At 36.7% G+C, this 72,089-nt stretch overlaps 2 protein-coding genes across 3 annotated transcripts; both read left to right on the top strand.

The window, feature by feature from the left end:
* Window positions 1-22,803: 22,803 nt before the first annotated feature.
* LOC133792723 (uncharacterized) lies at window positions 22,804-26,756 on the top strand. 2 transcript variants are annotated; one of them, XM_062230633.1, is made up of 5 exons: window positions 22,804-23,220; window positions 24,074-24,931; window positions 25,035-25,826; window positions 25,932-26,449; window positions 26,538-26,756. In XM_062230633.1, the coding sequence occupies exons 2-5, from the start codon at window positions 24,074-24,076 to the stop codon at window positions 26,677-26,679; spliced, it is 2,310 nt and encodes a 769-aa protein (XP_062086617.1). In that variant the 5' UTR covers window positions 22,804-23,220; the 3' UTR covers window positions 26,680-26,756. The 2 variants fall into 2 exon arrangements, with proteins under 2 accessions (XP_062086617.1, XP_062086616.1); XM_062230632.1 differs by having other exon boundaries at window positions 22,806-23,220; window positions 25,011-25,826.
* A 6,449-nt stretch (window positions 26,757-33,205) lies between these two features.
* Window positions 33,206-35,087, top strand: LOC133792724 (small ribosomal subunit protein eS4x). The gene is made up of 5 exons (XM_062230635.1): window positions 33,206-33,347; window positions 33,460-33,537; window positions 33,636-33,816; window positions 33,980-34,077; window positions 34,467-35,087. Exons 1-5 carry the CDS (start codon window positions 33,345-33,347, stop codon window positions 34,899-34,901), a joined length of 795 nt encoding a protein of 264 aa, XP_062086619.1. The 5' UTR covers window positions 33,206-33,344; the 3' UTR covers window positions 34,902-35,087.
* The last annotated feature ends 37,002 nt before the right edge of the window (window positions 35,088-72,089 follow it).

Consider the following 72,089-nt stretch of genomic DNA (forward strand, 5'->3'; position numbering starts at 1 on the left):
ACTTGTTTACAGCTTCGACCTGGCCATTCGCCTGGGGATGGGCCACCGCTGAGAAGCTCTTTATTATCCCTTTTTTTTTTGCAAAAGTTGGTAAATAGATCGCTGTCAAATTGAGTATCATTATCAGACACAATCTTCCTTGGCATCCCATATCGGCATATGATGTTCTTTACTGCGAAATCAAGGACTTTCTTTGAGGTTATCGTCGCCAAAGGCTCGGCTTCAGTCCACTTTGTGAAGTAATCTACGATGACTACTGCATATTTCACTCCGCCTTTGCAAGTCGGCAATGAGCCTATGAGGTCGATTCCCCAAACCGCAAATGGCCAGGGGGAGGTCATCATAGTTAGCTTGGAGGGTGGAGCTTAAGGAATTGTGGCAAACTGTTGGCACTTATCACACCTCTTGATGTAGTCGAACGAATCTTCTTTGATGGTAGGCCAGAAGTACCTCTGTCGTATGATCTTCTTGGATAGGTTATGCCCCCCAGTATGGTCTCCACAGAACCCCTTCATGAATTTCCTCCAAGATTTTCTTAGCTTTGGGTGGGGTCACACATCGGAGTAGCGGCATGAAATATCCTCTTCTATACAGCTTTCCATCTACAGTGGTATACCTGGGGATTTGATACATTAGTTTTCGAGCCTTGGCCTGTTCTTCTGGGAGAATGCCGGTCTCAAGGTATTCAACTATCGGAGTCATCTAGGTTGGCTCGGAATTGATCATGAAAACATCCTCCTGCTCAGGCTCGTGAATACTGGGCGTCGCGAGATGTTCGATTGGCATAACATTCAGCTCGTCAGTCTCGGTAGAGGTCGCAAGCCTGGCCAAGGCGCCCGCATTCGAGTTCTGCTCTCGGGGGACCTGTTCTATCGCATAGAACTTGAAATGCCCCAGTGCTGATTTTGCCTTTTCTAAATATGCCGCCATTCTCGTACCACGAGCCTGGTACTCTCCTAAAATTTGATTAACCGCCAGCTGGGAGTCACTGTAGCAATGTATCGCTTTGGCTTTGAGTTCCTTGGCTGTACGGAGTCCTGCCAGTAGGGCCTCGTATTCGGCTTCGTTATTTGACACGTCGAAGTCAAATCTCAGGGCAGAGTGAAATTAGGTTCCTACTGGGGTGATCAAAATTATACCTGCCCCCGATCCATTCTCATTGGAAGACCCATCAACGTAAAGTTTCCACAGCTTGCGCGCCGGGGTTATAACTTCATCGTTGGTCACACCAGTGCATTCCACTATGAAGTCCACCAAGGCATGTCCTCTTACGGTCGTCCTAGGATGATAAGTGATCTCGAATTGTCCGAGTTCAACGGCCCATTTGAGTAGTTGACCTAAGGCTTCTGGCTTGGACAAGACTTGTCTTAGTGGTTGATTGGTCAGTACATGGATGTGGTGCGCCTAAAAATAGGGTTGGAGCTTTCGAGATGAGTGGATTAGGCTGAGAGCTAACTTCTCCATCAAGGGATATCTTGATTCTTCCCCCAGTAACCTTTTACTGACATAATACACAGGCCTTTGCACTTTTTGTTCTTCTCGCGCGAGTACTGCGCTTATGGTGTGCTCGGTCGTAGCAAGGTATAGGTATAGAACTTCTCCTGTGATGGGTTTTGACAAGATGGGAGGTTCTGCGAGGTATTTCTTGAGCTCTTGAAAAGCTAACTCACATTCCTCCGTCCATTCGAATTTCTTGCCTCCCCTCAAAAGGTTGAAAAGTGGAAGACAACGGTCTGTAGATTTCGAGATAAATATACTTAGTGCCACCATCCTGCCAGTCATACTTTGGACATCTTTATGCTTTCGAGGTGAGGGCATATCAATCAGAGCCTGGATTTGCTTCTATTCCCCGAGCATTTACAATGTAGCCCAGGAATTTTCCCGATGATACTCTGAAAGAGCACTTCTGAGGTTTGAGCTTCATGTTATATCTCCGTAATATGGTGAAGCATTCTTCGAGGTCATCAACATGGTTATTGTTATGTTGAGATTTAACTAACATATCATCAACATAAACTTCCATGTTGTTACCTATCTGTTCGGAGAACATCATGTTTACGAGTCGGTGGTAAATGGCTCCAACATTCTTGAGCCCGAATGGCATGACGTTATAGCAATACAGCCCTTTGTCTGTCACAAAACTTGTATGCTCTTGGTCAGGGGCGTGCATGGCAATCTGGTTGTATCCATAATAGGCATCCATGAATGACATGAATCCATGCCCTGCCGTGGCATCCACGAGCTGGTCGATCCGAGGTAAAGGGAAGTAGTCCTTAGGACATGCCTTATTGAGGTCCGAGTAATCAATACAGGTCTGCCATGTCTAGTTGGGTTTCGGGACTAGCACTGGGTTGACCACCCAATCGGGGTAAAAAGCGTCCCTGATGAATCGGTTTGCTTTCAACCTGTCGACTTCCTCTTTAAGGGCCTTTTCCTATCGTCATCCAGTAGTCTTCGCTTTTGCTGCTTCGGAGGGAAGCCTTTGTCAATATTCAATGTGTGGCTCACCACATTCGAACTTATCCCTATCATGTCCGAATGCGACCATGCGAAGACATCCTGGTTCTTTTTTAGGAAGCAAATTAATTGCTATTTTGTGTCTTCGGGAAGGTTTTTCCCTACGTTTACTGTTTTCGGGGGATCTGCTTCTTCGAGCCTGATTTCTTCGAGCTTTTCCAATGGTTCAAGATCAGCTATTTCCTCTATTCTTAGATCGATTTCTTCATCTATTTCGAAGACTGTCCCGTCCTTATTCTGAATAATGACGAGTGCTTGTGCGCTCGTTTGCTTCTTTCCTCTAATGGAAATGTTATAGCATTCCCTTCCTGCTAGTTGGTCTCCCTTCAGTGTCCCAATGCCACTAGAAGTCGGGAACTTGATGGCCAAATACCTTACAGACGAGACTGCCCCCAGCCCTACTAGGGTGGGTCTCCCGAGCAGCATGTTGTAGGCTGATGGCAGGTCCACTACTACGAATTCCATCATCTTGGTTGTTGAGACTGGGAAGTCTCCCAAGGTCACAGGGAGTTCGATGGACCCCATACAGGCAATCCCTTCTCCTGAAAAACTGAACAATGTTGTTGCACAGGCCTTTAGGTCACGAAGCGCGAGTCCCATCTTTTCTAAGGTGGCCTTATAGAGAATGTTCACTGAGCTCCCATTATCAATAAGAACTCGGTGAACCCTCTTGTTTGCGAGCTGAAGAGTGATGACTAGTGGGTCATTGTGAGGAAATTGAATATGGGACGCGTCGTCCTCAGTAAAGGTTATAGGTTGAGATTCAACCCTTTGGTACTTTGAAGCTCTAGGTTTGGGTTCATAAGGGGACCCGTCGCCAGTTTTTAGCTCATTCACGTATCACTTTTGGGTGTTCTTGCCCGATCCCGCGAGATGAGGCCCGCCCGAGATGGTTACAACATCTTCTTCATCAATCGGAGGGGGTCTCTCATCTTCCCTAGCTCGGGAATTGCTGTTTTGGGAAGGCGGCAGTGCAACTGTCCTCTGGCTGGTAGAAGCCTGATTATTATTTTGGTTTCTGACGTACTGCCTGAAGTATCATCTCGAGATCAAGACTTCAATCTCGTCCTTCAGTTGCCTGCACTCATCAGTAGTGTGTCCAGTATCTCTGTGAAATCGATAGTATTTACTGGAGTCTCTCTTGGATTTTTTGTTTCTAAGGGGGTCTGTGTTAGGAGTGTGTCCTAAAAGCATGTAAAGACATTTGTTTATTCTGTGAATAAATAAATACAATGGTTTATTATTATTGTTATATTTAGATTGTTAAATTATTGTTTCAATAATTTTGTAAATATCAGAAAAATTCCATATTCATTATTAAGACTGTGATCTTGTATTAGTACGAAAGAATTAAGATCACGTGAATGAATAAAAATAGTCAACAACAACAAATTAAAGTTATGGAATTCTTTAATTGGAGTTGTAACTACGGTTTACTGAGTATCGCAATGATACAAATAATCTAGATTCGGATTATTGATGTGGTAAGACATCTCGGTAAAGGCGTTTTATATAATATGATTATATATGACATGGACCGATACGAATTAAAGTCTTTTTCCAAAAACCATTTAAAAATAAAGACTTGTAATTCATATCATAACTAGTGATCATTTATAGATCAACCTAAATCCTGAGTGTTCATGAACTCCTGTTCATGTTTATTAAATCTTTTGATTCATTCGTTAAGGTCTCTTCAAAGAATGAGGCTAATGACTTTTGTTTTGGAGATTTAATATCATGGATGGCTGGGAACATGTATCAACAATACAGAATCTAATATTTCCTAATGGATCGTATATTAGTTCCTGATAACTCTACAAAATAGAGTTATTTTACCACTTCTTATGTGCTAATTGTTGCTTAATTCTTGAGTTTTTAATTGATTTGTTAAGTTTTTAAGTAATTTTGAATTTATTAGGTTTATTTTAATTTTATAGATTTTTGTGTATTTTTATTGTTATATTATTGTAAAATGTTATGGCTTAATTATTTAGAATTATTATTGTTAAGTTAGTGGTAAAAAAAAAAGTTGTATTATTGAACTTAAATGTAAAATATAAATTAAGTTATAATTAATATTTTCAAAGAATTAAATTGATTTATTTTATAGTTGAAAATATTGTATTATGATTTATTTTATATTTATTTTGTAGGGAATGTATGCTCTTAAAAAGAAAGAAAAAAATAAAGGAAATGTGGTATTTTCAAGAGTTAAAGCTGAAAGAAATAATGACATTTTGGTATTTCTGAAAAGCTAAAGGTCCAAGCAGCCTGGCCCAATCCTTCAGCCAGCCCAGGCCCATTCCAAGACCTTGTCTTCCAGCAGCTCCTGCTTTCCCACGTTGATCCCAAGCTCTCCACAGCATATATCATTAACCACCATCAACTTCAGCATATACTTCAACACATGCGCCAGCTGCCTTCCCATGTTGCCTATCAATGAAGCTCCTTAGCTACATCTCAACACTCACGTTCAGCAACATCACCCAATATTGCCCATTTTTCCTTCAGCAAAGCATATAGCATCATCACCTCCATGCCAGGCCCAATGCCAGCATGCCAGGCCCAATGCCAGAGTCTTCTTCTCCCATCAGCTTCAATAGCCCATTTCGGCCCAGCCTATACCAAGCACCAAACAACCACCAAAAAGACTCAAAAATCACATTTTCATTCCCAATATTTTTCACTCAAATATCAATTCACTTTTCCCTATTTTTCTTACCTAAATAAACATTCCTAATTTATTTTTTTTACCCTAGCTTTTCACTAATCTTTTACCCAACCAAACATTTCATCTTTCCAAAACTCTTACACTTACTCTATTTATCCTACCACTTCCCAACACAATTAAATTAATCAATTTATTTATTTTAATTTGATTAATTTAATCTCCACATTTTGCCTATAAATAGAGTCTTGTAAGACCATTTGGGGGGCTCTTCTTCTTCATTTTTTTTCAACATCTTCTACACATTTTTCTCTCTTCTTTTCACTAGTTTCTCTCTACCATTTTCATCTTTTGAAGAGCATGTCAAGTATGTTATTTTGTAATTTTTATCTAGTTATGAGCTTCTAATCTTTTTCAAAGGTTATTAAGATGATGATGAAGCAAAATGTAACTAGATAGTATTTTTTAGTGTATGTTGATTTCCCATTTGTGTAATATTGTTTATGGATTTTTCTATCAATGATATGCATTTTTCATCTATTATTGAGTGTTAAAGCATATTACACTTAGTTCTTCATTATGCAAAAATATGATATTCTTTGATTAAATGTTTTTCATTAAATTGTTCACATCTAATTCTTAGAGCATAAGTATCATATTTTGCCTAAACATGATCTCTTTGATTTTTTGTAGTTTCATTAGGTTGTAACACAACTAATGCTTAGAAATTATATATTATATAAGTGAAGAAAAATCCTACATTTTTGAAAGAGTAACTTGTGCTTGAATAGAAAACATATTTTGAAAAAAAATATATAGTGTGATTTATTTCAACTATATCAAAACTTGGGAATCAATATACTTATAAATACTATTGAACTTGCATTTTGTGGATTCTAATATCTTAATAACCTTATTTTACATATCTCATTTGAAAATCATTTTTCTATTTAATCTTAAATCTTTTTATTACTTGTATTCTATTTTTCCAAAACAAAATCTCATCAAATATTTGGAACTAGGTTAGAATATTATTGCTTTGTTTGAAATAGTTTCTTTTGATGTTAGTCAACTCCCATGGGTTCGACCTCGTACTTACATGAACATTATATTCCGAAACGATTCGTGCACTTGCGAGTTTAATTATTAAAACACCCTCTTTTGGGATCAACAGTTCCCTTAAGGGTTAATTCTAGAACTGAATGATTTTGAGCTCAAATCTATAATTATATTATAGATTAATTATTCACTAGTGAATTAATGGTACTTAAGGAATAAGAAGTAAATTAGAAAGGTAAAATGATAATTCTTCCATTCTACTTTATGAACTAATTAATTATAGGGTTGAACTATTGTAAGATGGTTATATCAATGGACGACTTAAGAAAAGATTTTTGTAAAAGTATATCTATAACATAAAGAGTGCAATTCTGAATTTATAGTGGAGTAATATCATAATTAATAAATTAAGTATTATAATTAAAGAGTTTAATTATTTAGTTTATTTATTGGAGCTTAATGTTATAGGTCCATGGTCCCCGAAATGGCTCAAACAATCACTGACAAAGGTAAATACAAAAATGTGCAAAAAAAAAGGACTTATGTAATAAGTAAAATATTTTTCTATGTATCAAACATAATTATTGTTTAATTAATTAATTATTTGATTTAACAAAAATATAATTAATTTTGAATTAATTTATTTTTGGGATTTTTGGTATTTAAATAATAATAAAAATTTGGAAAAATCACATGCCATCATTGGCATGTGGTACACGTGTAGCACAGTGCACAGTCACTGTGCTACACGCATAAGAGACTGTAATTAGTTTCTAGGTTTCACAATTGTAGTTATTTAAATATTAAATAAATAATGAGATATTGTAATTTGATTAAAATATTATTATTTAAACAAAAATCTTATAACTGATTAGTTATTTTCAAATTGTTTAAAATAACTAAGATTTTATTTTAATATATTGAATATATTAAATATAGGATATCAGTTTTTTAGAACGTAACTTTTCAGGGATAGAAAAATATCTAGAAATCTCTCTCAGAGAAAGAGTACAGTGACACAAACAAGAGTCATTATTCTTCACAAAACCTAGGTCCAAACTTTATCAGATCTCATGTGTTGAGAACATCTGATAAATAGTTTTTTGCCTATTATTTGTATAGCGAGCCCACACTCGTTCTTTGTGTGCTGAGAACATTTTGGAAGATCTTGGTGTGAGATCTCAAGGATTTAGCCATACAAAAAGATAACAGCAAGGAAGGACCTGAGGTAATTTTTTTTATTCATGTCTTTGATTCAATATATATATGCATGTGAAAAAGTAGATCTAGAAATCTTATGGGATTAAACTAACAATTTGATTATTGTTCCGCTGTGCATAATCTCTGATTTGATCAATAAAAACCATCAAATGGTACCAGAGCCATCTTCACATATATATATATATTGAATCTGTGTGGGTTTACTTTTATGAATTTATTTATTTTGATGAATGAATGGATGGCTTAATGTGATTGAATGCATGAGAATGTTGAATCGTTAATTGTATGGTGTTTTTGGGTTAGGATTTGCTTATGATTAGATCATTGTGTAAGCCATTAAAGGGCATAGGATTTATGTAATTTTATTTGGTTTTTGACACCATAAAATTGTAATTCCGATCACACAAAAGTCAGAACGGAGCCCGGGATTCTGAATTCAGCAACCGCTCCTCCGAGGCCGACCTCCGAGCCACTGCCGGGACGTCGTACAGACGGGTCCGTACGGTTCCGTACAGTCCAGCCCCGGCAGCCCCGTTTGACGCCATGTGTCCCCGTCCTGCTGGTCCAGAATTTTTTTTTTATTTTTCTGAAATTATTCTGTTAATTTTTTTAATTTTAAAAATGTTAAATATCCTATTTATTAGAAATTTGATATTTAAATAATGTGATAATTTTGTTATCCTAACAAATTTTTTTTGAAAATCTAATTTTAAATATAACAGATTTTATTTAATTATTTCAGTTTCTAATTTTAATTAAAAAGAAAAATAAAAATAATGATTATTTGAAAGTTTGTTTTAATTAATCAAAATAATCAGAAAATTGTTTTCTTATTATTATTCTGGACCAACAACGACACATATCCTACCGACCGTAAAGTAAAGAAGCCCGATGGAGATCAAGGCGGTTTTATTTTATTTTTTTTAATTTTATAAAGTGGTTGTAAAATTAGAAATACCCAAAAGCACCCAGTTCAACATTTATTGTTTATTTATTTATTTAAATAATTATTTTCATGTGATTGATGTGATTGATAACATGTTCATGCATTGTATGCCATACATAAAAACCCACACAGTCATAATCATGCATCTCATTAGTAGAAATATGATTATTAGGATTGTCCTATGTGTTTATATGAATTGTTTTGCGAAATCAATTGCATGTAAATTACTTAGTTTCATTTTTGAAAACTTGGTAAAATATCACACCAAATTTTAAGTCTTTATGACTTAATTTCTTTAAACCAACTTTATTTTAAAAGTGTTTTTAGTAAAGTTTATATGAACATGAGTGGTAATTTAAAATTGGATATGGACCTAGAAACTCGCTTTCTTTCCAATTTTAATTATGTTCATAAGGTTTAAAGATGTTATAATTAATTTGGAATTAATTAGGTTAAAAACACTTATTTCAAAATAGTGAGTGGGAGAGGGTTGATATATCAAACATAACCCATGGTCTCCATTATTAATATAACACCGTGAGACATGAATAGCGCCTTGCGACGGCTTTGTTTTCGTCCCCCTAAGGAATGTGTTTGGACATATCAATAGCAAGGTTGTATTTCTTACAAAGATAGGAACTAATGATGTATTTTAGGCTTGACCGACCCTAAGGCGGCATGTCCTAAGTTAAGTCATGAACTCCGAAATAATGGGTTACACTCACAAAGCTATGATTAAGCTTTTGCAGTGGATAATCATAACTTGACCAAACTAAGCGGTACTTTAATGTTTAAAAGAGAAAATAAAGGGTTATTTTAAGTTTTAAACAATAAAGATAAGAATGTCTTATAAATTCTCTAAAATTAATTTGACCGACCCTAAGGCGGCACTTTAATTGTTAGAAAATTTTATCGTGGAAATTAATATTTATTTTATGTGTTTTAATTGTGCTCATGCATCACGTTTAATTTCCGAAAACTTTGATATTTATTTTTCTAAATATAATAATATTTATTTGTATTTATTGCCAGCAAAAATGTCTATTGGTGAATTACACACCGATACCTTTCTCAAATCCTTGGTTTTTGAACCTGAAAATATGCAACACTGGTTTCGAGGCAAGTTGACTATTTTTTCTTATAAGAAGATGATGTCAACTGTCTGTGAAAAACCTCCAACAGAACCACCTCTGGCTACTAGCTATGAAGCAGAAGAAAAATATGCAAATTGGATGAAATCCGATCGGTTGGCACGTTATTGCATGCTTTCAACTATGCTTGACGAAACAAAGAAAAAATATATACACTATGACTCAGCACATGAGATGTGGCGAGCAATGGCAGAGGAAGTCTTTGCTGAGTATCATCGTTTATCTCAAACGAGAAAGGTAAATAAGATTTACATATATTTTTTCAACTATGAATAGTAGATTCAAACACTATGAATATAAGATTCAAATTTTTGGATAGTAGATTCAAAAATATATGCCACTAATCTATTTTTTTTTTGTCTTTCCTTTTGCAAAATCAGAACCCTGAAAAGGAGGAAGAGACTGATGAGGATTTTGGTAGCAAGTATGGAGCTGGAGAAGTTGGAGAGCAGTATTTTTTTATTTAGTAATTTTATTGTTAGTTGAACAATTTAAATTTCTTTATTTTGTTTTAGAAATTTTAGATTTCTTTAAACAAAAAAATACTACAGTCTAGAAATTTTGTTTATTGTTAGTAATTTTGATTATTAATCTTTGGAAACTTATTTCTATTTTTGCATAACATTTATTTCTTTTATTAATAAAGTAGTTATTATTTAAAGAAATTATCTATTTACTTGTTATGCAAATGCTTTGGGATAAACAAAGTTTACATACTTATAATGAATGACAAATTTTTATAATTTTGAATTATTTAAAAACACCTAATCCTAAATCTATTAAACTAATTCTGATAGTGAAAAATATATGTAGCACTTGAGATTGGGCCATATTGATCTAGACAGAATAAATAGGCTTGTAAAGGATAGTCCTTCAAGAGAACCATCTATTAGATCTCTCCCTGTTTAAAAATCCTATCTAGAAGGCAAAATGACCAAGAGACCTTTCTCTGCTAAAGGTTCAAGAGCCACATAACCACTTCATCTAGTACATATGGATGTTGCAATCCACTTAATGTACAAGCAAGAGGAGGTTGTGAATATTTCGTCAATTTCTTTGACGATTATCCGAGATATGGTTACCTATACTTAATGCAAAGAAAATCTGAGACTTTTGGAAAGTTCAAAGAATTTCAAGCAGAAGCTAAAAAGCAATTAGGTAAATCACTAAAAAGCACTTCGATCTGATCGAGGAAGAGAGTACTTGGACTGTGAATTCAAGAACCATCAACGTGAGCATGGCATTCAATTCCAACTCACTACACCTGAAACAACATGGTAAAATGGTGTTTCAGAAAGTCGGAATAAAACGTTATTAGATATGGTTAGATGAATGATGAGTTTCTCATCATTACCACTGTCATTCAGGGGCTATACGATTCAATGTGTTCTATACACATTGAATGATGTTCCACCTAAGTCTATCCAAAAGACATCCATAGAATTATGGAATGGTTGTAAACTTAGTTTACACCATTTTAGAATTTGGGGGTGTCATGCATACGTGCTTAAAAGGAAGACCGGGAAGTTGGAAACGCGCTCTGAAGTGTGTATGTTTGTGGGATATTCCAAAGAGACTAGAGGTTGAATTTTCTATAGTCCTAAAGAAAATAAAAAATTTGTATTGACAAATGCAACTTTTCTTGAATATGACTATGTTAATAACCACAAACCTCACAGTAAGGTTGTATTGGAGGAGATGGTCTCAAATAAAGTCGCAAAGTCACCAGCAGCAATTAATGATAAAACAACCAAAGAAACCACAGTTCTAGAAAAGGAAAAACCAGTGCAACGTCGTAGTGGGAGAATTGTGAGACAACCTATTCGCTACGAACATGAGGCACACGTTCTTATATCAGATACTGAAAAGGACGATCCATTGACTTTTAAAGAAGCAATGGAAGACCCTGATGTTGATAAGTGGCAAGATGCCATGAATCAAGAAATGGAATCAATGTATTCCAATTTAGTCTGGGAACTTGTAGATCTGCCTGACAATGTTAATGCCATTGGATGCAAATGGATCTACAAGAAGAAAAGGGGTGCAGATGGAAAGGTAGAGATCTATAAAGCAAGGCTTGTGGCCAAAGGCTACACACAGAGAGAGGGTGTAGACTATGAAGAAACATTTTCTCCTGTGGCCATGCTTAAATCCATTCGCATACTTTTATCCATAGCTGCCATCTATGATTATGAGATATGACAAATGGACGTCAAGACAACCTTTCTGAATGGCCACCTTGATGAAACCATTTATATGGAACAATCATAAGGGTTTATAAAGAAGGATCAAGATCAAAAAGTATGCAAGTTGTTGAAATCCATATATGGATTGAAACAAGCATCAAGATCTTGGAACTTAACATTTGATGAAACTATTAAAACATATGGTTTCGAACAAAATGTTGATGAAGCATGTGTTTATAAATACATCAAAGGAAAAATTGTGGTTTTCTTAGTTCTTTATGTTGATGATATCCTACTCATTGGGAATGATGTAGAGACATTATCAAATGTAAAGAAATAGTTGGCTGACAAATTCCAAATGAAAGATTTGGGAGAAGCGAGTTATGTTCTAGGCATTAAAATTCTAAGAGATAGAAAGAACAAGCTCCTAGCACTTTCACAAGCAAATTATATTGATAAAGTGCTTGAAAGATTCTCTATGGAGAATTCCAAAAAGGGTCAATTGCCGACCAGACATGGAATTACTCTTTGCAAAGATCAGTGTCCAAAGACACCACAAGAGCAAGAGGATATGAGAAAGTATCCCTATGCATCAGCTGTAGGGAGCCTAATGTATGCAATGTTATGTACTAGACCTGACATATGTTATGCAGTAGGGATTGTCAGTCGTTATCAATCAAATCCAGGTTTGGAACACTGGATTGCGGTGAAACATATTCTCAAGTATCTCAGGAGAATGAGAGACTATATGCTAGTATATTCAGGTAGTGACCTCGAACCTACTGGATACACTGACTCAGATTTTCAATCTGAGAAGGATAGTAGAAAGTCTACTTCTGGGTCAGTATTCACTCTTGGTGGTGGAGCAGTTGTCTGGAGAAGCATTAAGCAATCCAATATAGCTGATTCAACCATGGAAGCTGAATACATAGCAGCTTGTGAAGCAGCTACGGAAGCAGTTTGGCTAAAAAAGTTCTACACAGATTTGGAAGTAGTTCCAGAAGTGGAGAAACCACTTGTTCTTTACTGTAACAACAGTGGAGCAGTGTCTAATTCTAAAGAACCAAGAATCCACAAGAGGGGAAAGCATATAGAGCGCAAATACCACTTAGTCAGAGAAATCGTACATAGAGGAGATGTGTCCATTCTGAAAATCACATCAGAACACAACCTAGCAGACCAGTTCACGAAGACGCTTCCAGCAAAGCAATTCGAGGGTCATGTACATAATATGGGATTGAGAGAAATGCCTCAATTGCTTTAAGTACAAGTGAGAGATTGTTAGGAGTGTGTCCTAAAAGCATGTAAAGACATTTGTTTATTCTGTGAATAAATAAATACAATGGTTTATTATTATTGTTATATTTAGATTGTTAAATCATTGTTTGAATAATTTTGTAAATATCAGAAAAATTCCATATTCATTATTGAGGATGTGATCTTGTATTAGTACGAGAGATTAAGATCACGTGAATGAATAAAAATAGTCAACAACAACAAATTAAAGTTATGGAATTCTTTAATTGGAGTTGTAACTACAGTTTACTGAGTATCGCAATGATACAAATAATCAAGATTTGGATTATTGATGTGGTAAGACATCTCGGTAAAGGCGTTTTATATAATATGATTATATATGACATGGACCGATATGAATTAAAGTCTTTATCCAAAAACCATTTAACAATAAAGACTTGTAATTCATATCATAACTGATGATCATTTATAGATCAACCTAAATCCTGAGTGTTCATGAACTCCTGTTCATGTTTATTAAATCTTTTGATTCATTCGTTAAGGTCTCTTCAAAGAATGAGGCTAATGAATTTTGTTTTGGAGATTTAATATCATGGATGGCTGGGAACATGTATCAACAATACGGAATCTAATCTTTCCTAACGGATCGTATATTAGTTCCCTTAAGGGTTAATTTTGGAACTGAATGATTTTGAGCTCAAATCTATAATTAGATTATAGATTAATTATTCACTAGTGACTTAATGGTACTTAAGGAATAAGAAGTAAATTAGAAAGGTAAAATGATAATTCTTCCATTCTACTTTATGAACTAATTAATTAGAGGGTTGAACTATTGTAAGATGGTTATATCAATGGATGACTTAAGAAAAGATTTTTGTAAAAGTATATCTATAACATAAATAGTGCAATTATGAATTTATAGTGGAGTAATATCATAATTAATAAATTAAGTATTATAATTAAAGAGTTTAATTATTTAATTTATTTATTGGAGCTTAATGTTATAGGTCCATGGTCCCCGAAATGGCTCAAACAATCACTAACAAAGGTAAATACAAAAATGGGCAAAATAAAAAGGACTTATGTGATAAGTAAAATATTTTTCTATGTATCAAACATAATTATTGTTTAATTAATTAATTATTTGATTTAACAAAAATACAATTAATTTTGAATTAATTTATTTTTGGAATTTTTGGTATTTAAATAATAATAAAAATTTGGAAAAATCACATGCCATCATTGGCATGTGGTACACGTGTAGCACAGTGCACAGTCACTGTGCTACACGCATAAGAGACTGTAATTAGTTTCTAGGTTTCACAATTGTAGTTATTTAAATATTAAATAAATAATGAGATATTGTAATTTGATTAAAATATTATTATTTAAACAAAAATCTGATAACTGATTAGTTATTTTCAAATTGTTTAAAATAACTAAGATTTTATTTTAATATATTGAATATATTAAATATAGGATATCAGTTTTTTAGAACGTAACTTTTCAGGGATAGAAAAATATCTAGAAATCTCTCTCAAAGAAAGAGTACAGTGACACAAACAAAAGTCACTATTCTTCACAAAACCTAGGTCCAAACTTTATCAGATCTCATATGTTGAGAACATTTGATAAATAGTTTTTTGCCTATTGTTTGTATAGCGAGCCCACACTCGTTCTTTGTGTGCTGAGAACATTTTGGAAGATCTTAGTGTGAGATCTCAAGGATTTAGCCATACAAAAAAATAGCAGCAAGGAAGGACCTGAGGTAATTTTTTTTTATTCATGTCTTTGATTCAATATATATATATGCGTGTGAAGAAGTAGATCTAGAAATCTTATGGGATTAAACTAACAATTTGATTGTTGTTCCGCTGTGAATAATCTCTAATTTAATCAATAAAAATCAACAGTCTGGACGTCTGAGAAGGACCTGGTTTTCATTAGCCAGGTAAATATTCTCCCGAGACTCGTTGAGCTCGGTGTACACCTTGTACACTGAGAAATACATTTTCCCTTTCTTCTTCTTTCCCCCTTCTGCCTTGGGGTTACTTCCTTCATTCTTCTTTCATTTGGAAGGGTTTTCTGCAGGGGATTTTGAGGCTGATGGGTCTGCAATGGTCGAGGCTGAGTTTACGTTTATCGTTGTAGTTATGGGCTGAGAGATCATATTCAACGTTGACCTCGCCTCTTCTACATTGACAAACCTCTGAGCTCGTCTATTAAACTCGGTTATGGACCTCACTGGCTTCCTCTGCATATCTTGGACAGCCATTAAATGACCGTTGTCGTCTACATCACGAGCTTGGGCGACTTCCAGATTGAATCTTGTAAGGTAGCTTTTCAGCGTTTCATTTGGTTGTTGCCGGACGTTGGTTAGGGTCGATGCCTCGGGCCTTATCCCGATCATGGCTCTAAATTGCTTCTTGAAATCCCTTGATAGCTGATCCCAAGAAGTGATTGAATGCCTCTTATATTTTTCAAACCAGTTTTTTGCTGGTCCTGTAAGCGATGCTGGAAATAGCATGCATATGAGCTCGTAACCCACATTACTTGCTCTCATAATAGTGTTAAATGTACTTAAGTGGCTGTACGAGTCGGATTTCCCTTCAAAAGGTGGGACATGAGGAATCCGAAACCCCTGAGGAAACGGAGTGTTGGAAATGTGGGGAGTGAATGGTTCGAGCTCCTCATCAGAATCTTCGTCCCGATTCCGGTCTCGCTCATTTTGTAAGAGCCTAAATGCCCTTTCCAGTTGATCAATTCTCTCTTGAACTGGATCCACGGGGGGTCTCGCCTGAAATTGGTTGTCGTCGATCACAATTCCAGGCTCGCACCTTTGCATGGGATCCTTGCGCCCATTCAGGCGATCTCTCAGATCTGGGTTCGAGGGGTTACCATTACCCCAATTTTGATTCAGGTGTTCTCGCAAGTCAGGGTGGTTCCTTTGGTTCCCAGTATTTCTGCGTCCTTGATCATACATACTGATTGATCAGGTGTCCCCTGAGTCTTCGCTGGCGAGGCTCGTTGCATGGTTGTTTCGAGATGGATTCCTTTCAGGTTGCCTCGTCTCTACAGTGTGAGACCGAGACATTTGGCTTCTCGTAGGCTGGGCGCCTCTCCGTTCTCTAGCAGTTCCTCCATTCCCCTGCTTCCGTCCAACCCGCCTTTCCCTATCACCCTTAGTCGCTTGTGTGTTTCTCCGAGACGGTGAGGGATACCTAATTGGCGACGGAGGGTGCCGTATGGGTGATGGTGGCTGCCACCCATTTCGGGGTCTGGATGGTCCCGAGTTCGCCTGTGTTGACTCAGGAACATTCTGCGCGTTATCAGCATTCAAAGTCTGAGCCGCTGCAGGGGCTCGGTTATTCCCAGTTTCAGCTGGTAACTCAGCAGTTGAGTTAACAGGAGCTCTAGCCTGGGTATTTCTCCGGGGCCTCGAGGGGGCAGGCTGTTCTGCTGGTGGCGGAGGTTGCTCCGCTCTTCTTGTGGCGGCATTTTTGCGAGGTCGCCCACGAGGCCTGCGGGGAGGAACATGAACGTCCCGCGGAGGAGGGACCTAGGCCTCAGACGGAGGTTGAGGCTGAGCCGCTTGTGCCTCCGCAGCCAATCTAGCTAATTCTTCATTACGCTTCTTGGCCTCAACCAACTATTTTCTTAACTAACGATTTTCGAGTTCCACAATGGGAACATATTGCTCAGGATTATAGTACATGTTCTCGTTGTCCCTAGGGGCCGGTGGTGCTGGAGGTCCTCGAGAGTCTGAGGACTCACTTCTCTCCTCTGGTTCTGGATTCGTCATTGGCTGTTTCCCGGGGCGTCGCGGATAGTTGACTCCTTCTTCAGGAATATTAGGATCATTTGTGGCCATAACTAATCAGGGAGGCTTTTTCGAATGACTAGACTCAGATTCGTACTGCTTAATGCTCTCTATGAAAGCACCAAACTGTTGACGCCGTTTTTCGTCAACTTAAAATGTAGAGCAATTAAACAATATGAGCTATGGTGCAAATGAATAGTATGGTGGAACAACAAGGGTTTTACGTGGTTCAGCAGTTAAATCTGCCTAGTCCATGAGTCTATTTTATTAGAACTTGGAGTTTTCTGGAAATCCCTCAAAGATGAATTCCCTAGAGTTCTCTCTCCAGATATCAAAAGATCTGTCCCCTTACAAGTGTTCATGACCTCTCTATTTATAGAGAGTTTTTAGAGTTCATTCCCACATATTTCGGGAAGATACTCCTGCATATTAATTGAAATAATGATATTAAATGCTGTAACTCATATATACAAGGAAATGTCCCCTGAAGACTAGGAAAACGGATAATAGACTTGTGAATATCCCTTTAATGTAGGGATGTTACAACAATAAATATCTTTAAATGTACAAAACGTGTTACATCAGATGACTCATCAAATCTCCGAGGTCAGCAATCAGCATCGCATCAGTCAAGGTTTACGGACAGGTTACGAACTGGTCATCTAATTCCAAGACCTGCTCAGAGCAGATAAATACCGTCGAGGTTGTCACATTTCGAACTTGTACTCTTTAAGCTCGGGCTACTCGATAACGGATGTATCCCGATGCTATGCTCTTTCGAGCTCAGAAAGAATCTCGAGGTTACATGTCTTCGAGGTTGCCGTCTTGCTTCGAGGGTTTTACAGCTGTACCATGAACATGCGTTTTTATATATCTCGAGCTCACACTCAACGAGTCCAGCCTTTGTGGTCATAATTTATTGTCTCGAAATCTAGGTGTAATATATATATATATATATATATATGGATGGATAGATTAATAAAATAATATATTGAATATTCTAAAAGAAATCCTTAAATACTTAACATTTAAGTTGAAGTTAAATGCCACTAAGCTGAAATTGTTTGAATTACATAAATAAATAATAATATCTATTTAGAAGTAATTATTGATAATAATTAAAATATCTTAAAATGGAATATATTTGATTAACCATCAATGGGTATTTTCTTTACCTAAATAAAATTGACAACCAAGACATTAGTCCCTTGAGGTCCTTCCACTTCAACTTATTAATTCCAAGAATATAATAACTACAAAAATTTTAATAAATAAATAAATTTTAGTACACACAAAAACATTGAAGTTAGTGCCTTTTGAATTGTTTATTGGCCAACAATACAAAACATAAGTTTTTTCTGTGGCGATCAGACTACCATGTTAAGAATACTAATCATAATTCAAAATCAAAAGAATACGGGGAATCAATACTTATTATCCTTTAAAATATATATGATCATATATATAATACGTAATAGCAATGAATTTGTAAAATAATCTCTTGACATATGACTATATAAATCATGGATCAATGTGGTAATTGTATATTAACTCAACATAATTGCCCTATAATATAGAATATTTTTTTGTAAATCATAGACAATAAATGGTATTCATATAAGACTTTTTCTTCAATCACTCAAAGCATCCAACTATATATATAGTGTGCATTTAATAAATTGTTGGAACTAAATTGTTCTTCTTCTATCACTTTTTAGAAGATACCTTTTTAGAAGATACTATATATTATGTTTGTTAATATTTGTATTAAAGTTTCATGTAAACGTGCCTTGTGAAATGTACCTCTTAGACGGAATTTTAATATATGCTTCATTATTTACCATAGTTTGTAGAGGAGTGATAGATCTGCAACATGAAAAGCCAATAATAATAAAAAGAAATAATATACATCTATATACACAACTTGTTTCTAAATAGTCAATAAAACAATCAACTAATTTTAGGCATATGAGTTTTGAAGAGATGAGAAAGCAAACTCCATATGTATAACATAAATAAAACAAACATTATTAAAATCAGAAAAATAAATGTTTAAGTTTAGATTAAGAGATTTAAACTCAAAGAAAATAGAGAAATAATCTATAGAAAATCACTTATGCTGGATCTAGAGAAGAAATGTTACATTCTTGTGTTATACCATATAATATAGAAGAGAATGAAGAGAGGTCATCAAAAGTTACTGGAAAAACGTTAAGATTATCAATATAAATTAGAGAAAATATATAACTAATTATTTTTGTTGTTATATAATATAATTATTATAAAAAAAACATGATAAAATAGGAGTGTTTTGGAGTATTTTTAGAGTGTCACGTCACTTTCTTGGGGTTCTCTTTTATATAAATATATAGATATATAGATCATTAACTAATAATCATAGATTTGAAAGAAAAAAATTAAAAACATGAAAAAATGATAAAATAGAATGCATGTTTTGGAGCAATTTTAGAGTGTCACATCATTCCTTGAGGCACTCTTTTATATAAATATAATATATAGATATATATATTATTAACTAATAATCATAAATTTGAAAGAAAAAAATTAAAAAACATGAAAAAATGATAAAATAAAAATAGTATTTTGGGACAATTTTAGAGTGTCACGTCACTTCCTTAGGGCTCTCTTTTATATAAATATACAGATATAAATAGATACTTTTGTAATCATAACAAAATACCCTGTAAACATTGTTATCCCTCAAAATTCAAGAGATGACGTGACGAATGAGAAAGCGGCACGTAGCATCATAAAGTATTGAAAAAGACCGATGAACAAATATAGATAGGTCCATGACCCATAGGAAGTCAACCAGGCCTAAACCCCTAGGGGTGGTCGACCTAGCATGCTTGAGAACTTCATAGGGTGGTTGCCCTAAACTCTCAAATACACTTCGTTGGATAAAGTTCACGCTCGTTCAAGCTGAAATCAACAGGCCTAGCACCCAGAAGATCAACAAGCTTAGTACCCAGAAAATCAACATGCCTAGCACCCAAGCTCTAAAGGGTCATTGGGCCTAGCACCTAAGTCTCGTAGACCAGCCAAGACTTACTGTTTTCCCGAAAGTTTAAATCGTGCATCGTCAACCACGATCCAGAGGAACGATGAGAAGACCCATGATCTCATAATCATGGGAAGGTAGACACGTATCTTATGGACTCATAACGGGTATGTTTTAAAATTTTATAACTCGCAAGCGCACGAATCGTATATGAAATATAATATTCGTGTAAGCACGAGATCGAACCCAAAGGAGTTGTCTAAAATAAAAAAGAAAACTATTTTAAACCAAAATGAATAACTTCTAACCTAGCTCCAAAGATTGATGAGTTTTAATATTATGAGCATAAAATATAAGATAATAATAAAGATATTAAAGTAATAAAAATAAATAAGATAGGAATTGTAACAAGTTGGTAAAAGAAGATTATTAATGTATTAGAATCCACAAAGTATAAGTTCAATAATATTTATAAATACATTGATTTCCAAGTTTTAATAATAGTAGAAATTAATCAAACCATCACTTATTCAAATTAGATATTCTATTTAAGCACAAGCTTTTATAAAAATATAGGATTTATCTTCACTTTTAAAATTATAATTTCAAAGTATTTAATGTAAATCAATCTAATGAAATAACAAATAAATCAATGAATATTATTTATAAGGCAAAACATAATATTTGTGTTCTAAGCATTTGATGTACACAATTTAATGACATACCTTAATAAAAGAATATTATGATTTTGCATTAATGAAGAACAAAGTGTAAATATGTTATAACAATAAAAAATACAAGATATTTAAGATGAAAGAAAGTATTTGAAGAAGAAAATCCATAAACTTTAATTGCACAAAATGAGAAATCAACATACAACATAAATACTATCTAGTTACATATTGTTTCATCATCACCTTAATAATCTTAAAAAGATTAGAAACTCATTACTGGAATAGAAATTACAAACCAAAAAACTACAAAAATAGGAAAATTTGGAGGAGAAACCCTCAAATTTTTCCTCTAAAAACTCATAGAAAAAATGACTAAAAAGAAGAAAAAGATTAAGAGAATGGAGTGGTATTCCAAGTGTAGGCATTTTGTGGTATGACCTCTCCTAAAATAAGCACACCCAAATGGTCTTGAAAATTCCCTATTTATAGCCAAAATGAGAGTATTAAATAATCAATTTAAATTAATTAAATTGATTAAATTAATAATAATATGACAAATAGGGGTAAATTTTAGGGTGTAATGATAATTTTTGGGTAAAATGTGTAGAAAAATTTGGGTAAAAAATGACAATTTTAAACAAAGGGGACAAGGAGACATTTAGGCATTTGTTGGGCTCAAGAGGAAAAGAAGGCAGCTTTGTGGTAGGCTGTTGTGGGCAAGCCCAGGCGTGGGCCTGGGATTGGTCCTAGGCTGCTGGCTGATGCAGTTGGGAGAGGGCTGGCGAATGGGCTTGGTGGCTGGGAGGTTTCGGCTGCGCCAAATATGGCAGCTGGGCAGGGAAAGCACGGGAGGCAACGTGGTGGGCTGAAGGCAGCGAATGGGCCGGGTCGGGCAGGTGCAGCCTAGTGGAGCAGCAGGCAGAAGCAGGCGTGGGCCTCTTCTGTCAAAAATATCACAAATCCTTTGGGCTTTTGATTTTCAAAAATGTCAATTTCCCAACTCTCTTTTCAGCTTTAATTCTTTTCTTTTTCTTTTTCTTTTCAAAGTACCAAAATGTAACATAATTTTTGCACAAATAATCATAAACTAAATTAAAATTAAATATTTTCACTAATAAAATATACCATATAACTTCCATGAAAATATTAATTAAAATTTAATTTATATAACATTTAATTTCAATAAAATTATATTTTTTTGCATTCAAACTAACAACACTAATTTCAAATAATTAAATTACAACATAAAACAATAGAATATCTATAAAAATATATAAAAAATCTAGAAAATTACAATAAAACTAATAAATGGAAAATTACTTTAAAACTTACTAAATTACTTAAAAACTCAGAGACTAAGCAACAATTAGCATAAAAAATGGGGTAAAATAACTCTATTTTGTAGAGTTATCATATCTTTACTCCCAATGATCGTATACCAAACCACGATCCCCATTCTTGCTGATCACCAGCCCCTGGGTACTATAAATAAAGGAGTCAGGACTTCATTTAGGGAGATGGTTTTGAGAGAAAAAGAGAAAGAGGACGGATTGAGAGACTTTGGGATCAATCATTTGATTAACTTCTGGGTAAATTTGTGACGAGTGAACTCTTCAGTTCATCTTTGTAATTGTCAATTGAGTGATTCAATAGTAAATACTAAGTGGATTAGGTTATTACTGTTTATCAGAACAGAGCTGAACCACTATAATTCTGTGTGTGTTTTGTTTAGATATTTGTACTCTGTTGTATATTTACATTTATATCGTTCAAAATGTGTCGTATATCGTACATACGACCGTTGCCCAATTTCACAGATCAACAAAACATATATTTGGTCAAAACTCGGACAATAAGATCATTTCTTTATTTATTTAAGATTATTTAATTTTTTAAAACAATCTTCAAAATAATTTTTTTTTATCATTTAGTGTTTAAAATAAATTACTTGAAAAAATAATTTATTAAAATAATTAATTTCTTCAAAAAGTTTTAAAGTAAAAATTTATTTTAAAATGTAAAAAATAATTTTTTTGAAAGTATTTATGTTTTACTTAAATAAAATACTTTTTAAGATTTTTTTAATATGTTTTTTTAAATGATTTTTTAGTATGTTAGAAATTATAAGAAAATAGTAAATAAATGAGTATTACTCACTTATTAAAATTAATTTAAAGCAAATTATAATTTAGTATTATTAAAATCATAATGTTATACGTGAGTAGGGAAATTTGACTTTTTATGCTTAATAGTGTAGTGTAATACAAAATAATGCTAGGCATTTTTAACATTACAAAATAATGCCAAATTTTTTGCTAGTACCCAAAATACCCCTGTCACAATTCCCCCCCATCCCAGTTTTGATTCTCCCTCTCTCTCTCAAACTCTCGGTCACAAACTCCCAACCCCCCGACCATTGAACTACCCAAATCTCCCCATCGGTTTCTCAAGCTTTCTCAAGCTTTCTCTCTCTCTCAAGCTTTCTCTCTCAAACTCTCGGTTCGAGTCCCCGTCGCGGCCCCCGTCGAAGTCGCGTTGCCCCCCGTCGAAGCCGCGCTGCCCCCCGTCGAAGCCGCGCTGCCCCCCGTCGAGCCCCCGTCACAGCCCCCGTCGAAACCCCGCGCCTCCGTCTTGCCTCTCGCCGTCTGTCATCCAAAACCCACGGTTCAAGTTTCTCCATACCCAAAACAAAGGTAAGCTTATTGTTTGTGTTTGTGTGTATGTGTATGGATTAGTGTGGAATTGTTTGTGTATGGATTAGTGTGGGATTGTTTGTGTGTATGGATTAATCTGGTTTGTTTTGGGTATGGAATAGTGTGGGTATGTTTTAGTGAAGCCTGGGATTTTTGTGGGTCTGTAAGGTTGCTCGATGGGAGGTTCGATGCATGCTCGATGGGGGTTCGATGCATGCTCGATGGGGGTTCGATAGGTTAAGACATTAAGGGTTCCAAGTTTAGGTTCGATGCTCGATGGGGGTTCGATGCATGCTCGATGGGGGTTCGATAGGTTAAGCCGTTAAGGGTTCCAAGTTTAGGTTCGATGCTCGATGGGGGGGTTCGATGCATGCTCGATGGGGGTTCGATAGGTTAAGCCGTTAAGGGTTCCAAGTTTAGGTTCGATGCTCGATGGGGGATCGATGCATGCTCGATGGGTTGTGTATTTTTTGGGTTCGATTCATGCTCGATGGGGTTCGATGCATGCTCGATGGGTTTGGTATTTGTTGGGTTCGATGCTTGTCGATGTTGGTTCGATAGGATAGGCCTTAGGGGTTCGATGGGGTAGGCCCATTATGGGTTCCGGGTTTAAAACTAAGAAATTAGATGCATGCTCGATGGGGGTTCGATGCATGCTCGATGGATTGGGTCTTATGTTGGGTTCGATGGTGGTTCGATGCATGCTCTAGGGGTTCGATAGGGGGTTCGATGGGTACTCGGGTTGGGGTTCGATGGGTGTTTGAGATGGGTTCGATGGTTGCATGTATGTTTATTTATGGATTTTTCATGCGACTTTATTTAAGTGTATTATTGTTATCTTTATTTTTTGCAGATGCCGAAGTATCTTTTACCCTTGACAGATCACTTTCCTGGACGAGTCACATATAGGGGCAATGGTTACTTTAAAACAATCAAGGACAAGTTTGAGGAGCTCGGGTTGATAGAAAGGGTGAAGGAATCCCCATTCAAACAATTTTTCATGGCTGAGAAATTGGACTTCTCTGCATCTCTCATGCATCAATTAATGTTGCGCAAGATCCAGTGCTTCAAAGAGGATGAGTTGCATTTACATTTGGGATCTAGACCCTGCAGATTTGGTAGAGGCGAGTTTGCTTTGGTTACGGGGTTGAACTTCAGTTCCGGGCCATCTGAGACTGATTTGAAGAAACACTTGACTAGTGACCGCTTAATCAAGGAGTACTTTAATGATGAAGAAACAGTGAAGTTAATGCATTTGGAGGCTGCTTTAAAAAACTGCACTATAGTTGAAGATGCCTACAAGTTGGGCCTATGTTTCTTTGTTGAGGGGGTTTTACTTGCACGAGAGGGCAAGTTAAATGTCTGGATAGATTCGCTGAAGATGGTGGAGGACACTGAGTACTTCTTTACTTACCCATGGGGGAAGGTGTCTTTTAACAAGCTTATGGATTCATGTAAGAAAGACATGCATCATCAGAAAAGGAACTATGAGAAGAAAAAGGAAGTTAAGGGGAAACAGAAAGAAGCAAAATACAGTTTGTATGGTTATGTCCCTGCATTGCAGTATTGGGCATATGAAGCCATCCAGCAGTTTGCACGTGAGTATGGTATTAACCATGGAAACCAGTTTCCGAGGATGCTTAGTTGGTCGAGCAATAAGGAGCGTCCTATTTCGAAGGCCGACCTTGCACCGATGTTCAAGAAGACGAGTGTAAGTTCTGCTATATTATGTCAAAATAGAGTATTCTTTGGTGGTTTCAAACTGACTTAATGCTTTGTATTTGATGCAGTTGATTGTGTTGTCCATGTTGAAGCCCCGGCCTTCGGAGATAGATTATTATAGCGCTCTGACGGAGGGTGATGCTCCCTTGTATCCCGGGTTGGGCCAAGAAGAAGAGGTAGAAACTCCCACTGATTTTGAGAAGGTGGCGGAGATAGCTGCTGAGGTTGCGAAGGCAGCAAATATTTTTGTTGATGGCCCTGATGATGAGGATACCCCAGCCCCCATCGACCCCACACCCTCGGCCCCAGCCCCATCGGTACACCCCAGTCCTGATCAACCTGATTTACGGGAGGTGTTGGAGAGGTTGGAGCGAGTCGAGAGTCGTCAGGATACCATCCTAGAGAACCAGGCGGTCATCATGGATGTTGTCAATAAGATCTTGACATTCGTACAAGATCTTCCAAATGATTCTGATTCTGATTCCGACTCACTTGACCTCCCAGATGATTTTGTCTCACATGACATAGGCACTCCTCCCCCGATAGTACTCACAGCAAATCCTGAGACCCCAGGTGTTGCTATTATAGAACCTGGGGATGTTGTTGGTGTAGAGTTTCAATTGGCCAAGAGGAAAAGACGCAAACCTAAGAAATTTGAAGACTACACCGACCCAACCAGAAAGAAAGCTCGTTTGGATGCGATTGATGACGTGCCATTAGTCCTCGACCCTCTAAAGAAGCCACTTGCTACACAGTACAGAACGGTCGGCAAGTGGTTGCTTGGAGATATTCCGAACAAGACGAAGAGGGATGTCCAATCTGGTGTGTATGGTCCGAGTTGGTTTCTGACGATGAAGACACCACAGTTTTGGATCGATGATGGGGTAAGTAATTTTATTAAATTTATTAATATTTGTTATCTGGTATAAGCAGTGGGTTCAATAGGGGTTTCGATAGGCTGATTAATTACTTTCCAATCATTTTTGCAGCATATTGATGCGGCCATGCATATGCTACGTAGGCGTCGACAGTTCTATCCCGGGGCGTATCGGCAAGATGGTGTTGTGATGAATATTATGTTCTCACAAGTGGTACCGGCTCGTTATGATGCATATCAGACTGCCAAGGAAGCGGATAAGAAAAGGTTTTTGTGGGATTCAGATGTGATATCAATGATTACGGGAATTGACAATCAATTTCTGGCATCGTGGAAGGGAGTAGACACTGTATATTGGTGCCAGAACTACCTTCAAGCGCATTGGTTTGCAGTTGAAGCCTCCATTTCTACTTGGACTCTGAATGTTTATGATTCGGACGTGACCGTGATAAGTGATAAACAACTGCAATCTTTTATGAAGTCATGGTCTACTTTGTTCCCATCGTTGTTATTACAGTCACAACTTTTCAAGGACGACCCTCGGTTGACGATTCCACCTGGAGCTAAAAGATGCAAAGAGTTCAATGTGCACCGCATGCTAGTTGATTCAGTACCCCAAACCAAAGTCAGGTAAACAAAAGTCTAGTTTTTATTCAAGTTTTTTAAATTAAATTCCATGTTGATTTTGTTACTAATGCAATTTATGTTTTGGTTACAGTGGAGATTGTGGTGTGTACGCCATCAAGCACATCGAACACTTATTGGGTAGGCTACCACTTGACACGATTTGCGATGACAACATGGAGTTGTTCAGAAACAAATGGACAGTTGACTTATGGTATCAGAATGTTAGACATTGAACATTCTCATGTTATATTTATTTGCTTAAAATGTAGATTTTTAAGAAATTTTTTTGAGTCGAGTATCTTTTTATTAACGACAATTAACAACCAAAATTCATTAACGACAATAAAAAAAGAAAACGAAAAATAACCTTCAACTTCAAGTTTAAATAAAATACAACAAAAAATAAACTCAAAGCCGAGCTTTGCATGAGGATTTGTTGTGGCCACGACCACCACATCTACTACACTTACGCATTGTAACTGGTTTTTCCCCGCCAGATGGCCAACGATTTGTCCTTGGTCTTCCTAGCTTTGGTTTTTTTGGGCGACCAACTTGTTGTTTCTCTATGGGTACACCAACTACCATATTCTTAATGTCATCTGGAAGTATCCAGTCATCCTCGTTCCCAGTTGGGTAAATGGTTTCTTTGTACGAATTCCTCCATGACTCAATGGTGTAAAACGGTGAACACAAGGAGTAAAGGTTCACTCCACGCTCTATAGCTGCTGCAGCTGCATGGGGACAAGGTGTGCCTATGAGCTGGAATACCCCACATGAGCATGATTTCGTCATCAAATTCACCTCAGCATCGCTGTCTGCACCAGTTACATGAAACTCGAATTGACCAAGGGCATAGACATTCATGAACCTTCCTTTGTCAGCATTGTTCGATACATCTGCCTCCATCAGGGTGGATAATTTGGTGGTAGTCTTCTCTGTCACACTACGTCGTTCAGAAAACCAAGACTGTAGTGTGAACCGAATGAATTCTAAAAAAATTGTAACTGGAAAGGTTCTTGCATCCTTGGTCTTGTTGTTGAAGCTTTCAGCGTAGTTGCTAGTCATTATATTGTATCGTTTTCCAGGAAAGAAAGGACGAGACCACTTATCGAAACCAATTCCCTCCAAATAGGCAGCTATAGGAGGATCCATTCGCTTAATATTTTCATAATGCTTTAGAAATTCCGTCTTCTTCCATGCATAGGCTGCTGCCCACATCTCACTGTGACAGTGATCAGTCTTGAACTTGGCTTTCACATTCATACTGATGTGATGGTAGCATGCGCCGTGGTAGGCATCAGGAAAGACAACCTCTAGAGCATGAATAATACTCGCATGCCTATCTGACACGAAAGCCAAGTCATCAACGTCCCCAATGGCTTCCTTCAACTTCGTCATGAAATATTTCCACGAGTTGTGGTTCTCACTATCCACCAACCCGAAGGCAATTGGATATAAATGACTATTCGCATCCAAAGCAACGGCACATAGCATGTGGCCACCGTACTTATTCTTCAAGAACGTGCCATCCACACATATCACAGGACGACAAAATCTGAATCCTCTCCTACAAACTCCAAGGGCAAAGAAGCAATATAGGAAACGACCATCTTCAGTGACAAAATCAGTAATTGTACCTGGATTCTTTTGCTGCAACATGTGCAAGTAGGATGGCAACTTGCAATACGAATCCTCATATGTCCCCCTAACATACGTAAGTGCCTTCTCTCTACATCTCCATGCCTTTTCATAACTCATATCAATACCAAAATTTTTCTTCATATCCTCCTTTATGTTGTTTGCCATGTAACTGGTCCCATCAACTGCGTATTTGTTCTTTATGAGGTGTCCAACGACCCACGGTGCAGCTTGACGATGACCTTTTTGTCGCACTTCTAGTGAGCATGTGTGTACGCTCTTGTATACCGTGATCTCAAACATGGGGGACATTGGTTGTTTTTTCCCTCTCAATCTCCAACAACAGTCAGGATCTTTGCATGTGATATACCACACGTCAGTACCAGACTTTTTCACCATATACTCAAAGTTATTCTTCATTGCAAATAGAGCAGCTTTGGTTTTTAAATCATTCTTGTCCTCAAAAGTCTTCCCAACATATATTTCTCCCATTGGTCCACCAGATGATGAGGAATGGGTTTTAGCAGATGCCTCAATATCTTCTTTTGTAAACATTGGGGCACTCCATCTGGTGTGATCTTCTCTTGATACAATTGTCTCCCTCCACCCAGTGTTATCTTCTGTCCTAGCAGGTTGATTACTGCTTCGAGCAGGTGCTCGGCGTCCTTGAGTTGGGAGAGGTGCCTGTGCAAGAGGCAGTCCTGACTCTTCTTCTACTTGTTGGGCTTGGGAAATGTTTAACTCCTCATTTGAAACATCTGCACTATAATACGAGTCATCCTCGGAACCATCATCATTATCTTCAAAGCAATTACCAACTGGATCATCATTCACATAGGGATCGTACTCATATGCCTCAAGCACACCTGTGGGACCTCCTTGTGGTATATCAAGCTGAATAGTAGCCATCGGATCAGTAACTGGAACAAAAGTGCCCACCTCGCTAAGATGCTTGTAACTGCTACCTGCAAGAGATGGATCGATACTAGTCGTGTCTTTTTTGTTCACACTAGGAGAAGGATCTGATATGAAATTCTTCTTAAGTGGAGTCACACATAAGACTACCCGTTCATTCAAGCTTATTCCTAAGAATACACGAACTTGACGATCATTCTTCAATTGAACCGGTGCAAATGGTTGCTCACCGCATACGTATGGCACCTCGAGTTTCAATTCATACACCTCTCTATCCACCTGAAATGTCTCGTGCAGTATGTCAAGTAGTTGCAAGTAAGTGACATCATTCTCTACTGGTATCACTTCACCTTCAGCATCCTTAAAATACCATTTCCTACCATGCATTTCCCAAACACCGTTGTAAGAAACAAATACGTAAACAGTAGAACCTGAAATAAAAAAACACAAACACAAATGGTATTTTAATGATGTTGAAAAACATGACCATCGAGCTTGCATCGAGTAGCTACCGAGTAACCATCGAGCACATGCAACGTAAAAAAATATGTGCAATCGAGCTTGCATCGAGCATCTATCGAGCATGCATGAAAAGTGAGAATGCACATTACCATCGAGTACCCATCGAGTAGGTATCGAGTACCCATCGAGTACAACATGCAACGTAAAAAATGATGTACCATCGAGCTTGCATCGAGCAGGCATCGAGCATTTATCGAGCATGCATGAAAAAGTGAGAATGCACATTACCATCGAGTACCCATCGAGTAGGTATCGAGTACCCATCGAGTACAACATGCAACGTAAAAAATGATGTGCCATCGAGCTTGCATCGAGCTTGCATCGAGCAGGCATCGAGCATGCATGAAAAAGTGAGAATGAACATTACCATCGAGTACCCATCGAGTAGGTATCGAGTACCCATCGAGCAGAACATGCAACGCTAAAATTGGTGTGTCATCGAGCCTGCATCGAGCAGGCATCGAGCATCTATCGAGCATGCATGAAAAAGTGAGAATGAACATTACCATCGAGTACCCATCGAGTAGGTATCGAGTACCCATCGAGCAGAACATGCAACGCTAAAATTGGTGTGTCATCGAGCCTGCATCGAGCAGGCATCGAGCACCCATCGAGCACAACACTAACCCAGAAAATTCCCAGAAAACGCAGATCGACAAAAAACCAGAAAAAACCCAAAAAAATGTACAAATATTGCTTAGATCTATACGAAATGCTCAAAAAGTTTAAAGGAAACATCACTAATCCAAGTATTTAAGAAAAAATTGCTTACCCATTAAATTTTTCTCCAAGATTTCTCAACCCTTACTTTAGTCTACAAATGGCTTTCTTAGTGGCGGTCCCAAGCTCTACCGTGGTGCTCTTAGTGGTGGTGTGAGGTGAGGTGAGGTGAGTGAGAGTGAGAGTGAGGAAGAAACAAGAAGAAGGAAGAGATGAGGAAGGAAGAGAGGGGGAGGGAAGAGATGAGATAGTTGTTTTTAGGGGTATTTTGGGTACTAGCAAAAAATTTGGCATTATTTTGTAATGTTAAAAATCCCTAGCATTATTTTGCATTACACCATGCTATTAAGCATAAAAAGTCAAATTTCCCCGTGAGTATTTGAGCAAAATACAATATAATTTAGTATTATTAAAAGCACAGTGAGTATTTAAGCAAACCACAATGTCAAAACTCTATATCTGTGCAGAAAACATAATTTTTGGTTTTATATCTATATTATAAAACATCAGATATTTATTAATTATATTAATATAAATTCAAATGTTATAAAATAAAATTATTAAATTCATATATTATAAAATATAATTAGATATTATAAATTTAAATGTTATAAAATATTATTATTATAATAATATTTAATATTAGACTAGATATCATTATATCCATATAAATTTTACTAGAATAAATATTTAGTAATTATATTAATATAAATTCAAATATCATTAAATATTGGGTTTATACTTTTTTGGACCTTGTGTTTTGTCTCATTACCTGTTTGGATCTTGTGTTTTGACAAATTACTTTTTGGACCCTATGTTTTATAAAATGGTTAAAATAGAAACTTAAACTCAATTTTGATAAAGAAAAAATTGAATATAACAACACAATTTTTAAGCAGAATGATTTTATTTTTGTTCTGAATTGTTAGTTTGGTAAATTATTTGTGATTTTAGTTGAGAAAACATTAACCAAAATCGGGTTTAGAGTTCTATTTTAACTATTTTACAAAACATAGGGTCCAAAAAATAATTTGTCAAAACATAGAGTCCAAACAGATAATGGGACAAAACACAAGATCCAAAAAAGTATAAATCCTTAAATATTATTATAATAATATATAATATATAATAAATACATTATATATATAAGTGTTGTGTATGTACAAATAGTATGAATGTGTAACTAAATAAGAAATTAGAATAATATTTATTTTTTATTCTCCAATCAATAAGGTTTGATTTGAATAATATTGTTTTGTACTTTAAATATGGTTAGTTTGTGATTTAAAATGTGATCATATTTAAAAAAAAAACATAAATAATGTTTTGGTTTAATTTTTCTTTCAATATGTTCATGTCATTCTTTTATATATAATATTATCTATTTATTTAAAATTTATATGAAAATTATACAAATTTAATAAAAATAATTAATAATTTTTTTAAAATGAAACTAAATAAATGTGCATAACACATTACTTGTACCTAATATTACGAGATTAATATGAAAAATGTATAAACATAATAAAAAAAATTGAATAGTTTCCTATTAATGTTAATTTAGGGGACAAAAAAGTGTACATATCTAAAAAATTTAAAAAACATAATCGGTTTGGGCCAGGCAGGTGTGGAGATCCAACTATCATTCTTGATACAGAAAATTATATAAAACAGAGTAAGTTAAAAAAAATTTGCTTTATTATGACAAATCAAATAAATTACAAAATTATGGAGGTTGTCCGTATGCGGAGCCTTGCTCTCATAGTTAGCTCGATGATTTCCTCTTGTGAGGTAGATTTTATAATTTTGGAAAACATTTTTATTTGTTCAAATCAATTTTTTATATGTATATATATTTATTGTCAAATCACTAATATATTACATTATTTATTTAATATTTTTTTATCAAATCATTATTTTTTATTGAGAAAAGTGAAATCAATTTTAATATTTAAAAATTATTACCATTTTTATTTAATTTATTTATTTTCAATATACGCTAACAACATTAATTATTTTTCATAAGTTTTTGTAACATATATTAATAGTAGTAGAAAATATAGTAATAAAAAATATTATATTATTTAAAAATCATAGCTAGTCAAATTTCAATAATCAATGTTAAACTAAAATCTTAATCTAGTCTAAGTTTCAAGCTTTGTTACAAAAATATATTTTAAAGTTAAAAAATTAGTTTTGTAAATTTTTGTAACAATCATGTTAAATTAATTTATAAATATTTATGTAAATGTTAGTTACAAAAATAAACTTCTTGATTGTGAAATTAGTTTTGCAAACTATTGTTACAAAAATGTAAAACTTGTTTACAAAATTATTGTAATTCACTACCCTGTAACCATATTTTTATATAAATATATATAATAAAGTGTTTTATAAATAGTGAATATCTTAAATTTATATTTTTAAGTTGTATAGTATAAATTTGATAGTTTATGTAATTTTTTGGTACAATATTGTAACATATGGAAAATTATAATATTTTTATGTAAATTTTGGTTACGATATTTTAACTATTAATTATTTTTGTAAATGTTAGTTACAAAAATATCTTTCCTAGTTATGAAACTAAATTTGTAAACTATTGTTACAAAATAAAAAAATTAGTTATGAATTTATTTGTATGTTTTATGTACAAAAAAAATACAATTTTAAAACTGATTTTTGTAAATATTATTTACAAATATGTAACATATATTTACAATTTCATAATAGATATTTATAAGTTTGTAAACGTTGATTATAAAAAATTATATTTTACGACTTTTATTTACGATTTTACTACTCCATATTTACATTTTTGACCCTCCATATTTTTATTAAAAAATTTCACAAGTATTTTTCATTTTTTTTAACTTTTAGTGCATTTTTGTAAATTTCCCTTCTTGATAACGAATCCGTCAGGCCCAGCCCATGGATTTCCAAATGTAAGCCTCTTTTTCTCTCTCTGGATATCCAACCCTAAAACCCTTGCCTTTCCTATTAACTCGTATAAATCTAGTCGTCCCCGCCGCTCACTCTTCTCCTTTTAGGCTACCACACTTTCCTCTGCTAGGGTTTCTGCATCTGCCTCCGTTCTTGCAAAATGGTACCTTTTTAGATTCTCCATTTCTCTTTCTGTTTCACTTATGCGCTTGAAGATCATGGTTTCTGAATATATATTTAATATGACTCTGTATGGTTTCTGATGTATTGTACAGGCTAGAGGATTGAAGAAACATTTGAAGAGGCTCAATGCCCCCAAGCATTGGATGCTCGACAAGCTTGGTGGTGCTTTCGTAAGTCATAATTTATTTTCTTCTCTTTCTTGTATCTTATATATATTTTTTGTATTTATGAGATGAAATTTTCATTTTTATTTGTTTGTTTTGGTTAGGCCCCCAAACCATCATCTGGACCACACAAGTCGAGGGAGTGCTTGCCCTTGATCCTCATCCTGAGGAACAGGTTGAAGTATGCCCTCACATACCGTGAAGTGCAATCTATTCTGATGCAGCGACATATTATGGTTGATGGAAAAGTCAGGACTGATAAGACCTACCCGTCTGGTTTCATGGGTATGTACTCATCCAAAACTCTTTTTTTACTATTGTTTTGGTTGTCTTTTGTAAGTATGATGATTACCAGTGACCACTTTGTTGTACAGGTCGCTTAGATTTTTGAAGTTATTAGCCTGTTTGAGAATTTTGCTGAACTTTATGTTATTTTGTATGATTTCAGATGTGGTTTCCATCCCAAAGACCAATGAGAACTTCCGTCTTCTTTACGATACCAAGGGTCGGTTCCGCCTTCACTCAATCAGGGATGACGAGGCTAAGGTTGGTTTCAGCAAATTAATTGGGTTTTATTGGATCTTTTCTTGATGAACATTGATGCTATTTACCTTTCTATGCTCGATGATATTTTCAATGGATTATATATTAAATTAGGCAGCATGCATATTATGCGGTTGAGATTTAATTTCTCTATATAAAGCTAGCAATTTTACTATAAATATACTACATAATTTTCCTCTTTTGGTAAGCGCTATGATATACAATTTTGATGGTCTAGTTGAGTATTTTTTTTGTTACTTGGGAGTTTAAGAAGTTGTATTTTATAGCTGCATTTCATGAATCATGATACAATTTTGTGCTTAAATTTGCTGGTTTGCTGCATTCCAGGATAACAATTATCTTCTCTTATCTGACTGAATCAATACTTGCAGTTCAAGCTCTGCAAGGTGAGGTCAGTGCAGTTTGGACAGAAGGGAATCCCCTACCTCAACACCTATGATGGACGAACCATCCGCTACCCTGACCCTCTAATTAAGGCTAATGACACCATCAAGCTGGATTTGGAGGCCAACAAGATTACCGATTTCATCAAGTTTGATGTTGGTAATGTTGTCATGGTGACTGGAGGACGAAACAGGGGACGAGTTGGAGTTATTAAGAACAGGGAAAAGCATAAGGGTACATTTGAGACCATCCACGTTCAGGATGCTCTTGGCCATGAGTTCGCTACCCGTCTTGGAAATGTGTTTACCATTGGTAAGGGAACCAAGCCCTGGATTTCTCTTCCCAAGGGCAAGGGTATCAAGTTGACAATCCTTGAAGAGGCTAAGAAGAGACTGGCAGCCCAAGCTGCTGCTACTGCTTGATTTTCATGGTAGCAATTACAGATTGTCTTTAAATTTTAGTTCCATTAGATTAATTCTGTTTAGCAGTGATCTTTTTTCAGCTCAAGTAAGGATTTTATGTGTTACATTTTTCATTTATGGTTTTGGAAAGGAATTTTGTTGCTTGAATTTTGTTGAAGTTTGTATCAGAGCATTTTTATCGACTCACCCTCATTTTTGCGTAACCCAATTATGATTTGAGCTTCTGATTCTCTCTCAATCAGTTGCAATGCTTCTTTCATTTTTAATTTTAGTTTGCTTTGTTTGATAATATGTACTTTGAAACGAAAGCAAGTTGTAGGCAGCATGAGCAACTGTTTAGTTCCTCGAAAAATGTCTTAGTGCTACTAAGTTTATCGACTCACCCCCTCATTTTGCATAACCCAATATGTTTTGAGCTTCTGATTCTCTCTCAATCAGTTGCAATGTTTCATTTTTAATTTTTAATTTCAGGTTTGATAATATTACTTTGAAATGAAAGTAAGCTGTAAGTAGCATGAGCTACTGTGCTGTTACTGTTACTCTAGAATGTCATAGTGCTACTGAGTTTATATGTAGTTTAATTTTAAGGGGTATTACACGACATCACAGATGGTAAATAACATCGTGGTTGTAGAAAATTATGTATTAAAACCAATTATATTTTATTATTAATTAGATATTTACACTATTCACGGTAAATTCAAGGATTTGGTTTTTTTTTAACAGCTCATAAATTAAAATCGGTATTTATTCAGGAGAGCAATTATATTTCTACGTTAAAATATAATTACATAAAACACTGTATGTTTAAAAAAAGTTTGAAATATACGGTGAATATAAATAATTACATATATACGGTGCTTTCAAAAAAAATATACGGAGATTAGTAAAAGGAAATAAAACAATAATACAATTCATTAATGTATCAATTTGGTCTCTAATAGGTAATGAATAACTTTTTTTTATGTCAGAAGAAGTGTGATGAAATTTTATTTTGTTGTTTACTCATAAAAAAAGAAACATCATTAATTGATGTAATTTAATTATGTTGATGTGATATAATAATATTCAATCATTTTCTTTTCAATTTTTGTATTTTTATTTATTTAAAATGAATGTATTATTAATATTAAATAAATATTTATGCTTGCATAAATTATAATATTTTTAATAAATATAATCTATTTCTATACTAGTAGTTATATATTTTTTTTAATATTTGTTACTTATATTATGTAATCAAACATTTTTGTATATATTAGTTACAAAATAAAATAGTATCTTTTAATAAGAAACTTAGTTTTATAAATTTTTTTACAAACATGTACTAAATTCACAAGTTAATTTTATAAATTTTTGTAACAATCATGTTAAATAAATTTTATAAATATTTATGTAAATGTTAGTTACAAAATTAAACTTTTTAGTTGTGAAATTAGTTTCGTTAATTGTTGTTATAAAATGTAAAATTTGTTTAAAAAAATATTGTATTTCACCACTATATATATTCATTAAAGTGTTTTATAAATAATGAATATCTTAAATTTATATTTTTAAGTTGTATAACATAAATATGAAGGTTCCTATAATTATTTGGTACAATATTGTAACAATATGGAAAAAATATAATATTTTTATGTATATTTTGGTTATGATTTCTTAACTATAAAATATTTTCGTAAATGTTAGTTACAAAAATATATTTCTTAGTTATAAAACTAGATTTGTAAACTATTGTTACAAAAATAAAAAATTTAGTTACAAATTTGTTTGTAAGTTTTATCTACAAAAAAACAAAAAAAAATCTACAATTCTATAACGGATTTTGTAAATACTATTTACAAACACGTAACAGATATTTACAAGTTTGTAACAGATATTTACTAGTTTGTAAACGTTGTTCACAAAAAATTGTATTTTACAGCTTTTATTTATGATTTTGCCACTCCGTATTTACAATTTTGCCATTCCGTGTTTTTATCCAAAAATTCCGTATTTTTGTAATGCACCGTATTTTTCAGATTTTTTTTAACTTTTAGTGCATTTTTGTAAATTTCCCTTTCTTTTTTTGGTAGGGATTTATCACCGTATTTTAAATATATATATAATTATATGGGAAATTTACAAAAATGCACTAAAAGTTAAAAAAAATCTGAAAAATACGGTGCATTACAAAAATACGGAATTTTTGGATAAAAACACGGAATGGCAAAATTGTAAATACGGAGTGGCAAAATCATAAATAAAAGCTGTAAAATACAATTTTTTGTGAACAACGTTTACAAACTAGTAAATATCTGTTACAAACTTGTAAATATCTGTTACGTGTTTGTAAATAGTATTTACAAAATCCGTTATAGAATTGTAGATTTTTTTTTGTTTTTTTGTAGATAAAACTTACAAACAAATTTGTAACTAAATTTTTTATTTTTGTAACAATAGTTTACAAATCTAGTTTTATAACTAAGAAATATATTTTTGTAACTAACATTTACGAAAATATTTTATAGTTAAGAAATCATAACCAAAATATACATAAAAATATTATATTTTTTCCATATTGTTACAATATTGTACCAAATAATTATAGGAACCTTCATATTTATGTTATACAACTTAAAAATATAAATTTAAGATATTCATTATTTATAAAACACTTTAATGAATATATATAGTGGTGAAATACAATATTTTTTTAAACAAATTTTACATTTTATAACAACAATTAACGAAACTAATTTCACAACTAAAAAGTTTAATTTTGTAACTAACATTTACATAAATATTTATAAAATTTATTTAACATGATTGTTACAAAAATTTATAAAATTAACTTGTGAATTTAGTACATGTTTGTAAAAAAATTTATAAAACTAAGTTTCTTATTAAAAGATACTATTTTATTTTGTAACTAATATATACAAAAATGTTTGATTACATAATATAAGTAACAAATATTAAAAAAAATATATAACTACTAGTATAGAAATAGATTATATTTATTAAAAATATTATAATTTATGCAAGCATAAATATTTATTTAATATTAATAATACATTCATTTTAAATAAATAAAAATACAAAAATTGAAAAGAAAATGATTGAATATTATTATATCACATCAACATAATTAAATTACATCAATTAATGATGTTTCTTTTTTTATGAGTAAACAACAAAATAAAATTTCATCACACTTCTTCTGACATAAAAAAAAGTTATTCATTACCTATTAGAGACCAAATTGATACATTAATGAATTGTATTATTGTTTTATTTCCTTTTACTAATCTCCGTATATTTTTTTTGAAAGCACCGTATATATGTAATTATTTATATTCACCGTATATTTCAAACTTTTTTTAAACATACAGTGTTTTATGTAATTAATCCTAAAAAGTGAAAGCACTCACAGCAGCTCTTTTATCCAATCTTTTAAAATACATCACTAAAATTCTAATTTCTTTATTTTACATCAAATTTTTACAATACATTATATTAGTTTCTTTGTATCATTTAAATACTATATATTTTTATTAATTAAAATAATAAAAATGAATGAAAAACTAATAGATTTGGAGAGAAAAAGAAAGAAAATGGAATAAAAAAAATAGGAAAAATATTTAAAGGAGCTCTAAAAATTTTATAAGTAGAGAAGGAAAAAAAATAGAGGAGTTCCAAAATGAAAAATGGGTTTTAAAAAGTTGATAAATGTTGTTTACCGAGTTTTTTTTTTCAGAAACTACAAATATATTAAGAATTAGAACTAGCAAGAAAATAAATAAACTAATGAGACTAAGATTTTTACGTGGTTGGGGCGTTAATGAGCCCTCAGTCCACGAGTCACTAGTATTAAGCTTTAAGTCTCAACAACTGAGAGTTTGAGTAATAAGTTCAGCAGAGTGTTTGCATGCATGAAAAATTAGGATCCCTTCTACAGTGAATTGAAGACCCTATTTATAGGTGGCCACGTACTTTGGGCCGGACTAATTCGGGCCCAATTGTGATGTAATTACAATTAACTCTCTAACGGAGCTTGATACAAGCATAAAGTGCTATTTCAATATGTTAAATCTAAAGGCCATTGGGCCGGCCCAAATCTAGTGGGATGCTCCAGTTGTCCTTTGTTCGTTGACAGTGACTGGCGCGCGTGAGCCGTAATGGGGATTTGGGGGACAAGATGTGTCAGAGTAATGGGAGTACCAATCCCTAAGAATATCGTGCTTTTTGTACGCACCCTTTTTGCAGGTTGGTTGAGGAGACCAACTGTCGAACTTCTCGGGGATGGTGTCAACAGGATGACGTGTTCGTCTTGCATTTTCCGGACTGAGAGTCTGGTTCATTTCTGTAACGCCCTGGTTACCCCAGAACAATTACGGTGAACGGTGAACCGAAAATTTGACCCGCTACCCGAGTCCTTTGGTTAAAAACGTGTTCTAAGTGTCATTAACAGGTTAAGGTTGAAAACAATAAAAAGGAAATGATATATTTCATTAAGTATATAAACTGCTCATGAGCTATTCAAAACATTTTCAAGTTGTTTACAACTCAAAGTGGTCACTACTGTTTCAAATTTACAAACCCCGCCGACCTAAGCGGAAAAAATAGGGTAAACCCGCTAGTTCCTCTGATAACTCCTTGGTCGTGGTGGTCAAGCGACCGCATATGTACACATCACCACCTAAGCTCTCCACTCAAGGCTGGGTGAGCTTTTCTTTTCCTTTACCTGCACCACATAGCACCCATGAGCCAAGGCCCAGCAAGAAAACACAATAAAGCATGATGTAATAACAACAATGATCATAATAATCATTCAGGACTATCAGTCCAAAATAGTTAGTTGACAGTCGCAAAAGTCACTAAATGGGGAATAGCTCCCTTCAGCCTTGTGACGATAGGGTCACCGGGGCTTAACAGATAGGTGAACCTGTCATTAGCTTGACCGGGATAGGTGCATGGTGACTGGTCACCAACATAACCTTCCTCATGACCATAGAGTCATAACCCTAGAACATCGTTCCCTAGTCATGTGACAAGCAGTCACCTGGGTCTTATGCCCTGGCTCTCAGTAACTAGTCTTAGACTAGCCAAGCGCTTATAAGTTCATCGACCTTAGGGTCAGTCCAGTGTTAATGCCTTAGAGCCATTCAACACTGATATTGATTAGATCTAATCTTCATTCGGCCCTGCGTTCAGGACGCTTATGCTGTTTCTGACTTTGAGGTCAGTGTCCCTGACTAGTCAGTGCCATATACAAGTAAGCAACATTCACTAGCATTTAATATGCAATCCATGTCCAAATTTATCAATCAACATGCCTTAATAACAATCATGCATGTCATATATACACAGGGTGCAGTTTTCTTACCTCAGATTCGAGCTAGAATGATTAAAAAAACGACCCTTGAGAACGATCAACCTTTAGTCCTTTAGCGGTCACCTAATCATAACCAAATACAGGACATCATTAATAATAATGATCAACATAGGTTCCCAAACCAATATCTAGCCTCTAAGACATCAATCCCCAGTAATCCGAGTAGTAGGAGTGATCCCGAGGCCTAAAACCATGTTCCCAGGGTCAAAACATGCAAACGGGGTGAAAACTGGGCAAGGGCTGCGTCTATAGCACCTTGGGCCGCGACCCCCAGAACTTCCTGAAGAAAGGGCCGCGACGCTCTTCATCAAGGGCCGCGGCGCCCAGCAAGCACAAAGAGCCCCACCTGCTTCTTCATGTCAGGGCTGCGACACCCCAAGAACAGGGCCGCGGCCTCCAACTCTGGGCCATTCCAAAACACGTTTTTAACACTCCAAAGCCTCCAAAATCATACCTAAACATTCCCCAATCATCAAATCAAAGTTCCCAAGCTTCCCAATGCTCCAAAACCCTCAAAACCCAAGGTTCGAACGAATTGAAAACTCAACAATTCACAAAGTCCAATTCAAAGCTTAGAAACTCTAAAACTCAAAACTTTTAAACTTAGATTACCTTCGATTAGGTTGTTTCTCGTCAAATCCTTCGGTCAAGAAGCTTCTAATCTTTCCTAGGATCGCTATGCCTCAATCCTCGCTTGATTCTGACTCCTAGAACTCGAGATATCTTCAAAAAGGCTTCGAACGGTGAAACGAACTGACGAAAGGGAGAACGAGAGGTTTTTCTAACGTACGTTCTATCTGACAAGCTACTTCAAGCTTAAGTAACCTCAAATAAAACCTAGTGCTCGGGGTCCCAAAAACACCCCCGGAGACATTATAGTCAAAACTTCCAGAATTCCATCTTGATCTCAAATACTCCCAATTTATCATCAAATAACATTCCTATTACCCAATAATTGACCCTGTTATGACAAAACCGCTAATCCATTATATAGGACCGTCTCATGCCGAATAGCTCGAATATATCTCCATAATAATAGGATCTCATTCACAATTCACAATATGCACCCAAATATACAAATATACCCTTAACGGGCCAAATTACCAAAATATCATAATATTCAAATGTGGACACACATGCATGCATATAACATCATATTATAATATAACTCACATAAACATGCATATTATCATTTAATGACATAATTAAACAAGTATGGCCCTCCCGGCCTACTAATCCCGCCATTAAACCAAATCGGAGAATTCAGGGCATTACAACTATCCCCTCCTTACAGAAATTTCGTCCTCAAAATTTACCTGAACAGCTCAGGATACTGACTCTGCATATCTGACTCTAGCTCCCAGGTCGCTTCCTTGACCTGGCTGTTCCTCCACAATACCTTAACCAAAGGTATCGTTTTATTCCTGAGGACCTTATCTTTTCTGTCAAGTATCTGCACTGGCTGCTCCTCAAAGGAGAGTTCTGGCTCAAGCTCTAGATCTTCATAACTCAGAATATGGCTCACATCAGATACATATCTCCGAAGAGCTGAAACATGAAACACATTATGCATGGCAGACAACGCCGGAGGCAAAGCCAATCTGTAAGCCACCTGACCAATCCTTTCCAGGATCTCAAATGGACCGACAAATCTAGGGCTCAACTTGCCCTTCTTCCCAAACCTTCTCACCCCTTTCCATGGTGAGATTCTAAGGAAGACATAGTCTCCCACTTGGAACTCCACGTTCCTACGCTTGGGATCTGCATAGCTCTTCTGCCTACTCTGAGAAGCGAGCATTCGGGCTCTAATCTTCTCAATGGCCTCACTGGTCCTCTGAACTGCCTCAGGACCTAAGTATCTCCTTTCACCTGTCTCATCCCAATGAATGGGAGATCTGCACTTCCTACCATACAACATCTCATAAGGTGCAACTCCAATGGTAGAATGATAACTGTTGTTGTAGGAGAATTCTATCAAAGGCAGATACTTACTCCAAGATCCACCAAAGTCCAGTACACATGCCCTCAACATGTCTTCTAATATCTGGATCGTCCTCTCAGATTGCCCATCTGTCTGAGGATGATAAGCAGTACTGAACTTCAACTGTGTCCCCATGGCCTTTTGCAAACTTCCCTGACACGATCGACCTAGGCGCACCATGGAGGCGCATGATCTCTCTCACATAGAGATCTGCATACTGGTCAACTGTATAAGTAGTCCTCACTGGCAGAAAGTGAGCTGACTTGGTGTAACGATCCACTATCACCCAAATAGAGTCATGCTGACCAACAGTCCTAGGTAAGCCCACCACAAAATCCATTGTGATGTCTTCCCACTTCCACTCTGGGATATCCAGAGGCTGCAATAACCCTGCCGGCCTCTGATGCTCAGCCTTGACCCGTTGACATGTCAAGCACTTAGCCATGTATTGAACTACATCTCTCTTCATCCCTGACCACCAATACAATGATCTCTCGCCTCAAAGCAGTGTCTAACGGAACACATATCTGCCCTTTATACCTCAGCAAGCCTAACTCAGACACTATATAATCTCTGGATGCTCCAGCCAGAACATCCTCTCTGATCTTGATCAGCTGTGAATCACTCAGCTGACCCTCCTTGATCCTCTCCAACAGCGTAGACTGTAGCGTAATATTAGCCAACTGGCCCACCAGCAACTCTATACTAGCTTTGGTCATATCATCTGCTAACTCTCTGGCTATCAGCCTCATACCATAAATCTGTCCCGGACCCTTCCGGCTTAAAGCATCAGCTACCACGTTGGCTTTTCCCGGATGATACAGAATCTCACAGTCATAATCTTTTACTAACTCCAGCCAATGCCTTTGCCTCATATTTAAATCTTTCTAGGTGAAGAAGTATTTCAGGCTCTTGTGGTCTATATAAATCTCACACTTCTCTCCATAGAGATAGTGCCTCCATATCTTCAAAGAAAAAACCATAGCCGCCAACTCTAAATCATGAGTAGGATATCTCTTTTCATACTCCTTCAACTGACGAGAAGCATAGGTAATTACCTTCTCTGACTGCATCAAAACACAGCCCAAGCCCTGATGAGAAGCATCACAATAAATCACAAACTTCTCCTGTTCTGTTGGAAGACTCAGAATCGGAGCTGTAATCAATCTCTGTTTCAGTTCCTGGAAGCTGTTCTCACACTTATCTGACCACACAAATTTCTGGCTCTTGCGTGTCAGCTCAGTCAATGCAGTAGCAATCTTTGAGAACCCTTCCATGAAACGCCTAAAATAACCTGCCAATTCAAGGAAACTTCTAACCTCAGAAGCATTCTTTGGCCTTGGCCAATCTCTGACCGCTTCGATCTTTGCTGGATCTACCTTAATCCCCTCCTTACTGACAATGTGCCTAAGAAAGGATACCTGAGATAACCAGAACTTGCATTTCTTGAACTTAGTAAACATTCTGTGTTCCCTTAGTCTCTGCAGAACCAATCTCAGGTGATACTCATGTTCTGACTCAGTCTGAGAATACACCAGAATATCATCGATGAAGACGATCACAAACTGGTCCAAATAATCCTTGAACACTCTGTTCATCAGATCCATAAAAGCAGCAGGGGCATTAGTCAATCCAAATGACATAACTAGGAACTCATAATGCCCATACCTGGTACGAAAAGCAGTCTTTGGTATATCTCCCTCCTTGACCCTCAACTGATGATAACCAGAACGAAGGTCAATCTTTGAGAATACCTTCTTGCCTTGCAACTGATCGAACAGATCATCTATCCTTGGCAAAGGATACTTATTCTTAATTGTCAGCTTATTCAGTTCCCTGTAATCAATACACATTCTTAGAGAACCATCTTTCTTCTTTACAAACAGAACTGGCGCACCCCAAGGTGAGAAACTAGGTCTGATAAAACCCAAATCCAACAGTTCTTGCTACTGCACTTTTAATTCTTTCAACTCAGCTGGGGCCATTCTGTAAGGCGCTCTTGACACTGTCTCCGTCCCTTGTGCCAGTTCTATAACAAACTCAATTTCTCTATGCGGTGGAAACCCTGGAAAATCCTCTGGAAACACATCCAGAAACTCACAAACTAACCTGGTATCTTCTGGTCTCACTGGCACGACCTGAGTGGTATCAACCACACTGGCTAAGAATCCAATGCAACCTCCTTGCAATAAATCCCTAGCCCTCAATGAAGAAATCATAGGAATGCGAGGTCCATGCAAGCACCAACAAACACAAAAGGATCCTCACCTTCAGGCTCAAAGGTGACCATCTTCCTTCTGCAATCAATGGTTGCCCCATACTTTGCTAACCAATCCATACCCAGTTTCATATCGAAGTTAGTCATAACCAACTCTATTAAATCCACTGATAACTCTCTGCCTTCTACAGTCACTGGCAAAGATCTGACCCATCTCCTGGATACCACTAACTCTCCAGTGGGTAACAAAGTTCCAAACCCCACAGCATAAAAATCACAAGGTCTACATAGTCTATCAATTATACTACTAGCAACAAAAGAATGTGTAACACCGGAATCAATCAACACATTATAAGGGGTTCCAACACTAAGAAGCTGACCTGTAACAACTGAGGGAGAAGCCTCACCTTCTGCTTGAGTCAATGCGAACACTCAAGCAGGGGCCGAGCTGTCCGCCTTCATGGGTTCTTCTTTTCTTACCTGAGGGCAATCCTTCTTAAAATGACATACCACTCCACACAAGTAGCAAGCCTTTGCCCTACACTCTCCCAAATGACGCCTCTTGTATCTAGGGCATTCAGGACGAGTCTTCCAGGCTTCACTACCCCCTGGACGACCCATTGTAATACCACGAGGCCTCCTGTCAGGACTTGGAACTGGGAAGGTGTCAGGAACCTTCCTCTTCTGATCACTAGGGCCAACACCCCTACCTGAACCCACAAATGGAGGACCTGGCCTCCTGAATTCCTTTCTGGCTGCACTATCACGCCATATTCTGTTCTCTGCACTCTCAGCTGTGAGTGCCTTTTCAACCACCTGTGCATAGGTAGTAACCCTAGCCACAGTGGTGATATGTACATCTCGGGCTAATCTGGGCTGTAGCCCCTGCAAAAATCTCTCTCTCCTGGTCCCATCAGTGGGCACCAGCTCCATGGCAAACTTTGCCAAACGATCAAATTTCAAGGCGTACTCAGTGACTAATAAGTTCCCCTGAAGTAGCCTAATGAACTCCTCGGCCTTCGCCGCCCTAATAGCATCATTATAGTATTTTTCATTAAATAGAGTCTGAAACTCTTCCCAAGTCAGAGCATTCACATTCTTGGTCTGGGTAATCACTTCCCACCAAATCCGGGCATCCGCCTGAAACATATATGTGGCACAAGCCACCCTCTCATTACCAGATACCCTCATGAAGTCAAGGATAGTGGTAATCATGCTCATCCATTATTCAGCCTTGGCAGGATCTGCACTGCCCTCAAATACTGGAGGTTGTTGCTTCCTGAACCTTTCATAAAGAGGTTCCCATTTATTTCCAACCTCAGGCAGCTGCCTAGCTGTTGGCACCGACACAGGAGGTGCTTTTGATACACTAGCCACTGCTGGCACTTGCTGTTGTTTCAGGAGACGAAGCTCCTCTCCCTGTTTTAATATTATAGCCTGCAGATCACTGACTATTTGCTGCCATTTTACAGGAGCTGGCTGTGGAATCTGTGACTGGTCATTTTCTTGACCCTGGCTATTATTATTATTCTGGCCCTGATCACTCTGGCCAGCTGAAGTGTCGGTCTGCCCTGGATTCATAATTCTGTCACTGATACCTTGCTGAAATAATGATCAATACGGCCAGTCAGGTAGTAATAACTAAACCTCTTGCCGCCTTACGGTCCAAGAACAAGCAGACAATTATCACATTCCACAGTCATATAATTATACAAGCAGATACATGTCTATAGCATTTAGCACTCAGCATGTATCACATAATAGTTCATAACCAACAGTACTAATAAGTATGTTTCAGCAATCCCAGTACTAATAAGCACACAGTTGCTGAGGATATAATATTTCAGGGCACAGGTTTAACATGGTGTCTCCTGCATACAGGTAAAGCATATATACCATATTTAAGCAGTTATACATATAACTACATAAATAGTTACCAAACCATGAGTCGAGCTTGACTTCAGTGATGTGTGTGAATGCCCAGCCAGTCTACAGGAACCCTAACCTTGGCATGCTCTGATACCAAGTTGTAACGCCCTGGTTACCCCAGAACAGTTACGGTGAATGGTGAACAGGAAATTTGACCCGCTACCCGAGTCCTTTGGTTAAAAACGTGTTCTAAGTGTCATTAACAGGTTAAGGTTGAAAACAATAAAAGGAAAGGATATATTTCATTAAGTATATAAACTGCTCATGAGCTATTCAAAACATTTTCAAGTTGTTTACAACTCAAAGTGGTCACTACTGTTTCAAATTTACAAACCCCGCCGACCTAAGCGGAAAAAATAGGGTAAACCCCCTAGTTCCTCTGAGAACTCCTTGGCCGTGGTGGTCAAGCGGCCGCATATGTACACATCACCACCTAAGCTCTCCACTCAAGGCTGGGTGAGCTTTTCTTTCCCTTTACCTGCACCACATAGCACCCATGAGCCAAGGCCCAGCAAGAAAACACAATAAAGCATGATGTAATAACAACAATGATCATAATAATCATTCAGGACTATCAGTCCAAAACAGTTAGGTGACAGTCGCAAAAGTCACTAAATGGGGAATAACTCCCTTCAGCCTTGTGACGATAGGGTCACCGGGGCTTAACAGATAGGTGAACCTGTCATTAGCTTGACCAGGATAGGTGCATGGTGACTGGTCACCAACATAACCTTCCTTATGACCATAGAGTCATAACCCTAGAATATCGTTCCCTAGCCATGTGGCAAGCAGTCACTTGGGCCTTATGCCCTGGCTCTCAGTAACTAGTCTTAGACTAGCCAAGCGCTTATAAGTTCATCGACTTTAGGGTCGGTCCAGTGTTAATGCCTTAGAGCCATTCAACACTGATATCGATTAGATCTAATCTTCATTCGGCCCTGCGTTCAGGACGCTTATGCTGTTTCTGACTTTGAGGTCAGTGTCCCTGACTAGTCAGTGCCATATACAAGTAAGAAACATTCACTAGCATTTAATATGCAATCCATGTCCACATTTATCAATCAACATGCCTTAATAACAATCACGCATGTCATATATACACAGGGTGCAGTTTTCTTACCTCAGATTTGAGCTAGAATGATTAAAAGAACGACCCTTGAGAACGATCAACCTTTAGTCCTTTAGCGGTCACCTAATCATAACCAAATACGGGACATCATTAATAATAATGATCAACATAGGTTCCCAAACCAATATCTAGCCTCCAAGACATCAATCCCCAGTAATCCGAGTAGTAGGAGTGATCCCGAGGCCTAAAACCATGTTCCCGGGGTCAAAACATGCAAACGGGGTGAGAACTGGGCAAGGGCTGCGGCCATAGCACCTTGGGCCGCGGCCCCCAGAACTTTCTGAAGCAAGGGACGCGGCGCCCAGCAGGCACAAAGAGCACAAAGAGCCCCACCTGCTTCTTCATGTCAGGGCCGCGGCACCCCAAGAATAGGACCGCGGCCCCCAACTCTGGGCCATTCCAAAACACGTTTTTAACACTCCAAAGCCTCCAAAATCATATCTAAACATTCCCCAATCATCAAATCAAAGTTCCCAAGCTTCCCAATGCTCCAAAACCCTCAAAACCCAAGGTTCGCCTATATCCTTTGGAGCTTATGATAAAGCCAAGAAACTTCCCTGATGCCACTCCAAAGGTGCATTTTTTGGGATTTAGCTTCATCCTGTACTTTCGGATAATGGTGAACGCTTCAGCCAAGTCGTCAGCATACTGGGCTGAGGTCTTGGACTTAACGAATATGTCATCTATGTATACTTCCATATTCTTCTCGAGTAAATTTTTGAACATCTTGTTAACCAATCTCTGGTACGTGGCTCCGATATTCTTTAACCCAAAGGGCATGACAACGTAACAGTACACACCCTTATTTGTCTGGAAGCTAGTGTGTCCTTGGTCTGCTACATGCATGTAAATTTGATTATAGCCAGAGTAAGCGTCCATGAAGCATAGCAACTCATATCTAGAAGTGGCGTCCACCATTTGGTCAATCTGGGGTAGCAGGAAACAATCTTTCGTACATGCTTTGTTGAGGTCAGTGAAATAAATGCAGGTCCTCCATGTTTTGTTTGGCTTTGGCACCATTACTGGGTTTGGTAGCCAAACCGGATATAATGCTTCTTGGATGAAATTGATCAAGGATAACTTTTGAATTTCTTGTTTTAGAGCTTCTGACCGTACTGGATCTAAAGGCCTTCGCTTTTGTCGGACTGGGGTTGCATTCTCATTGATGTTCAAGGCATGAAATATGATGTTGTGGTCGATCCCAGTCATGTTTGCGTGGGACCAGACCAAAACGTCTTGATTTTCCTTTACCCGGGCAACTATGGTAGCTCTGACGTCGGGATTTAAATTCCTTCCTATCCAGATTACTCTGGTTGGATCGGTGTCACTAATGCACACCTCCTCGATTTCCTCCATCAGTTCTAGTGTTTTATCCGCCTCTATTCTGGGGTCTAATTCATCATCCTCCCAGACCATCACCTGGGCTGGCTGTGGCTAGTGCACGGGAGTAGTCCCCTATCTCTAAGGGCTCTTCACCAACAATGAAGATTGGTCTGGTGGACACATGGTAGCACATTCGGGCGCTTTTCTGATCTCCTCGTATTGTCCCCACTTTGCTGTTGTCACATGGGAACTTCAAAAATAAGTGGCAGATGGATGTGACGGCTCCAAAATTGACCAAAGCGGGGCGCCCAAAAATCACGTTGTATGCAGTGGGACAATCTACTACCACAAATGTGCAGTACTTGAAAGTGCTTCGAGTGTCACCTCCAAATGTAACCAGGAATTGTATCTTGCCCATTGAGAGCAACGAATCCCCATTAAAACCGTATATCTAAGTTGGGCATGATCCTAGATCTTCCTCCATCAGGCCGATTACTGTGAAGGCCGGCTTGAATAGGACGTTAACGGAACTTACATTGTCCACCAACACTCGGGATACTCTTTTGTTGGCAATATGTGCATCGATGACCAAGGGATCGTGATGCGAGAAACGAACATTCCGGGAATCTTCCTTTGTTAAGGTTATTGGTAGATTCATAGGCTTCGGGGGCTTGGATGGGGGCTAGACCAAATCACACATCTCACTATCGTGATCAAGTTTGCTGAGGTACCTCTTTTGATTGCTCTTGAACGGTCCTCCTAGATGCGGGCCTCCAGATATGGTGGCTACGTGACCATCTAATGGAGGTGGTGCGGTTCCCGGTGGATATGGCGCTTTGGGTCCAGGAGCTAGCGATCCTCCAAGAGGTCCTACTATTGGGGTCCCCCTGAGGGGCCTGTACTCCCTGTCTTGGTGCATATACTTCCCGAGGAGGTCTGATCTGTCTTTACGCTCTCGGGATAAAAGACTGTCCGGGAGCAAAAGGCTGTCCCGAAATTCCGATCGACATCCTCACCCATTGGTGGAGGTGCCTTAAATTAATGAGGTTCTCAATTTCATCCTTCAACTGACGACATCCTTCGTTTGTGTTGCCTATGTCCTTGTGATAGACACATCTATTTTTCGGGTCCCTTGGATTCTTTCCCCCTTTAAACATGGGGCTTGGTTTGTGCTAATGAACTACATAGCCTGTTGCAAGGTAGATATTTTCTCAAGTATCTACTAAGTTGGTGTATTCCTTATACTGGGGCTCGTACTCCTTCTTTCCCTTCTTTGCGGACTTGGTTCGACTTTGATTCTTACTAGAACGCTTCCCTCTGAAGTGAGTTATGCTTGCCTCTGCTGCTTCTGTTTGGGACTGTTGAATTTCTCCAGGAGCAGCACTGTATCCTGTTGGTGCCACTCCGTATCCAGAGAAAGAGGCTAAAGATACCGAGGCATATCTCGACGATGCGGACGCATAAATAGTCAGGGCCATGAACTGTGGCCCAGGAGGTCCTAAGGTTCTTGACATTACCGGTGGTGCTGGATAAAAGTTGGCTGGGTACTGCGTTCCATATCCCGAAATAGTTTGTGTTGGCACATGTGGTGCTGGAGACCATCCAAAAGTCTGAATTCAGGCTTCTTCCCTGTTGATGAAACCCCGAGCCTTTCTTATAAACTCTTCCAAAGTGTCCGCTTTCTTTCGCTGCATGTCATCCCAGAGAGGGAATCCTGCTTTGATCCCAGACTGAAGGGCTACGAGGTGCTGCCCATCATCCACCTTTGTTTTCGAGGCTTCCTCTGTGAAGCGCTCGATATAAGCCCTAAGAGTTTAGTGGAATGTTGCTTGATATTGGCCAATGCACTGACCTCCATGTCGACTTTCCTAGTAGCCACAAATTGTTTAGGGAAGGCTGATTGTAATCCAGACCAAGATTGGATTGATCCCGTCTTGAGCCTTTTCCACCATTCTTTAGCGGATTTGGCCAAGGTGATGGAAAAACACAGGCACTTGCCGTTGTCGGAGACATGGGTCACATTCACCAGGCAATTGTAGCAGGATAGATGATCTCTTGGATCTCTATTCCCCGTATAATCGGGAATATCTGGCATTTTAAACCCTTTGGGTAATACCACATCAAAATATGTTTTGCGCAGGGCTCCTTCTCTTCATCTTCTGAATCGGACCCCCCACCGTCTTGTTTTCGAACAAGGCAGTCTGTTACCATTTTAAGATCGAGCATCTACTCCATGAATTTTCTAGCCATTCTATCATCGATGGGAAATATCTCTCTTCTCTTGTCATTTATATCATTTCTTAGGTCTCCTTCTCGAGGGCAAACCTTTTCTCTATGGGCCTGCTCCTTTGTGGCATTGAGGCCATCGTGTAAGTCCACTTGGGAGGTGTCATCTCTGAACTTATAGCTTTTGGCACCTTGTCCTTATGTCTGCCGTGACCCTTGTTCATGGATGCACTAGGGCAGACCCTTCTCCATTAGGAATCTCGCCTCGGAGCATTCTGGGGCTTGTTACCCTGTGGGCGTTTCCCTTGCGGATTGCTCGGGTGATTCTTTCCTGGAATGGGACTCACCCGATCTTTCCTCGAGGAACCTTTGGGGTCCACCCTAGTCTTTGGAGTGGGAGGAGCCGTAGGATACTTCTTCTCCGGATTTGTTTTCTTTATAGGGTCGTCCGCTTTGGCTTTCCCTTTATCTTGAACAAGGTTTGAAGGGCCGGCTCCGGGATGGTTTTGAGCATCATTCCTGGAGGTGGGACAACTCGATGGGCTCCTATGGAAGGGACAACTGCGACAATGAAAGCTTGAAGAGCCAAAATTGTCTCTTGCATTTGACAGGTGGTTTCTTGTTGTTCCGCCATCTTTGCTCCCTGATCAAGGACCTGTTGTATTAGACGAACCACTTCTGGATCCCCTTGATCATCTTCCCCATAATTTATATCAGGGTTTATGGGATTCTCAGCCTCGCGGTCCTCATATCTCTCTCCGTCTTCTTCATAGTCGCCATCCTCTTCGAAGTTCTAGGGGTCATCAGGTAGGGGCCCGTCATAAGATAAGTTCTCAACAGCCGGGTCCCGTCGATCCGGAGAGAGTTGTGGGTTTTGCAATGGTTCTCCATTATCTTCTTGCCGTTGTTGCTGAGCGGGATCAAACACAGTGTTTCTGGTATTCACCATCTTTGTAGATGACAAAGAGTAGTTAAAACTTTCTTCTAGCACACAATGAAAGCACCAAAATGTTTACCAAGTTTTTCAAAAACTACAAATATATTAAGAATTAGAACTAGAAATGTGTGGGTGATTAGTTGATTAAATGTGTGGCTACGTGGCATATGTGGTTATATGAATATATATGCATGTTTAGGTGTATTAAATATGCATGTGGGTACGTTCTTGCGTCAAATGATTGAGACCACATTATTATGTGGATATTTTGTAGTATTCAGCTCGAGGCGATCCTAGTGAGCGGATTAGCGGAATAGTCCCAACGGGGTCTAATACCCGGCTCGGGGTGAGCCTAGAGGTATATTGGGAAATTTAATGTATATTTGGGATTTACTGAGTAACGTGTAATTATTTGGTGGTTATTTGGGTACGTCGGGACTAATTGAGAATTTATAGGACTACTCGAGGAGTTAGCCCTTATGGGAAATAAACCGTTTTGCCCTTGGGCAATAAATGGCTGAGTTATCACTAGGGGAATTTTGGTCTTTATGGTAAGGGATATAGTTAGGAAGGCTTCAGTAAATAACTAGAACACATTAGAACATCTCTCAGCTCTCTCTCACACTATCTCTCATGTTTTCTCTCTCTCCCTTTTGTGTGCTTGGATGCTTAGGGAAATTCTTGAAGAAAAGGCTTAGGAAGCTAGGAATTGGGGAATTAAGCTAGGAGCAGGCAAGGGGACAACTGAGGATCAAATTTATTACTGAGGTAAGATTATAGACCCTAATCTGTTGAATTTCTGGTTGGGTTTTGGACATGCTTAGGGATACTTAAGATAGTTTATGATTTTGGGATTTAAGGAAGTTTGAGCTAGCATTATAGGCCATATGTGTTATTTGTAAGGGGGTATTGAGAGTTCTAGACTTAATATTGGCTTAGGTATATGTTTAAGTTGAATTTTGTGGCTTTGGTTTGGGGGGAAAACACAGAAAGAAGCTGGGATTTCTGGGTTCGCAGGGGCGTGCCGCGACCCGCGTGACCCCAGAGGCCTTTGGGGGCTTTCTGTTTCGTAGGCGCGCCGCGGCCCAAAGGGGCAAGTCGAGGCCCTAAGGGTCAAGTCGCGGCTTGCCTACCCCTGGGAATTTGGGGTTGACGCCTCTAACCTAGAGGCGCGCTATGACCCTTAGGGCCAGGTCGCGGCCCGCCTAGGCAGCCTTAGCCAAATTGGGTTTTTGGACTCAGGAACTTAATCCTAAGTGTTCGGGAAGAGTCCTACTACCTGTTTTGGTAGAATTTGAGGTCCCGAAGGCTGGTACATTATTTGTAAATTATTTAATTGGATTAGATTTTAATAATTATCCATTGTCGCTTGTGACTAGGGATACCGTTAAGGCTCGCGATTGAGAATCATGCTCGGGACCGCTCTACATCCTCCGCTCAGGACTCGAGGTAAGAAAATTGCACCCGAGTTGTGAATGGGGCTGGAATCCCCTGTAAATGAACATATGTGAGATTTTAAATGTATTTGTGATTTGATATATCTGGATATGCATGTTTGTTCGTGCTGCTTTCGATTGCGTGTTTCACAATCTGTTTATCTATTATATTTGGTGTGGAAGTCCGGCCTAAGGGAGACAGGGCTGATGTTAAGCGTGCGGTACGCAGCTCGGCCTAAGCGAGTTGGGATCAACTAAATAACTAGAGGGATCAACCTAAGAGCGCCGACACCTAACTAATTGAATTAAGATTGGATTGAACTGTTTATTGTTGCGTAGCTTATTGCTTGTATTCTGTGTTGGGGTTTTATGCCCTAATTAAAACCCAATTTCTTTGTAATCTCATTTATTATCAATAAAAGAATAGAAATCATTTTTTGACTTGGTCAATCACTTTGCTCACATGTTTTATTTTCATGATTATATGTTTAATATAAACTTCTATTAAATCCCAAGCATATACCTAATCTTATTTATAGTGACGTAATCACAGTGGAATATAAATATGATTATATGTTCAAAATAAGTTAGTCCTAAGATTAGTCAGTGCACAGGATTTACATTGACTTGCCAATCTAAGATATGATCTACTTACACATTGTAGTGTTATGTTCTTTCCAGAACATTAGCAAAGTAGATAAGATCAGATGTATTTGTTACATCGGACGGGACCGATATTGACAGTTGATAGGATAAGTAAACATACCGTTATTATCTATTCTAGTCATATCATATATTTGACCATAGGTCAATTCAATCTCAATTTTGAGTGGTTAGTATTCTAACTGATTGTATTATTTGAGTTCTTTGACTTGTTCGTTACCAGCTTACCCTACGGACTAGCCCATACTTACTTACATCTTGGGAACTCGGTAGTATAATTGAGTGGGAGTGTTAATCATAGATATGAACATCTATAGCTTCTGATGAAGAAGTGAAACTATGGTTTCCTTTTAGTTTGGTTCAATGTGCTAAATGATAGAGATCTCATTTCAGTAATTAATATTAGTTTACTGAAATATCATTTACAAGGAACTAAGTGTTTTAAGGATAAATTACAATGAGAGGTAAAACAGTATTTTAGTCCCATCTCATTGTAGACTGTCTATAGAGGATTAAGTGACAATTATGGTAGTAACAATGGATAATTAATAGCGTATCTATATTTTTTATAGAGCGTTCTATGAATTCAAGAGTGCAATTCTGAGTCTTTAGTGGAGTCACGAGGAATTAATCAGTTAGTAAATTTGTTTGTTAAGTTTATGATAACTTATTTGTAACGACCCCAAATTTCCTAATAAGTTTTAGGACCTTGATTAGGAGGCCGGGAGGGCCATAATTGATTACTTGTGCTATTATATGATTATATGCATGTTTATGTGGATCATATTATTATATGATGATGAATGCATGCATATGGGTATATATTTTGTTATGGGGGCATTTTGGTAATTTGGCCCGTTGAGGGCGTAATTGTATAATTGTATGTATATTGGTAGTTATTGTTGAGGCCACATTATAATGTGGATTTGTTCAAGCTTTTGGACATGAGACGATCGTTGAGTATTAGTTAGCGGTTTGGTCATAACAGGGTTAAGTTCGGGGCTCGGGGTGAGTCCCGGGGTAATTTGGTGATTAGAGCGTTGCCGGGAGTTAAGGGGGTAACGGGATATGAAGTATTGGTATTTGAGAATATTGAGAATAACGAGAATTGGAGGGTGTTAATTATGATTAACGAGATAGGTGCGAAGGGACGATTTTGCCGTTGGTGACTGTTAAGGACTTTAATTAAACTTGAAGGCATTTAGGTCTTTTTAGCTTTAAGGATATATACCAACACTTAGGCTGGAAAATAGTAGAAGCTGAAGGAAAAACAGAGCATCACCTCTTACCTCCACCGTTCATCATTTTTTTCCTTTTTCTACTTCAATTTTGAAGCTTCTTTTGAGGAATTAAGCGGGGGAATCAAGTGTTGAGGATCTAGGGTAGTGTTCCATCAATGAAGAGGAGTTCATACCAAACTTGAGGTAAGATTCCAACCACTAGAACTCTGGTTTTCTGCTCTGTTTTATTACTGAGTTTAGTTGAGATTTTGGGTTTGAAAGTAGAGAATTCAATGGGGTTTTTGGCAAATTTTGGGTAGGTTATGATGCCTAGGACTAGTATATATGGTATTTGGGTTCATTTGGGGGTTTAAATGGTGTTTGGAAGCTTTTGAAATAGGTTGAAAATGGAAAATTTGAAGGAAGAAGAACCAGGGCCATGTCTGCCTAGTCTTAGCGCTATAGCGCCCAGAGGGTAGCGCTACAGCGCTAGTCAGGGCAAAATGCCCCTGGTTGTAGCGCTGGGGGGGGGGGGGGGGGGGGGGGGGGGGCTAGCGCTACAGCGCTACCCTGTTTTCTCAGATGCATATTTTGGGTGTTTTTAAGGGTTTTTGGCTCGGGGTTTCAATCCTTAAGGCTCGGGATCGAATCTACTCACTGTTTGGGTACAATTCGGGGTCCCGGGAGTGAGGTTTAGGTTAAGACTCATTTATTGGTATTTTCACTAATTGGATTCCATATTTGGTTATGACTAGGTGACCGCTAAAGGGTTAAAAGATTGATCGTTCTCAAGGGTCATTCATAAAGTGTTTCTCGTTCGAACGAGAGGTAAGAAAACTGCACCCGATTATGTGGTTAGGTTGGGACTAAGTGTTCCCTATATTTGTATGCATTATTATGTGATTGTGATGGGACTACGAGCTCCCTATATTTGTATGATGTCATAGATGGTAGTATGCCATGGGACATAAGATAAACGACCTAAGGGTGCCGTAAATAATATTTGCGCACATGGCGCGGCTCGGACACTGGTAGCCGGGGACAGCTTATTAATCACTGAGCTTGGTTAAGCTGGCTGGAGTCAGTGGGTATTACACTGGGGGCGGCCTAAGTGAGCCAAAGACAGTGGGTTAAACAGAGGGAGCGGCCTAAGGGTGCCGACCCTAAATATTGTGTAATGATTGAAATGAATTGTTGATTTTGGATATGATTGTTGTTGTAATCTGATAAGTATGATATGCTGATTATCTGTATGAAAAATTGTTAATTTGTCGATTGTATTCACTGATTAGGTGAATAATATGAATTGCTGAATACTTGGTTATGATTTGTGAAATATCTGGTTATTGAGACTAATCATGCTATATATATTATGTTTTCTTGCTGGGCCTCGGCTCACGGGTGCTACGTGGTGTAGGTAAGAGTAAGTGTATGATGGTTCAACCATGAGTTGGAGAGCTTTGGGGGCGAAGTGTACATTGTTAGCTGCTCGGCCACCACAATCGAGGGATTGTACAGGGACCGAAACCTAAAATGTGTATTTTGCCATTAGAGTGGCCTGAGTTGTTTATAACTTCTGGAATTTTTGTAAATAAGTCATCCAAACCCTGTTTTGAGAGTCTATGTATTGAACTTTAATTTATTTTTAATGAAAATAACTTATTTATGACCAAAATCTTTTATTCCTAATCAGTTGATCACTTTAGATTCACGGGTTGCTTAAATGACTTGATTAGCAAGTCTTGCACTATTTTAAACATACAGTGTAATGGTCTTGGTTATCCAGGGTGTTACATTATTGGAGCTTGATTTCATAGGCCCATGGTCCCCACTGTTCCTTGGATAAAATCATCTAGATAGTCTCAATTAATTGATTCAATTATCAATTCGAATTATCAAAGTTGACCAGGTCAATTTTGGATAGTTTCACAGAGTTATGTAATTTAGAGAAGAAAAGAAAAATTAGGGCTGATTTATTAATTAAGATAAATTGGTATCTAAATTAATAAATAATTTTAAATCAAGGTTCAAATTATAAATAATTAATTTGATAAAGGATTTAAATAATTATTTAATTAATTAAATCAATAGAAAATAATACATGTCTTGATTTTAAGTCCAACTGGCTTATAATCAAATGAGAAATTTCACGGGCCTAAAGCCCATGATAATTTCGACCTAGGGCTGTTAATTGACTATTATTTTATTGATTTTTTAATTAAATAAATGACCTAATTGAGTCTATAAAAGGAATGCTAAGAGAGAGTTGAAATCATAAGTCAAAACACAAGTTGAAACACAAGTTTCTGATAGGTTTTAGATTCTCTCTAAATATAAATCCTTTCTAAGCCTAAAATTTTCTCTTCTATTCTTCTTCTCTCTGTATCTATTTCATGTGTTTAGAATTGCACACTCTAGTCTACGTGATTCTAAAGATACTTTGGAAGGCTGTGAAGAAAATTGAAGATCGGTTTAGTTTCTTGGTGACATTCTGTGACAGAAATGAAACAAGGGTTAGAGAAACTGAAGGAAGGACTCATTCATTCCGCTGCGTATAATGGAAGTATTCTTATCATTATTTCTCTTTGAATTCAATTTTAGAAACATATTCTATGTTGTCTCATATTAATTTGTTTAATATTAGATCTATATGAAAATAAAAAAAGATTCTGTATAAGTTTCTTAACTTCTGGTATCAGAGCCTTTGATAATCTTTATTTTCATGCATGAACATGTTAAAAGTTGAATTAGATGATGTGTTGAGTAATTAGATGGATTTCATGATTTTATGAAGCATATTGAATTCTATGTGATTATTAGCAATTTTTATGTTATTTTGTTGTGTTTTCTATGCCATTAATTTTATATATGATTTATTTTGTGTAAAACATGGTAAAAATTAATTAGAAAACTTTTTTGGTTTGAAAAATTGTACAAAATTTTTTTCCGGAAAATTTTGGCTTGGCTGCCCATGCGTGCGCGCACCAACGCGCACACATGCACGCACCTGCATTCACACCTGCGCTTACTCGCTCTCCCGCACGCTCGCGCGCGCACACCTACGCGTGCACCTGCCACCGCGCGTGCGTCCCCTTACAGCCTAGCGAATCCGCGCCTACACACCTGCACATCACGGGTACTGTTCATCCAGAATTATTTTTAAAAAAAAAATTAAAGAAATAAAAATGTGAAAATTGATTATTTATAATCAAAGCCATAAATATCAGATTTTTTTTTTATCATTTAAATATATTTTTTGAAATAAGATATTTTTGTTGGTTAAGATTTAAATAATTAGATATTTTTACAAAGATTCAAATTCAAATCTAAAAATAGACTAATAACTTAATTTTAAATATTTTAATATATTAAAATATTAGAATTAAGATATCAGATATTTAATATATTTTCTTTTAAATACATGATATTTTTATTAAATCTTTATTTGAAAATTTATATATCTATTTATTCTATAGTTTTTAATATTTAAATTATTTGAAATTTGAAATTTGTTAGTTAGATATTTTCATGGATATTTGAATTTGTTTAACTGTTTTACGATATTTTAGGGTTGTTATATCTATTAATATTTTTTTATGGTTAAAATATTAACTCATTGTAGTAACAACACAAGATATTTATTTTTATCGTGGAAATTAAACTTTATTTTATGTGTTTTAATTGTGCTCATGCATCACGTTTAATTTCTGAAACTTTCATATTTATTTTTCTAAATATAATAATAATATTTGTATTTATTTATTCCCATAAAAAATGTCTATTGGTGAATTACACATCGATGCTTTTCTCAAATCCTTGGTTTTTGAACCTGAAAATATGCAACATATGTTTCGAGGCATGTTGACCATTTTTTCTTATAAAAAGATGATGTCAACCGTCTGTGAAAAACCTCCAACAGAACCACCTTTGGCTATTAGCTATGAAGTAGAAGAAAAATATGCACATTGGATGAAATTCGATCGGTTGGCACGTTATTGCATGCTTTCAACCATGCCTGATGAAACAAAGGAAAAATATATACACTATGACTCAGCACATGAGATGTGGTGAGCAATGACAGAGGAAGTTTTTGCTGAGTGTCATCGTTTATATCAAACGAAAAAGGTAAATAAGATTTACATATATTTTTCAACTTTGAATAGTAGATTCAAATACTATGAATATCAGATTCAAATTTTTTGGATAGTAGATTAAAAAATATATGCCACTAATCTATTTTTCTTTTGTTTTTCCTTTTCGCAGAATCAGAACCCTGAAAAGGAAAAAGAGACTGATGAGGATTTTGATAGCGAGTAAAGAGCCGGAGAGTAGTTTTATTTAGTAATTTGATTGTTAGTTGAACAATTTAAATTTCTTTATTTTGTTTTAGAAATTTTAGATTTCTTTAAACAAAGAAAACTACAGTCTAGAAATTTTGTTTATTTTTAGTAATTTTGATTATTAATGTTTGGAAACTTATTTCTATTTTTTGCATAACATTTATCTCTTTTATTAATAAAGGAGTTATTATTTAAAGAAATTATCTATTTACTTGTTATGCAAATGCTTTGGGATAAACAAAATTTATATACTTATAATGAATGACAAATTTTTATAATTCTGAATTATTTAAAACAACGAATCCTAGATCTATTAAACTGATTCCGATAGTGAAACATACCTGTAGCACTTGAGATTGGGCCATATTGGTCTAGACAGAATAAATAGGCTTGTAAAGGAAAGTCCTTTAAGAGAACTATCTATTGGATCTCTCCCTGTTTGTGAATCCTGTCTAGAAGACAAAATGACCAAGAGACCTTTCTCTGCAAAAGGTTCAAGAGCCACAGAACCACTTCAGCTAGTACATACGGATGTTTGTGGTCCACTTAATGTACAAGCAAGAGGAGGTTATGAATATTTCGTCACTTTCATTGACGATTATTCATGATATGGTTACCTATTCTTAATGTAAAGAAAATCTGAAACTTTTGGAAAGTTCAAAGAATTTCAAGCAGAAGCTGAAAAGCAATTAGGTAAATCACTAAAAGCTCTTCGATCTGATCGAGGAGGAGAGTACTTGGATTTTGAATTCAAGGACCATCTATGTGAGCATGGCATCCAATCCTAATTCACTACATCTGAAACGCCACAATGAAATGATGTTTCAGAAAGACGGAATATAGCGTTATTAGATATGGTTAGATCAATGACGAGTTTCTCATCATTACCACTGTCATTCTGGGGCTATGCGATTCAATGTGTTCTATACATATTGAATGATGTTCCATCTAAGTCTATCCAAAAGATACCCATATAATTATGAAATGGTTGTAAACCTAGTTTACACCATTTTTGAATTTAGGGGTGTCCTGCACGCGTGCTCAAAGGAAAGACCGGGAAGTTGGAATCACGCTCTGAAGTGTGCATGTTTGTGGGATATTCCAAAGAGACTAGAGATGGAATTTTCTATAGTGCAAAAGAAAATAAAATATTTGTATCAACAAATGCAACTTTTCTTGAATATGACTATGTTAATAGCCACAAACCTCACAGAAAGGTTGTACTGGAGGAGATGATCTCGAATGAAGTTGCAAAGTCACCAACAACAACCAATGAGAAACGGCAAGAGGAAACTGCTAGTTCTAGTCAGAATAGTAGAGAACCTCGTCGTAGTGGGAGGGTTAGTAAGCAACCCACACGCTATGAACACGAAGTTCAAACCCTTGTGTCTGACACAAACAAAGACGATCCATTGACATTTAAAGATGCAATGAATGATTCTGACAAGGAAAAATGGCAAGAAGCCATGAACCAAGAAATGTAATTGATGTATTCCAATTCTGTCTGGGTTCTTGAAGATCCACTTGAGAATATCAAACCCATTGGTTTCAAGTGGATATTCAAGAAGAAAAGAGGAACAGATGGGAAAGTAGAGACTTTCAAAGCAAGGCTTGTAGCCAAAGGTTACACACAGAAAAAAGGGGTTGACTATGAAGAAACCTTTTCTCCTGTAGCCATGCTAAAATCCATTTGTATACTCTTGTCCATAGCTGCGTGCATGGATTGCGAGATCTGGCAAATGGATGTCAAAACAACTTTTCTGAATGGCTACCTTGATGAAACCATTTACATGTCTCAAGCAGAAGGGTTCAAATTAAAAAGGTCAAGAGCAAAAGGTTTGCAAGCCTCTTAGGTCCATTCATGGACTCAAACAAGCTTCTAGATCTTGGAATCTTAGATTTGAGGACACAAGTAAAACATTTGATTTTTGAACAAAATGTTGACGAACCTTGTGTCTATAAACAAATCAAAGATGGTATAGTAGTATTCCTCGTTCTTTACATTGATGATATATTACTGATTGGAAATGACGTAACATCATTATTAAAGGTAAAGAACTGGTTAGCTGAACAATTCCAAATGTAAGATTTGGGAGAAGCCAAGTATGTTCTGGGCATTAAGATTCTTAGAGATAGACAGAACAAAACTTTGGCACTGTCTTAAGCAACTTATATTGATAAGTTACTAGAATGCTTTAATATGGAAAACTTCAAAAAGGGTGATATGCCAACCCGTTCTGGAGTATTCCTTTCCAAGGAGCAGTGTCCCAAAACACCTCAGGAAGAGGAAGACATGAGACAGTATCCCTATGCCTCAGCAGTAGGTAGTCTGATGTACGCTAAGTAGTGTACAAGACCTGACATTTGTTATACAGTAGGGATAGTTCGCCGTTATCAATCAAATCTTGGATTGAGTCATTGGAATGCAATGAAGAATATTCTCAAGTATCTTAAAAATACTAGAGATTATATGCTTGTATATTCAGGTGGAGACCTGAACCCCACTGGTTACACTGATTCTTATTTTCAATTAGACAGAGATAGTCAGAAATCGACTTCTGGATCAGTGTTTACTCTTGGAGGAGGAGCGGTACTCTAGCAAAGTATTAAACAAACCAACATTGCAGACTCCACCATGGAAGCCGAGTATATAGCGGTTTGTGAAGCAGTTAAGGAGGCAGTTTGGCTCAAAAAGTTCTACTTCGATCTAGAAGTTGTACCAGAAGTGGAGAAACCACTTGTTCTTTACTGTGACAACAATGGAGCAGTGGCTAATTCTAAAGAACCAAGAAGCCACAAGAGGGGAAAGCATATAGAGCGCAAATACCACTTAGCCAGAGAAATCGTACATAGAGGAGATGTGTCCATTCTGAAAATCGCATCAGAACACAACCTGCTAGACCCGTTTACGAAGACGCTTCCTGCAAAGCAATTCGAGGGTCATGTACATAATATGGGATTGAGAGAAATGCCTTACTTGCTTTATGTACAAGTGGGAGATTGTTAGGAGTATGTCCTAAAAGCATGTAAAAGACATATACTATTTCGATGAATAAATAAATACAATGGTCTATTATTGTTATATTTAGATTATTAAATTATTGTTTGAATAATTTTGTAAATATCAGAAAAGTTTCATATTCATTATTGAGGATGTGATCTTGTATTAGTACGAGAGAATTAATATCACATGAATGAATAAAAATAGTCAACAACAACAAATTGAAGTTATGGAATTCTTTAATTGGGGTTGTAAGTACGGTTTGCTGAGTATCATGTTGATACAAATAATCTAGATTCAGATTATTGATGTAGTAAGACATCTCGGTAAATGTACTTTATATAATATGATTATATATGACATGGAACGATATGAATAAAATTCTTTATCCAAAAACTATTTAATAATAAAGACTTGTAATTCATATCATAACTGATGATCATTTATAGATCAACCTAAATCCTGAGTGTTCATGAACTCCTGTTCATGTTTATTAAATCTTTTGATTCATTCGTTAAGGTCTCTTCAAAGAATGAGGCTAATGAATTTTGTTTTGGAGATTTAATATCATGGATGGCTGGGAACATGTATCAACAATACAAAATCTAATCTTTCCTAACGGATCGTATATTAGTTCCCTTAAGGGTTAATTCTGGAACTGAATGATTTTGAGCTCAAATCTATAATTAGATTATAGATTATTTATTCACTAGTGAATTAATGGTACTTAAGGAATAAGAAGTAAATTAGAAAGGTAAAATGGTAATTATTCCATTCTAATTTATGAACTAATTAATTAGAGGGTTGAACTATTGTAAGATGGTTATATCAATGAACAACTTAGAATAAGATTTCTGTAAAAGTATATCTATAACATAAAGAGTTCAATTATGAATTTATAGTGGAGAAATATCAGAATTAATAAATTAACTATTATAATTAAAGAGTTTAATTATTTAGTTTCAATTTATTGGAGCTTAATGTTATAGGTCCATGGTCCCCGAAATGGCTCAAACAAACACTGACAAAGATAAATACAAAAATGGGCAAAAGGACTTATTTGATAAATAAAATATTTTTCTATACACTAAACATAATTATTGTATAATTATGTGTAATTAATTAATTATTTGATTTAAAAAATATATAATTAATGTTGAATTAATTTATTTTTGGGATTTTTTGTATTTAAATAATAAGAAAAAATTGGGAAAAATCACATGCCTTCCTTGGCATGTGGTACACGTGTAGCACAGTGTACAGTCACTGTGTTACACACACAAGAAGCTTCTAGAAGTTTCTTTGTTCCACAATTTTAGTTATTTATATTAAATAAATAATGAGATATTGTAATATGATTATTTAAACAAAATCTGATAACTGATTAGTTATTTTAAATAACTAATATTTTATTTTTAATATATTAGATATATTAAATATAGGAGATCAATTTTTAAGAGCGATACTTTTCAGTGATAGAAAATATATCGTGAAATCTCCCTAAGAGAAATAGAATAGTGATACAAGTATAGGTCACTGTTCTTCACAAACTTAGGTCCAAACTTTATCAGGTCTCATGTGTTGAGAACATTTGATAAATAGATTTTGCCTATTGTTTTGTATAGCGAGCCCACACTCGTTCTTTGTGTGCTGAGAACATTTTGGAAGATCTTGGTATGAGATCTCAAGGATTTTTGCCGTACAAAAAGATAGCAGCAAGGAAAGACTTGAGGTAATTTTCTATTCGTATCTTTGATTCAATATATATATGTATGTGAAGAAGTATATCTAGAAATATTGTGGAGTTAAATTAACAATTTTGATTGTTGTTCCGCTGCGTATAATCTCTGATTTGTTCTATAAAAAAACAACACCGAGTTCGTCATGACTGAGGAATCCCTAGAACGAGCACTGTCTCCGCTCTTTCGTGATGGCACCGTAAATGCTCGGATAGCACCGTCTCCGCACGTACGTGATGGCACCGTGAATGCTCGGATGACACTGTGTCCGCACGTTCATTATCAACTCAGCTATGGTCTGACGTAGCTCATGAAGGAGATTTAGATTTTTGAGCCTATCATTGGTGGACCAAGTAAGGGAGGAGAAAATAAGACAACTACTACTACTGCTACTGATCCAGCTAAGGCTGAAGCTAACCAAGCTTCGTCTTTGAAAGTTGGAAACAAGAGGAAAGGTGGACAAAGCAACAACTGCAAGCCTGCAAATGTGGCAAAGACGAGTGCACAACCAAATGCACAGACGCCTAAGGGGAAGAACAAGAAAAAACAAGAAAGGAAAAGGTAAGTGTTTTCACTGCAAAGAGAAGGGGCATTGGAAACAGGATTGCCTCAAGTTTCTAGCAGCGAAAAACAAAGTTAATGATTATAGTTCATTTATCTTAGAAACATGTGTTTTAGAGAATGATAAATCCATTTGGATTATTGATTCCGGATCTACCAACCATGTTTGTAACTCTTTACAACTTCTTGAATCGTGGGAGGAAGTGAACGAAGGAGGCTTAAAGCTTAGAGTTGGGAGCGGAGTGTTCATTGCAGTCCAAGTTAGAGGAAGAGCTCGTCTAAAGTTTGGAAATAAATTTTTAATCTTAAATGATGTATTTTTTATTTCGGATTTTAGTAGAAATTTAATTTCAGTTTCCATGTTGCAATTATAACTATTTGTTATGAATTTCACAAGTTCTAATATATCTATTTCTTTCAATGGATAACAATTGTGTATTGCATGTTTGGAAAACGGACTTCATATTCTGCGACCTAACGAACCCCTCGCTCTTAACAATGATTTATTCAAAGTAGCTAAACCTAGGACCAATAAACGTCAAAAGACCCATAACGATAATATGACGTATTTATGGCACTTAAGACTAGGTCAAATTGGCTATGATAGGATTCAAAGACTTACAAAGGCCGGGCCTTTGAGGGAACTCACCTTAGGTGAATTACCTGTCTGCGAATCTTGTCTAGAAGGCAAAGTGACCAAGTGTCCATTCTCTGCAAAGGGTGGCAGGGCCAAAGAACCACTTGGACTTGTGTATTTAGATGTTTGTGGACCTTTGAATGTACAAGCCAGGGGTGGTTTTGAGTATTTTTTCACTTTCATTGACGATTACTCTAGATACTCATGTCTTTACCTAATGAATAGGAAATCAGAAACATTTTCAAAGTTTCAGGAATTCTTAGTTTTGGCTCAAAACCAATTAGGTAAAATGTTAAAGTTCTTGCGATCTGATAGGAATGGAGAATATTTGGATATACAGTTCCAATATCATTTAACTAAACTTGGGATTTTATCACAACTTACTGCCCTAGGTACTCCGTAGCAAAATGGTGTAGCGGAACGTCGGAACAGAACTTTATTGGAAATGGTTAGATGCATGCTTAGTTACTTAACTCTACCAACTTCGTTCTGGGGACCTACAATTGAAACTGCAAATGACATTCTCAATGTCATGCTATCTAAATCAATCCTCAAAACACCTTTAGAACACTGGAATGGTTGTGAACCTAGTTTACGCCATTATAGAATCTAGGGGTGTCCCGCCACATCCTGAGGAAAAAGGAGGGAAAGCTAGAACCGCGAACTGAATTTTGCATGTTTGTTGGCTATCCTAAAGGTACTCAGGGTGGACTTTTCTATAATCATTCATAAAAGAAAGTGTTTACTTCTACGAATGCTACTTTTCTGGAAAATGACTATGTCCAAAACTTCAAACCACGCAGCAAAGTAGTTTTAGAGGAGATGGTTAAAGAATTGACTCCACCAATGTTCCATCGTCATCAACGTGGGTTGATGATGATATTCCCACTCTTCATGTCCAACCGATGCAAGTCGATTTAAATGAAGAAAGTATGATTGTTCCTGAGCAAACAGTCACGAAGCCTCGTCTTAGTAGGAGGGTTTCTAGGAACCCAGTTTGCTATGGTTTGGATGGTGAAAGAAATGTGTTTGTTGGTGACACTGGTAATGATGATCCGTTGTCTTTCAAACAAGCAATGGATAGCCCTCAAAAGGAACTATGGCTCGAAGCCATGAAACAGGAAATGGAGTCCAAGTACTCAAATTCCGTCTGGGATCTTCTGGAAGCACCTAGTGACTTTAGGGCCATTGGGTGCAAGTGGATCTACAAGAAGAAACGAGGTGTTGATGGAGATATCGAGACTTATAAAGCTCGATTAGTGGCAAAGGGTTATACCCAAAGAGAAGGCATGGACTATGAGGAAACTTTTAGTCTGGTAGCCATGCTCAAATCCATTCGCATCCTCCTATACATAGCAGCCGCTCTCGACTATGAGATCTGACAAATGGACGTCAAGAAAAATTTTCTTAATGGGAAGCTTGACGAAGTCTTTTATATGGATCATCCAGAAGGATTTAAATTAGCTGGACAAGAAAGGAAAGTTTGCAAGTTGAATATGTTTATTTATGGACTTAAGCAAGCTTCTCATTCCTGTAACCTTAGGTTTGGTGAAATAATCAAAACCTATGGCTTTGAACAAAATATTGATGAGCCTTGTGTTTACCAACTGAAGGCAAATCAAATAGTGGTATTCCTGGTTCTTTATGTAGATGATATCTTACTCATTGGAAACAATGTTAAGAAATTGTCAGATGTGAAGAATTGGCTGAGCACTCAATTCCATATGAAGGATTTGGGTGAAGCAAGTTATGTTCTAGGTATCCAGATCATTAGGGATAGAAAGAACATACTTTTAGCTCTATCTCAAGCAACTTACATAGATAAAGTGCTTGAACGATTCTCAATGAAAAATTCCAAGAAAGAACGTTTACCATCCCGCCATGGAATTCATCTTTCAAAGAAGCAGTCTCCCCAGACTCCCGAAGAGGAAGATGCAATGAGAATAGTTCTTTACGCATCTGCAGTTGGAAGTTTGATGTATGCCATGTTGTGTACTAGACCAGATATCTGCTATGTAGTGGGAGTAGTGAGCAGGTATCAGTCAAACCCATAACCGGAACATTGAATAGCAGTTAAGCGTATCCTGAAGTATTTAAGGTGGACTAGGGATTATATGTTAGTCTACAAGGGTGGTGTTCTGAACCTTGTAGGCTATGCCGATTAAGATTTTTAGACTGATGTCGATGACAAGAAGTCTACTTCTGGAATGGTGTTTACTCTTGGGGGTGGAGTTGTGATATGGAGAAGCGTAAAGCAGTCTGCAATATCAGATTCCACCATGGAGGCTGAGTACATAGTCGTGTCAGAAGTAGCTAAGGAAATAGACTGGCTAAAAAAGTTCTATTCGGATCTTGGTGTTATTCCAGAAAGGGATAGACCACTTGTGTTGTTTTATGACAATACAGGAGCGATAGCCAACTCGAAAGAACCTCATAGTCACAAGAGGAGTAAGCATATAGAAAGGAAGTATCACATTATTAGGGTAGATGTGAAGGTTATGAAGATTGCATCTGAAGACAATCTTGCAGATCCATTTACAAAGACACTACCAAAAGCTACATTTGATAAGCATATCAAGGAAATGAGATTTGTAAAATTAAGACATTAGTTTCAATTAGTGCAAGTGGGAGTTTGTTGGGGTTTTATGTCCTAATTAAAACCCAATTTTTTTATAATCTCATTTACTATCAATAAGAGAATAGAAATCATTTTTTTGGCTTGGTCAATCACTTTGCTCACATGTTTTATTTTCATGATTATTTGGTTAGTATAAACTTCTATTAAATCCCAAGCATATAGCTAATCATATTTATAGTGACGTAATCACAGTGGAATATAAATATGATTATATGTTCAAAATAAGTTAGTTCTAAGATTAGTTAATGCACAACATTTAAACTGACTTGCCAATCTACGATACGATCTACTTACACATTGTAGTGTTATATTCTTTCCAGAACATTAGCAAAGTAGATAAGATTGGATGTATTTGTTACATTGGACATGACCGATATTGACAGTTGATAGGATAAGTAAACATACCGTTATTATCTATTCTAGTCATATCATATAGTTGACCATAGGTTAATTCAATCTCAATTTTGAGTGGTTAGTAGCCTAACTGATTGTATTATTTGAGTTCTTTAACTTGTTCATTACCAACTTACCCTGCGGACTAGCCCATACTTACATCTTGGGAACTCGGTAGTATAATTGAGTGGGAGTGTTAATCATAGTTATGAACATCTATAGCTTCTGATGAAGAAGTGAAACGATGGTTTCCTTTTAGTTTGGTTCAAGGTGCTAAATGATAGAGATCTCATTTCAGTAATTAATATTAGTTTAGTGAAATATCATTTACAAGGAACTAAGTGTTTTAAGGATAAAATACAATGAGGGGTAAAACGATATTTTAGTCCCATCTCATTGTAGACCGTCTATAGAGGATTGAGTGACAATTATGGCTGTAATAATGGATAATTAATAGCTTATCTATATTTGTTATTGAGCGTTCTATGAATTCAAGAGTGCAATTCCGAGTCTTTAGTGGAGTCACGAGGAATTAATAAGTTAGTAAATTTATTTGTTAGATTTATGATAACTTATTGGAGCTTGATTTCATAGGCCCATGGTCCCCACTGTACCTTGGATAAAATCATCTAGATAGTCTCAATTAATTGATTCAATTATCAATTAGAATTATCAGAGTTAACCAGGTCAATTTTGGATAGTTTCACAAAATTATGTAATTTAGAGAAGAAAAGAGAATTTAGGGCAGATTAATTAATTAAGATAAATTGATATCTAAATTAATAAATAAGTTTAAATCAATGTTCAAATTATAAATAATTAATTTGATAAAGGATTTAAATAATTATTTAATTAATTAAATCAATAGAAAATAATACATGCCTTGATTTTAAGTCCAACAGGCTTATAATCAAATGGGAAATTTCACGGGCCTAAAGCCCATGATAATTTCGACCTAGGGCTGTTAATTAACTATTATTTTATTGATTTTTTAATTAAATAAATGACCTAATTGAGTCTATAAAAGGAATGCTTAGAGAGAGTTGAAATCATAAGTCAAAACACAAGTTGAAACACAATTTTCTAATAGGTTTTAGATTCTCTCTAGACATAAGTCCTTTCTAAGCCTCAATTTTCTCTTCTATTCTTCTTCTCTTTGTATCTATCTCATGTGTTGAGAATTTTCCACTCTAGTCTAGGTGATTCTAAGGATACTTTGGAAGACTGTGAAGAAAATTGAAGATTGGTTCAGTTTCTTGGTAATACTTTACGACAGAAAGGAAACAAGGGTTAGAGAAACTGAAGGGATGACTCTTTCATTCCGCTGCGTATAATGAAAGTATTCTTATCATTATTTCTCTTTGAATTCAATTTTAGAAACATGTTCTAGGTTGTCTCATATTAATTTGTTTAATATTATATCTACATGAAAATAAATAAAGATCATGTATAAGTTTCCTAACATTCTGCTATTGATTTAACTGGTTGATCTAAGCTTGATATGCATATACTATTGTTATCTATGCTGACTGAGTTTAGTTTTCTTGCTGAGCCTTTGCTCACGGGTGCTACGTGGTGTAGGTAAAGGCAAGGGAAAGCTAGACCAGCCATGAGTTGGAAAGCTTTGGGGGTGGTGTGTACATCGGCAGTTGCTCGACCGCCACGACCGAGGGATTGATAGGGACTAAAGCCAAAATTGTATTTTTTCAATTAGGCTGGCTGCTGTTGTATTTACTTTTGAGGGTTGTAACCGCCTTGTAAACATTATTTTTGGGATCTCGTGTATCAAACTCTTTTTTTAAATGAAAGTCAACCATTTTATGATCAAAATCTTTTAACTCTAACCTGTCAGTTGACTTTAGAAACAAGCTTATGTCCAAACGACTTGATTAGCAAGTATTGCACTATTTAAAATACGCAGTGTAATGGTCCTGGCTATCCAAGGCATTACATCTACAGTGAACTGAGGGCCCTATTTATAGGTGGACATGTACTTTGGGTGGGACTAGTCTGGGCCTAATTGGGATGTAATTACAATTAACTCTCTAATAAAGCTTGATACAAGCATAAAGTGTTATTTTAATATGTTAAATCTAAAGCCCATTGGGTCGACCCAAGTCTAGCAGGATGCTCCAGTTGTCCTTTGTTCATTGACAGTGACTGGTGCATGCGAGCCGTAATGAGGATTTAGGGGACATGATGTGTCAGAGTAGTGGGAGTGCCAATCCCTAAGAATATCATGCTTTTTGTACACACCCCTTTTGCAGGTTGGTTGAGGAGACCGACTGTCAAACTTCTCGGGGATGGCATCAGCAGAATGACGTGTCCGTCTTGCACTTTCTGGATGGAGAGTCCGAGTTCATTTTCGAGGATAGGTATCCATTCGTGGTGATAAGTCTAGGATATACCTTGGTGCATCAAACTGGGATGCACGGGTGGAGCCGGAGATACCATCCGAGCCTTGCATCGTGGGATCTGTTCATTGAGCTAGGCTACACACCATAGTGACCTTTATCTGGGATGATATAGGCTATTCGCGGTCATGGTGTTGGTCCGGTCCTTCCCTTCAGGTCTGAATTCTCGCCCTACTTCAGGTAATTATTATTTATTTGGCCTAAGTTGGGCCTGGGCCTACTCTAAGTGTTAACGAAGCCCATTTATTGGTGCCACATGTCCTTGGTAGAAAATATGGACAATAGAGTCGAATTTAATCTAGTTTTTTCAAAATTTTAAAGTAGTAGCTCCTTTACAGGAGATACTGTGAGTGCTCTAATAATTGAGAAATTTGAGTATCTAGGCATTAAGGGTGTACTAAATAAAAAATATGCTAGGTACTTTTCCTACATAAATTTAATCCTATTGTTTCCACTTGTTCCAAAATTACTCATGACATTTTTTCCCCAATTTCTCTCTCTCTCTCTCTCTCTCTCTCTCTCTCTCTCTCGGTGTATACTAGAAATCTCCCTTAAATTTCCCCAAAATTATTCAAATCTCTCGGTTTCTCTCTCAATTTCACTTCACCCATTGGTCTAATCTCTCTTCCTCACGTTGGAGGTTTTGGATAGTTGGGAAATCGTCCGGAGAGGCATGAAGAAGGCATCGAACGGGAGGACTGAATAGCACAGAAATCGAACAAGGTTAGGGCTCAAAAAGACTTTTTTTTTTTGTTATATTGAATTATCTTGTTGTTGCGAGGTTTGTTTGTTAAATTTTTCTCATAGGGTTAGATTGGGGATAACAACAAGCAAATATGGATAGAAATCAACATGCCTCAACAGGTGTGGCTCGATAGGATTGACGAACCTTAATAAGCACTGATGGGATTTGTCTGGGGATATCACCTCGACATACCTCGATATGCCACGATGGAATTTGTCTGTGGATGTCACCTCGACATGCCCCGACAATATTCGATGTTTCTCAATACTATTGAAATATAA

The sequence above is a fragment of the Humulus lupulus genome, chromosome 7, assembly GCF_963169125.1.
Source record: "Humulus lupulus chromosome 7, drHumLupu1.1, whole genome shotgun sequence".
NCBI classification, from domain to species: domain Eukaryota; kingdom Viridiplantae; phylum Streptophyta; class Magnoliopsida; order Rosales; family Cannabaceae; genus Humulus; species Humulus lupulus.

What these genes read in the sequence shown, in the direction of transcription:
- LOC133792723 (XM_062230632.1), top strand. Translation starts at nt 24,074, where the DNA reads ATGCCGAAGTATCTTTTACCCTTGACAGATCACTTTCCTGGACGAGTC. An exon ending in CGATGTTCAAGAAGACGAGT is followed by an intron (nt 24,932 to 25,010) that starts GTAAGTTCTGCT and finishes TATTTGATGCAG; the next exon opens with TTGATTGTGTTGTCCATGTT. An exon ending in GTACCCCAAACCAAAGTCAG is followed by an intron (nt 26,450 to 26,537) that starts GTAAACAAAAGT and finishes TTTTGGTTACAG; the next exon opens with TGGAGATTGTGGTGTGTACG.
- LOC133792724 (XM_062230635.1), top strand. An exon ending in CTACCCGTCTGGTTTCATGG is followed by an intron (nt 33,817 to 33,979) that starts GTATGTACTCAT and finishes GTATGATTTCAG; the next exon opens with ATGTGGTTTCCATCCCAAAG. An exon ending in TCAGGGATGACGAGGCTAAG is followed by an intron (nt 34,078 to 34,466) that starts GTTGGTTTCAGC and finishes CAATACTTGCAG; the next exon opens with TTCAAGCTCTGCAAGGTGAG.